At 39.2% G+C, this 72,089-nt stretch overlaps 1 protein-coding gene and 1 pseudogene across 1 annotated transcript; both read right to left on the bottom strand.

The window, feature by feature from the left end:
- Positions 1 to 20,402: 20,402 nt before the first annotated feature.
- On the bottom strand, positions 20,403 to 21,478 carry LOC136122638 (protein SEC13 homolog pseudogene; annotated as a pseudogene).
- A 4,163-nt stretch (positions 21,479 to 25,641) lies between these two features.
- Positions 25,642 to 53,672, bottom strand: ACP3 (acid phosphatase 3). The gene is given in 12 exon segments (XM_065876322.1): positions 25,642 to 25,831; positions 29,310 to 29,413; positions 31,363 to 31,378; positions 31,380 to 31,443; positions 36,146 to 36,278; positions 37,609 to 37,654; positions 37,656 to 37,693; positions 40,352 to 40,450; positions 44,736 to 44,888; positions 45,325 to 45,411; positions 45,730 to 45,825; positions 53,559 to 53,672. Coding segments are annotated over 12 exon segments (1,140 nt in total).
- Positions 53,673 to 72,089: the final 18,417 nt, after the last annotated feature.

Raw genomic sequence — 72,089 nt, 5'->3', positions numbered from 1 at the left:
AGGTTCCTTAAAAAACTACAAATAGAATTACCATATGACCCAGCAATCCCACTACTGGGCATATACCCTGAGAAAACCAAAATTCAAAAAGAGTCATGTACCAAAATGTTCATTGCAGCTCTATTTACAATAGCCCGGAGATGGAAACAACCTAAGCGCCCATCATCGGATGAATGGATAAAGAAGATGTGGCACATATACACAATGGAATATTACTCAGCCTTAAAAAGAAGTGAAATTGAGCTATTTGTAATGAGATGGATAGACCTAGAATCTGTCATACAGAGTGAAGTAAGTCAGAAAGAAAAAGACAAATACCGTATGCTAACACATATATATGGAATTTAAGGGAAAAAAATGTCATGAAGAACCTAGGGGTAAGATAGGAATAAAGACGCAGACCTACTGGAGAACGGACTTAAGGATATGGGGAGGGGGAAGGGTGAGTTTTGACAGGGCGAGAGAGAGTCATGGACATATACACACTAACAAACGTAGTAAGGTAGATAGCTAGGGGGAAGCAGCCGCAAGGCACAGGGATATTAGCTAGGTGCTTTGTGACAGCCTGGAAGGGTGGGATGGGGAGAGTGGGAGGGAGGGAGACGCAAGAGGGAAGACATATGGGAACATATGTATATGTATAGCTGATTCACTTTGTTGTAAAGCAGAAACTGACACACCATTGTAAAGCAATTATACCCCAATAAAGATGTTTAAAAAAATAAATAAATTAAAAAAAAAAAAAAAAACCTGCTTTACAATAAATACTAAAGGAACTTCTCTAGGCAAGAAACACAAGAGAAGGAAAAGACCTACAATAAAAAGCCAAAACAATTAAGAAAATCGTAACAGAAACATACACATCAATAATTACCTTAAATGTAAATGGATTAAATGCTCCAACCAAAAGACATAGACTGGCGGAATGGATACAAAAACAAGACCCATATATATGCTGTCTACAAGAGACCCACTTCAGACTTAGGGATACATACAAACTGAAAGTGAGGGGATGGAAAAAGATATTCCATGCAAAAGAAAATCAAAAGAAAGCTGGGGTAGCAATTCTCAAGACTATTACAAGAGACAAAGAAGGACACTACATAATGATCAAGGGATCAATCCAAGAAGAAGATATAACAATTGTAAATATTTATGAACCCAACATAAGAGCAACTCCATACATAAGGCAGATGCTAACAGCCATAAAAGGGGAAATTGATAGTAACTCAATAATAGTAGGGGACTTTAATACCCCACTTTCACCAAGGGACAGATCATCCAAAATGAAAAAAGGGGGAAACAGAAGCTTTAAATGATACAATAAACAAGATGGACTTCACTGATATTTATAGGACATTCCATCCAAAAACAACAGAATAGACTTTCTTCTCAAGTGCTCATGGAACATTCCCCAGGATAGATCATATCTTGAGTCACAAATCAAGCCATAGTAAATTTAAGAAAATTGAAATTTTATCAAATATTTTTTCTGACCACAATGCTGTGAAACTAGATACCAATTACAGGGAAACAACTGTAAAGAATACAGACACGTGGAGGCTAAACAATACACTACTTGATAACCAAGAGATCACTGAAGAAATCAAAGAGGAAATCCACAAATACCTAGAAACAAATGACAATGGAAACAGGACGACCCAAAACCTATGGGATGCAGCAAAAGCAGTTCTAAGAGGGAAGTTTATAGCAATAAAATCCTACTTCAAGAAACATGAAACATCTCAAATAAACAACCAAACCTTACACCGAAAGCAATTAGAGAAAGCAGAAAAAAGCCCCAAAGTTAGCAGAAAGAAAGAAATCATAAAGATCAGATCAGAAATAAATGAAAACGGAAAGAAGGACGCAATAGTAAACATCAATAAAACCAAAAGCTCGTTCTATGAGAAGATAAACAGTATTGATAAACCATTAGCCAGACTCATCAAGAAAAAAGGGAGAAGACTCAAATCTATAGAACTAGAAATTAAAAAGGAGAAATAACAACTGACACTGCAGAAATACAAAGGATCATGAGAGATTACTACAAGAAACTATATGCCAATAAAATGTACAACCTGGAGGAAATGGACAAATTCTTACAAAAGCACAACCTTCAAGACTGAACCAGGAAGAAATAGAAAATATGAAAAGACCAATCACAAGCACTGAAATTGAAACTGTGATTAAAAATCTTCCAACCAACAAAAGCCCAGGAACAGATGGCTTCACAGGCAAATTCTATCAAACATTTAGAGAAGAGCTAACACCTATCCTCCTCAAACTCTTCCAAAATATAGTAGAGGGAGGAACATTCACATACTCATTCTAAAAGGCTGTCATCACCCTGATACCAAAACCAGACAAAGATGTCACAAAAAAAGAAAACTACAGGCCGATATCACTGATGAACATAGATGCAAAAATCCTCAACAAAATAATAGCAAAGAGAATCCAACAACACATTTAAAAGGATCATACACTGTGATCAAGTGGGGTTTATCCCAGGAATGCAAGGATTCTTCAATATATACAAATCAATCAGTGTGATACAACATATTAACAAATTGAAGGATAAAAACCATATGATCATCTCAATAGATGCAGAGAAAGCTTTTGACAAAATTCAACACCCGTTTCTGATTAAAAAAACTCTCCAGAAAGTAGGCATAGAGGGAACTTACCTCAACATAATAAAGGCTATATATGACAAACCCACAGTCATCATTGTTCTCAATGGTGAAAAACTGAAAACATTTCCACTAAGATCAGGAACAAGACAAGGTTGCCCACTCTCACCACTCTTATTCAACATAGTTTTGGAAGTTTTAGCCAGAGCAATCAGAGAAGAAAAGGAAATAAAAGGAATCCAAATCAGGAAAGAAGTAAAACTGTCACGTTTGCAGATGACATAATACTATACATAGAGAATCCTAAAGATGCTACCAGAAAACTACTAGAGCTAATCAATAAATTGGTATAGTAGCAGGATACAAAATTAGTGCACAGAAATCTCTTGCATTCCTACACACTAATGATGAAAAATCTGAAATGGAAATTAAGGAAACACTCCCATTTACCATTGCAACAAAAAGAATAAAATACCTAGGAATAAACCTACCCAAGGAGACAGAAGACCTGTATGCAGAAAACTATAAGACACTGATGAGAGAAATTAAAGATGATACAAACAGATAGAGAGATATACCATGTTCTTGTTTTGGAAGAATCAACATTGTGAAAATGACCCTACTACCCAAAGCAATCTACAGATTCAATGCAATCCCTATCAAACTACCACTGACATTTTTCACAGAACTAGAACAAAAAATTTCACAATTTGTATGGAAAGGCAAAAGACCCCGAATAGCCAAAGCAATCTTGAGAAGGAAAACCGGGCTGGAGCAATCAAACTCCCTGACCTCAGACTATACTGCAAGGCTGCAGTAATCAAGACAGTATAATACTGACACAAAAACAGAAATATAGATTAATGGAACACGATAGGAAGTCAGAGATAAACCCACACACCTATGGTCACCTAATCTATCACAAAGGAGGCCAGAATGTACGATGGGCCAAAGACAGTCTCTTCAATAAATGGTGCAGGAAAACTGGACAGTTACATGTAAAAGAATGAAATTAGAACATTCTCTAACACCATACATAAAAGTAAACTCAAAATGGATTAAAGACCTAAGTGTAAGACTAGATACTATAAAACTTAGAGGAAAACATAGGCAGAACACTCTCTGACATCAATCAGAGCAAGATCTTTTTTGATCCACCTTCTAGAGTAATGAAAATGAAAACAAAAATAAACAAATGGGGCCTATTGAAACTTAAAAGCTTTTGCACAGCAAAAGAAACCATAAACTAGATGAAAAAAATCTACGAACAATAAATGCTGGAGAGGGTGTGGAGAAAAGGGAACCCTCTTGCACTGTTGGTGGGAATGTAAATTGATACAGCCACTATGGAAAACAGTATGGAGGTTCCTTAAAAAAATAGAAATAGAACTACCATATGACCCAGCAATCCCACTACTGGCCATATACCCTGAGAAAACCATAATTCAAAAAGAGTCATGTACCACAGTGTTCATTGCAGCACTATTTACAATAGCCAGGACATGGAAGCAACCTAAGTGTCCATCGACAGATGAATGGATAAAGAAGATGTGGCACATATATACAATGGTATATTACTCAGCCATAAAAAGAAATGAAATTGAGTTTTTTGTGGTGAGGTGGATGGACGTAGAGTCTGTCATACAGAGTGAAGTAAGTCAGAAAGAGTACCGTATGCTAACACAAATATATGGAATCTAAAAAAAAGAAAAAAAGTTCTGAAGAGCCTATGGGCAGGACAGGAATAAAGACGCAGATGTAGAGAATAGACTTGAGGACACAGGGAGGGGGAAGGGTAAGCTGGGACGAAGTGAGAGATTGATATTGACATATATACACTACCAAATGTAAAATAGATAGTGGGAAGCAGCCGCATAGCACAGGGAGATCAGCTCCAGGCTTTGTGTCCACCTAGAGTGGTGGGATAGGGAGGGTTGGAAGGAGATGCAAGAGGGAGGGGGTATGGGGATATATGTATACGTATAGCTATTTCACTTTGTTATACAGCAGAAGCTATCACAACATTGTCAAGCAATTGTACTCCAATAAAGATGTTTTAAAAAAAAGATAGCTCAAGTGATTTTTCTGGAGGTCTGGAATAATTTTGTGTCCTAATTATGGTGGTGGATACATGGATTTATACATGTGTTAAAACCTATATGACTGTATACCAAAAGGAAAAGGGCAATAACATTTTTCAAAAATAACATAAATAATATTATGTTATTATAATATATAATTATATATTATTCTCCATAATAATGTCCCTTCCCTTTGAAAAGTCCTTAAATAAAAGAAGGAAGTTGGCCCAATCAAAAAATGTGCAGAAGACCTAAATAGATGTCTCTCCAAAGAAGACATACGGGTGGCCACTAGGCACATGAAAAGATGCTAAACATTGCTAATTATTAGAGAAATGGAACTCGAAACTGCAATGAGGTCTTGCTTGAATTCAGCTCCAATGAGTACTTTCACATCAATTTAATTACCCATTTATTGGGTCATATTTTGTATTTGGGCATCTGATCCAGCTTAAAAATCAAAGTCTAAAATCTCAGTTACTGACTAGATTGATTCTTCTAGCTCTTTCCTGCCCAAACTCCATTTAGCCTCATAAAAACCACTGGTACCCTTGATCTCTCCATTTCCCTTTTGAGTTGACTCTGCACTCTTCTCCCACTTCTCTTCTTTGCTTGTCCAGCTTAAAGTTCATGATTAATCATTTGACGTTTTTAAACACCAGCCCCTCTTTTTTCTTCTTTCATATTTAAAAATGTTTCTTGGGTGGGCTTCTTCTTCCCTTGACCAGTGACCTTCAGTTCTGTCCACTCCCTCTCCCTTTTCCTTTTTACATTCTTCATTTTTACTTCCTTATGCCCCATTAATTCATCCCTCACTGATTCTTTTTATCCTGCCAAGTCAATATATTGCTTTCAGGAGGGTCGTTAAGGTTGGTTCAACTCCAAAATTTAATGCACACAAAATTTCTTAATTTCCTGAATAGTTCTGCTGCATTTCAAACTGTAGATCATTCAAAATGTTTCCATTCAAAAGAGATTTGTATTTTCTTTTTTGTGCATTGTGCTTTGCTAGTTTTTCTATTGGATTCTTGGCCACCTTCTTCTAATTTCTAAGAGCTACTTAACTGTAAATGGAAGGTAAAAAGCCCACTATCATAAATGTTGCCATTTTCACTTCAGATTTGTCATTTGTTAACTTCATTTATGCCATCTTTTTCTGTGCTCTAATTTTTAATAAATATGTAGTTTTATTTATTAATCTCATAAATTATCATTTCTAATTTTAAAAAGCTTGAAATTCAGCTTTTCCTATTCCAAAATTGTACATACATATGTACACATACATACATTTATCTGTATAATCTTACATGTTTTCTTGGTATACTCTATATGATTTCATTTAAAAATATAAAATATTATTTATCTGAAAATTATTTTCGGTTGAAGTTCTGGTATATTCTTTCTAAATAGCTAGACAGACAGGGAGGCATAACTCTCCCAGACTTCAGACAATACTACAAAACTACAGTAGTCAAAACAACCTGGTATTGGCACAAAAACAGACATAAGGGTCAATGGAACAGAGTATAGAGACCAGAAATAAACCCACACACCTACAGTCAATTAATCAACAAAGGATGCAAGACTATACAATGGAGAAAAAGTCTCTTCAGCAAGTGATATTGGGAAAGCTGGACAACTGCATATAAATCAATGAGGTTAGAATACTCCCTCATGCCATACACAAAAATAATTTCAAAATGGCTTAAAGAGCTAAATATAAGACAGGACACCATAAAACTCCTAGGCGAAACATTCTCTGACATAAATTGTAACAATGTTTTCTTAGGTCAGTCTCCCAAGGCAAAAGAAATAAAAGGAAAAATAAACTAATGGAACCTAATCAAATTTATAAGCTTTTGCACAGCAAAGGAAGCCATAAACAAAATGAAATGGCAACCTGCAAACTGGGAGAAAATATTTACAAACTATGGGATCGACAAGGGATTAATTTCTAAAATATAGAAACAGCTCATACAACTCAATAACAATAAAAACAAAAAACCTAATCAAAAAATGGGCAGAAAACCTAAATAGACATCTCTCCAAAGGAGACATGCAGATGGACAACAGGCATGTGAAAAGATGTTCCACATCACTAATTATTAGAGAAATGCAAATCAATACAATGAGGTATACCATCACACCAGTCAAAATGGCGATCATTAAAAAGTCCACAAACAATAAATGCTGGAGAGGGTGTGTAGAAGAGGGAAGGAACCCTTCTACACTGTTGGTGGGAATATAAGTTGGTGCAGAGACCATGGAGAACAGTATGGAGGTTCCTTAAAAAACAAAAAATAGAATTACCGTATGATCCAGCAACCACACTCCTGGACATACATCTGGAGAAGACTCTAATTCAAAATAATAATGCACCCCAATGTTCATAGCAGGACTGTTTATAATAGCCAAGGCACGGAAGCAACCTAAATGTCCATGGAAAGATGAATGGATAAAGACACACACACACACACACTGGAATACTACTAAGCCATAAAAAAGAATGAAATAATGTCATTTGCAGCAACATGGATGGACCTAGAGATTATCACACTAAATGAAGTAAGTCTGACAGAGAAAAGCAAATATCATAGGATAGCACTTACATGTGGAATCTAAAACAGGAAAAGAATATATATATATATATATATATATATATATATATATATATATAAACCTATCACTTTGGTATGCACTGGAAATTAACAAAACATTGTAAATCAACTCTACTTCAGTAAAAGGAAATGTTTGGGTTTCCCTGGTGGTGCATGTGTCTTTTTGAAATATGGTTTTCTCTGGGTATATGCCCAGTACTGGGATTGCTGGGTCATATGGTAATTCTATTTTTAGTTTTTTAAGGAACCTCCATACTGTTCTCCATAGTGGCTGTAGTAATTTACATTCTTCCTTTTCTTCAGACCCTCTTCAGCATTTATAGTTTATAGATTTTTTTATGATGACCATTCTGACTGGTGTGAGGTGATATCTCATTGTAATTTTGTTTTGCTAATAATTAGTGATGTTGATCATCTTTTCATGTGCTTTTTGGCCATCTGAATGTCTTCTTTGGAGAAATGTCTATTTTATATCTTCTTTCCATTTTATGATTGGGTTTTTTTTTTGATATTGAACTGTGTGAGCTGTTTGTATATTTTGTTTTGGGTTTTTTTAAATTAATTTTTATTGGAATATAGTTGCTTTACAATGTGGGGTTAGTTTCTGCCATACAACAAAGTGAATCAGCTATACGTATTTTGCCTGTTTTGTATTTCCTTCCCATTTAGGTCACCATAGAGCATTAGGTAGAGGTCCCTGTGCTGTACAGTAGGTTCCCATTAGTTATCTCAAACTCTTCCAAAAAATTGCAGAGGGAGGAACACTCCCAAGCTCATTCTACGAGGCCACCATCACCCTGATACCAAAACCAGACAGAGGTATCAGGAAAAAAAGAAAATTAAAGGCAATATCACTGATGAACATAGAGGCAAAAATGCTTAGAAAAATGTTTGTATATTTTGGAGATTAATCCCTTGTGGGTCACTTCATTTGCAAATATTTTCTCCTAATCTGTGGGTTGTCTTTTTGTTTTGTTTATGGTTTCCTTTGCTGTGCAAAAGCTTTTAAGTTTCATCAGGTCTCATTTGTTTTTTTGTTTGTTTTCATTTTCATTTCTCTAGGAGGTGGATCAAAAAAGATCTTGCTCTGATTGATGTCAGAGAGTGTTCTGCCTATGTTTTCCTCTAAGAGTTTTATAGTATGCAGTCTTACATTTAGGTCTCTAATCCATTTTAAGTTTACTTTTGTGTATGGTGTTAGAGAATGTTCTAATTTCATTCTTCTACATAAAGCTGTCCAGTTATCCCAGCACCACTTATTGAAGAAACTGTCTTTGCTCCATTGTATATTCTGACCTCCTTTGTGATAGATTAGGTGACCATAGGTGTGTGGGTTTATCTATGGACTTTCTATCCTGTTCCATTGATTTATATTTCTGGTTTTGTGCCAGTACCATACAGCTTTGATTAGTGTAGGCTTTGTAGTGTAGTCTGAGGTCAGGGAGCCTGATTCCTCCAACTCTGGTTTCCTTTCTCAAGATTGCTTTGGCTATTTGGGGTCTTTTGGGTTTCCATACAAATTGTAAAATTTTTGTTTTTATTCTGTGAAAAATGCTATTGGTAATTTGGTACGGATTACATTGAATGTGTAGATTACTTGTGTAGTATAGTCATTTTTACAATGTTGATTCTTCCAATCCAAGGACATGGTATATCTCTCCATCTGTTTGTGTCATCTTTGATTTCTTTCATCAGTATCTTACAGTTTTCTGAGTAGAGGTCTTTTGCCTCCTTAGGTAGGTTTATTCCTAGGTGTTTTATTCTTTTTGATGTGATGATAAGTGGGATTGTTTCCTTAACTCCTCTTTGTGATCTTTCATTGTTAGTGTATAGGAATGCAAGAGATTTCTGTGCATTAATTTTGTATCCTCAACTTTACCAAATTCATTGATGAGCTCTAATAATTTTCTGGTAGCATCTTTAGGATTTTCTATGTATACTATCATGTCATCTGCAAACAGTGACAGTTTTAGTCTTTTCCAATTTGGATTCCTTTTATTTCTTTTTCTTCTCTGATTGCCGTGGCTAGGACTTCCAACACTATTTTGAATAAAAGTGGCAAGAGTGGACATCCTTGTCTTGTTCCAGATCTTAGAGGAAATGCTTTCAGTTTTTCACCATTGACAATGATGTTTGCTGTGGGATTGTCATATATGCCCTTTATCAGGTTCAGGTATGTTACTTCTATGCCCACTTTCTGGAGAGGTTTTATCAAAAATGGGTGTTGAATTTTGTCACAAGCTTTTTCTGTATCTATTGTGATGATCATATGGTTTTTATTCTTCAATTTGTTGATGTGGTGTATCACACTGATTTGTTTGCAGATATTGAAAAATCCTCACATCCCTGCAAGAAATCCCACTTGATCATGGTGTACGATCCTTTTAATGTATTGTTGGATTCAAATTGCTAGTATTTTGTTGAGGATATTTGCATCTATTTTCATCAGTGATATTGGCCTGTAGTTTCCTTTTTCTGTGATATCTTTGGTTTTGGTATCAGGGTGATGGCGGCCTTATAGAATGAGCTTGTGAGTGTTCCTTCCTCTGCAACTTTTTGGAAGAGTTTCAGAAGGATAGGCATTAACTCTTCTCTAAATGTTTGATACAATTTGCCTGTGAAGCCATCTGATCCTGGACTTTTGTTTGTTGGAAGATTTTTAAATCACAGTTTCAGTTTCATTAATTGTGATTGTTCATATTTTCTATTTCTTCCTGGTTCAGTCTTGGAAGGTTGTAGCTTTCTAAGAATTTTTCCTTATCTTCTAGGTTGTCCATTTTATTGACATATAATTGCTTGTAGTAGTCTCTTGTGATCCTTTGTATTTCTGTGGTGTCTATTGTAACTTCTCCTTTTTTTTTTCATTTCTAAATTTATTGACTCGAGTCTGCTCCCTTTTTTTCTTGATGAGTCTGGCTAAAGGTTTATCAATTTTGTTTACCTTCTCAAACAACAAGTTTTTAGTTTCATTGATCTTTGCTATTGTTTTTTTCATCTCTATTTCATCTATTGCTGCTCTTTATGATTTCTTTCCTTCTACTAACTTTAGGTTCTGTTTGTTCTTCTTTCTCTAGTTGCTTTAGGTGTAAGGTCAGGTTTTATTAATTGAGAGTTTTCTTGTTTCTTGAGGTAACATTGTATAGCTATAAACTTCCCTCCTAGAACTACTTTTGCTGCATCCCATAGGTTTTGGATCATTGTGTTTTCTTTCTTTTTTTAAATTTAATTTAATTTATTTTTTTATACAGCAGGTTCTTGTTAGTCATCAAGTTTATACACATCAGTGTATACATGTCAATCCCAATTGCCCAATTCATCACACCACCACCCCCACCCCCTGCAGCTTTCCCCCCTTGGTGTCCATACGTATGTTCTCTACATCTGTGTCTCAATTTCTACCCTGAACACCAGTTCATCTGTACCATTTTTCTAGGTTCCACATGTATGTGTTAATATATGTTATTTGTTTTTCTCTTTCTGACTTACTTCACTCTGTATGACAGTCTCTAGATTCATGCACGTCTCAACAAATGACCCGATTTCATTACTTTTCATGGCTGAGTAATATTCCATGGCATATATGTACCAGATCTTCTTTATCCATTGGTCTGTTGATGAGCTTTAAGGTTGTTTCCATGACATGGCTATTGTAAATACTGGTGAAATGAACATTGGGGTGCATGTGTCATTTTGAATTATGGTTTTCTCTGGGTATATGCCCAGTAGTGGGATTGCTGGATCATATGGTAATTCTACTTTTAGTTTTTTAAGGAACCTCCATACTGTTCTCCATAGTGCCTGCATTAATTTACATTCCCACCAACAGGACCAGAGGGTTCCCTTTTCTCCACACCCTCTCCAGCATTTTTTGTTTGTAGATTTTCTGATGATGCCCATTATAACTGGTGTGAGGTGATACCTCATTGTAGTTTTGATTTGCATTTCTCTAATAATTATTGATGTTGAGCAGCTTTTCATGTGCTTCTTGACCATCTGTGTGTCTTCTTTGAAGAAATGTCTATTTAGGTCTTCTGCCCATTTTTGATAGGGTTGTTTGTTTTTTTAATATTGAGCTGCATGGGCTGTTTATATATTTTGGAGATTAATCCTTTGTCCATTGATTTGTTTGCAAATATTTTATCCCATTCTGAGGGTTGTCTTTTTATATTTTTTATGGTTTCCCTTGCTGTACAAAATCTTTGAAGTTTCATTAGTCCCATTTGTTTATTTTTATTTCCATTACTCTAGGAGATGGATCAAAAAAGATCTTGCTGTGATTTATGTCAAAGAGTCTTCTTCCTATGATTTCCTCTAAGAGTTTTATAGTGTCCAGTCTTACATTGAGGTCTCTAATCCATTTTTAGTTTATTTTTGTGTATGGTGTTAGGGAGTGTTCTAATTTCATTCTCTTACCTGTAGCTGTCCAGTTTTCCCAGCACCACTTATTTAAGAGACTGTTTTTCTCCATTGTATATCCTTGCCTCCTTGGTCATGTATTTGTTGACCATAGGTGCATGGGTTTATCTCTGGGCTTTCTATCTTGTTCCATTGATCTATGTTTCTGTTTTTGTGCCAGTACCATATTGTCTTGATTACTATAGCTTTGTAGTATAGTCTGAAGTCAGGGAGTCTGATTCCTCCAGCTCTGTTTTTTCTCCTGAAGTCTGCTTTGGCTATTCAGCGTCTTTTGTGTCTCCATACAAATTTTAAGATTTTTTTGTTCTAGTTCTGTAAAAAAAAATTGCCATTGGTAATTTGATAACGATTGCACTGAATCTGTAGATTGCTTTGGGTAGTATAGTCATTTTCATAATGTTGATTCTTCCAATCCAAGAACATGGTATATCTCTCCATCTGTTGGTATCATTTAATTTCTTTCATCAGTGTCTTATAGTTTTCTGCATACAGAAATCTTTGTCTCCCTAGGTAGGTTTATTCCTAGGTATTTTATTCTTTTTGTTACAGTGGTAAATGGGAGTGTTTCCTTAATTTCTCTTTCAAATTTTTCATCATTAGTGTGTAGGAATGCAAGAGATCTCTGTGCATTAATTTTGCATTCTGCAACGTTACCAAATTCATTGACTAGCTCTAGTAGTTTTCTGGTGGCATCTTCAGTATTCTCTATGTATAGTATCATGTCATCTGCAAACAGTGACAGTTTTACTTCTTCTTTTCCAATTTATATTCCTTTTGTTGCTTTTTCTTCCGTGATTGCTGTGGTAGGCCTTCCAAAACTATGTTGAATAATAGTTGTGAGAGTGGACATCCTTGCCTTGTTCCTGATCTTAGAGGAAATGCTTTCAGTTTTTCACCATTGAGAATGATGTTTGCTCTGGGTTTGTGGTATATGGCCTTTATTATGTTGAGGTAGGTTCCCTCTATGCCCACTTTCTGGAGAGTTTTTTTTATCGTAAATGGGTGTTGAATTTTGTCCAAAAGCTTTGTCTGCATCTATTGAGAAGATCATATGGTTTTTCTTCCTCAATTTGTTAATATGGTGCATCACATTGATTGATTTGCATATATTGAAGACTCCTTGCATCCCTGGGATAAATCCCACTTGATCATGGTGTATGATCCTTTTAATGTGTTGTTGGATTCTGTTTGCTAGTATTTTGTTGAGGATTTTTGCATCTCTATTAATCAGTGATATCAGTCTGTATTTTCTTGTTTTGTAGTATCTTTGTCTGTTTTTGATATTAGTGTGATGGTGGCCTCATAAAATGAGTTTGGGAGTGTTCCTTCCTCTGCAAATTTTTGGAAGAGTTTGAGAAGGATGGGTGTTAGCTCTTCTTTAAATGTTTGATAGAATTCACCTGTGAAGCCGTCTGGTCATGGACTTATTTTGTTGGAAGTTTTTTTTTTTTTAAACATCTTTATTGGGGTATAATTGCTTTACAATGGTGTGTCAGTTCCTGCTTTACAACAAAGTGAATCAGCTATACATATACATATGTTCCCATATGTCTTCCCTCTTGCATCTCCCTCCCTCCCACTCTCCCCATCCCACCCTTCCAGGCTGTCACAAAGCACCGAGCTAATATCCCTGTGCCCTGCGGCTGCTTCCCCCCAGCTATCTACCTTACTACGTTTGTTAGTGTGTATATGTCCATGACTCTCTCTCGCCCTGTCAAAACTCACCCTTCCCCCTCCCCATATCCTCAAGTCCGTTCTCCAGTAGGTCTGCGTCTTTATTCCTGTCTTACCCCTAGGTTCTTCATGACATTTTTTTCCCTTAAATTCCATATATATGTGTTAGCATACGGTATTTGTCTTTTTCTTTCTGACTTACTTCACTCTGTATGACAGACTCTAGGTCTATCCATCTCATTACAAATAGCTCAATTTCATTTCTTTTTAAGGCTGAGTAATATTCCATTGTGTATATGTGCCACATCTTCTTTATCCATTCATCCGATGATGGGCGCTTAGGTTGTTTCCATCTCCGGGCTATTGTAAATAGAGCTGCAATGAACATTTTGGTACATGACTCTTTTTGAATTTTGGTTTTCTCAGGGTATATGCCCAGTAGTGGGATTGCTGGATCATATGGTAATTCTATTTGTAGTTTTTTAAGGAACCTCCATACTGTTCTCCATAGTGGCTGAACCATTTCACATTCCCACCAGCAGTGCAAGAGTGTCCCCTTTTCTCCACACCCTCTCCAGCATTTATTGTTTCTAGATTTTTTGATGATGGCCATTCTGACTGGTGTGAGATGATATCTCATTGTAGTTTTGATTTGCATTTCTCTAATGATTAATGATGTTGAGCATTCTTTCATGTGTTTGTTGGCATTCTGTATATCTTCTTTGGAGAAATGTCTATTTAGGTCTTCTGACCATTTTTGGATGGGGTTGTTTGTTTTTTTGTTATTGAGCTTGTTGGAAGATTTTTAATCACAGTTTCAATTTCATTACTTGTGATTGGTCTGTTCATATTTTCTATTTCTTCCTGGTTCAGTCTTGGAAGGTTTTACCTTTTGAAAAATTTGTCCATTTCTTCCAAGTTGTCCATTTTATTGGCATAGAGTTGTTGTAGTATTCTCTTAGGATGCTTTGTCTGTTGTAACTTCCCCTTTTTCATTTCTAATTTTATTGATTTGAGTCCTCTCCCTCTTTTTCTTGATGAGTCTGGCTAATGGTTTATTAGTTTTGTTTATCTTCTCAAAGAACCAGCTTTTAGTTTTATTGATCTTTGCTATTTCTTTGTTTCTATTTCATTTATTTCTGCTCTGATCTTTATGATTTCTTTCCTTCTGCTAACTTTGGGTTTTGTTTGTTCTTCTTTCTCTAGTTCCTTTAGGTGTAAGTTTAGATTGTTTATTTGAGATTTTTCTTGTTTCTTGAGGCAAGTTTGTATAGCTATAAACTTCCCTCTTTGAACTGCTTTTGCTGCATCCCATAGGCTTTGGATCATCGTGTTTTCATTGTCATTTGTCTCTAGGTATTTTTTGATTTCCTCTTTGAATATCTTCAGTGATCTCTTGCATATTTAGTAACATATTGTTTAGTCTCCATGTGTTTGTGTTTTTTACATTTTTCCCCTGTAAATCATCTCTAATCTCATAGTATTGTGGTCAGAAAAGATGATTCATAGGATTTCAATCTTCTTAAATTACTGAGGCTTGATTTGTGACCCAAGATGTGATCTATCCTGGAGAATGTTCTGTGTGCACTTGAGAAGAAAGTGTAATCTGCTGTTTTAGGATGGAATGTCCTATAAACATCAATTAAATCTACCTGGTCTATTGTGTCATTTAAAGATTGTGTTACCTTATTAATTTTTGGTTTGGATGATCTGTCCATTGGTGTAAGTGAGGTGTTAGCATCCCTCACTATTATTGTGTTACTGTCAATTTCCTCTTTTATAGCTGTTAGCTGTTGCCTTATTTACTAAGGTGCTCCTGTGTTGGGTTCATATATATTTATTATTGTTATATCTTCTTTTTTTTTTTTTTTTTTTTGTGGTACGTGGGTCTCTCACTGTTGTGGCCTCTCCCGTTGTGGAGAACAGGCTCTGGACGTGCAGGCTCAGTGGCCATGGCTCACAGGGTCAGCCGCTCTGCGGCATGTGGGATCTTCCTGGACTGGGGCATGAACCCGTGTCCCCTGCATTGGCAGGTGGACTCTCATCCACTGCACCACCAGGGAAGCCCATATCTTCTTCTTGAATTGATCCCTTGATCATTATGTAGTATCCTTCCTTGTCACTTGTAACAGTATTTATTTTAACATCTATTTTGTCTGATATGAGTATTGTTACTCCAGTTTTCTTTTGATTTCCATTTGCATGGAATATCTTTTTCTATTCCCTCACTTTCAGTCTGTATGTGTCCCTACGTCTAAAGTGGGTCTCTTGTAGACAGCATGTATATGCGTCTTGTTTTTGTATCCATTCTGCCCGTCTGTGTGTTTTGGTTGGAGCATTTAATCCAACCATATTGAAGGTAATTATCGTTATGTATGTTCCTATTACCATTTTCTTAATTTCTTTGGGTTTGTTTTTGTAGGTCTTTCTTCTTCTCTTCCTCTTTTGTTCTCTTCTCTTGTGGTTTGATGAACATCTTTTTTTTTTCGATGAACATCTTTAGTTCTGCTTCTGGTTTGCTTTTTCTTTTGTATGTGCATATCTATTTTAGGTTTTTGGTTTGCTGTTCCCATGAGGTTTTGATATAGTAGTCTATATATGTACAAGGTTGTTTTAAGTTGCTGGTCTCTTTCCCACGTAGTGAAGTTCCTTTAGCGTTTGTTGTAAAGCTGATTTGGTGTTGCTGGATTCTTTTAGCTTTTGCTTGTCTAAAACGTTTGATTTCTCTGTCAAATCTGTACAAGAGCCTTACTGGGTAGAGTATTCTTGGTTGTAGATTTTTCCCTTTCATCACTGGAAATATATCAATCACTCCCTTTTGTCATGCAGACTTTCTGCTGAAAAATCATCTGATAACCTTATGGGGATTCTGTTGTATGTTATTTGTTGCTTTTCCCTTGTGGTTTTTAATATTTTTTCTTTGTCTTTAATTTTTGTCTGTTTGATTAATATGTGTTTTCATGTGTTTCTCCTTGGATTCAGCCTGTATGGGACTCTACATTTCCTGGACTTGAGTGAGTGTTTCCTTTCTCATGTTAGAGAAGTTTTTGGCTATAATATCTTCAAATATTTTCTCAGGCCCTTTCTTTATCTCTTCTCCTTCTGGGACCCCTATAGTACAAATGTTGGTGTGTTTAATGTTGTCCCAGAGTTCTCTGAGGCTGTCTTCATTTCTTTTCATTCTTTTTTGTTTATTCTGTTCTGAGGCAGTGATTTCCACTATTCTGTCTTCCAGGTCACGAATCCATTCTTCTGCCTCAGATATTCTGCTATTGATTCCTTCTAGTGTATTTTTCATTTCAGCTATTGTATTCTTCATCTCTGTTTGTTTTTCCTTAAATCATCTAGCTCCTTGTTAAACATTTCTTGTATGTTCTCAATCTGTGCTCCTATCTTTCTCTGAGATTTTGGATTTTTTTTTTTTTTTTTTTTTTTGTGGTACACGAGCCTCTCACTGTTGTGGCCTCTCCCGTTGCAGAGCACAGGCTCCAGACACGCAGGCTCAGCAGCCATGGCTCACGGGCACAGCTGCTCTGCAGCACGTGGGATCTTCCCAGACCAGGGCACAAACCCGTGTCCCCTGCATCAGCAGGTGGACTCTCAACCACTGCACCATGAGGGAAGCCCTTTGTATCATTTTTACTATCATTACTCTGAATTGTTTTTCAGGTACATTGCCTGTCTCCTCTTCATTTAGTGTTCTTATGGGTTTTTATCTTATTCTTCTGGGGTTTTATCTTGTTCCTTCATATTTCTCTGTTATCTCATGTGTCTAACTTTCTGTGTTTCTGATATTCTTTCCACAGGCTGCAGGATCATAGTTCCTCTTGCTTTGGATGTCTGCTCCTGGTAGTTGAGGTTGGTCCAGAAATTTATGCAGGCTTCCTGGTGGGAGGGACTTGTGCCTGCCCTCTGGTGTGTGGACCTGGGCCTTGTCCCTCTGATGGGCAGGGCCCTGTCAAATAGTGTGTTTTGAGGTGGCTGTGAGCTCAGTATGACTTTAGGCAGCCTGTCTCCTGATTGGTGTGGCTGTGTTCCTGTCTTGTTGTTTGGCCTGAGGCTTTCCACCACTGAGGCCTACAGGTTGTTGGGTGGAGTCAGGTTTTGGTGCTAAAATGGGGACCTCTGGAAGAGCTCATGCTAATCAATATTCCCTGGGGCTTCTGCTACCAGTGTCCTTGAGCCCACAGTGAACTATAGTCCACCTTCGCCTCCCCAGGAGATCCACCAAGACTTCTATGTAGGTGTCACCCAGGGTCCTATGGAGGTACATCTTTGTGCTGGGTTCCAGTTCATGTGAGGCCTTGTGTGCACCCTCGCAGAGTTGAGTCTCTGTTTCCCCTAGCCCTGTGGAGCTCCTGCACTCAAGCCCTGCTGGGTTTCAAGGCTTAATGCTCTGGGGGTTCTTCTTCTCAATGCCAGACACTTAGACTGTCTTGGCAGGCTATTTTTATGTGGGAACATCCCTGTATAGCCTGAGTAGGTTTAATATTTTTTGGTGCAAGGGCTATTTTTAGTACAGATGTCTGCCACCTCTTTCCTCAGTGTATGCTGGTCATTATCCCCTTGTTAGGAGGTGTAACTGATGTTATGGTGACCAGAGCCTGCACTGGATATTGAACAGGGCATCCCCTTTGCTCTGTGGTTGTCACTGCCCTGACAGAGGTGGGGTCTGTTCCTTAGTTGTCATAGTATAGGCCCCAAGATCTGTTCCTTAGCTGTGTTTCTGATCTGTGGTGCAAGGTAGGCAGGATTGGAGCACCCCCACTGGGAGGGAAGCCACTCAGTATTCCTCCTCTGGAGCTGTTCACCTGTAGGTGTGCTCTGTCATGTCACCTTTCACCCATTGTGTGAGCTCTCAGATTACACTACTGTTGGCCCCACTCTTGGCCTCACCTTAACCATAGGTATGCTGGCAATTGGCCCTCGTGTCTCTCAGACATCGTTTTCACCATGCCACCAGCATAGTTCCACTAAAGTCAGGTCCCAGGATTGCAGTAATCATGGATTTGGACCTGCTGTGGGCGCTATGTGAGCAGCTCAGACTGTGGCCTGACCTAACACCCATGTGTATGTGCCCACGAAGTCTACAGCTGCTAAAGCTAGACCTGCCTTGGCTGGGAGCATTCGTTGTCCATTCAGATGTTCTGTAGGTGCTGAGTTTACAAAGCCAGTCATGGGAGTGTCAATTTGCTATTTGTGCAGCTGTGAGGAGAGATGTCAGCTTTTCTTCCTTAGCTACATGGCCCCTGGGGCTCAGCTGTGGTTTCAGCCCCACCTCTGCATATGGGTCACCAACAGGGGTCTGCTCCAGAGGCTTCCCTGTAGCACATGAATCCACCCCAGTGAGGAGGGGGCATGGAGGTGGTGGCAGCCAGGGTTGCGAGAGTGCTCCCCATGGGGGGGACTGGGTACAGAGGAGGAGGTGGTGACCACTGGGGTCATGGGAGCCCTGGTGGAGATGGGTCCCATGGGAGAGCTTGTGACTTCAGGAGGGAGAAACTAGCCATTTTCTTAAACATATCTCTTATTCACTAAACCAACTTTACCATAAATTAATTTTCTATATGCATGTGTGCATGTTTCTGGAATTTATATTCTTTCCCCTCATTGATCTCTCTATTCATGAACTATACAAAACTGATTTAATTCCTGAAGAGCTATAAAAATCACCAAGTTAATATATATACCTATTTTTGTGCCTTTAGTAGATATATTATTATTTTTAGAAATAATATAGAAAAATCTTTTATTTTCTTAGTCATTCACAAAATAACTTTTGCATCTCTTTGACTTTCCATGAAGTAAGAAGCAATATATGATAGAAATTTAGATACTTCTCTGTGCCTTGCTTTCCTTATACTGGGAAATTAGATGAATTAATTCATGTTTATCTCTTAGAGTGGGCATATAGTAAGTACCCAGTGTTAGCTATTATTTTTAAAAATGAGTAAATTAGGACTCCTATACTTCTCTCTACCTCTTTTACCACTCTTCTATCTTCATGCCCTTCTGCCAACTTTTGTGAGGTTTTATCATCTCTTCTGTAACCATAATTAATCCTTTCATGGTGTGTCCATTGGTTGAGTCTAAAATTGAAAATATCAATACACATTGTTTCCATTATTGTGATTGTATTAATATTGATTTCAAAGTGTCTTTAATATAATTTTTAATCATGTGTCTTCAAGTCACTAATATTATCTATCTTCCTAAACATATTCTATTCATGGTAAGGGATGCAATGTAATTATTGTAGATACATTTCCCAGAACCCTCTGAATTTTTATTTCAATCTGGACCAGGTGCTCTCTGGGACGGATGCCAACCTGTCATCCTGACTTCTTGTCCTGGATTGGAGTCAGTTATCTTGGATCTCCAGTCTTTACCTTTCTTGAATTTTATTCTTGTTTTGGCTAAAGAATATCTTCAAAAGTAATTTTCTTAAAAGGATGCATGAGGAATAAGCTGCTGAATTTTTAAAAGTCTGAAAGTGACTTAATTTTCCCTCTCATTTGATTGACATGTTTACTGGATATATAATATTAAGTTCATAATTTTTTTTCTCAGAATTGAAGCTATAGCATCCAGGCATTTTTGTTTTTGTTGTTTATAAGTAATATGAATTTATTTAAATACTTTGGAAACACCCCCCTGCCCCCACAAATGATGCCTGCACCTAAAAGTTACATAAAAATGACCCAGAGTATTTTAAAATAATAGATTTGAAGGTCATTTGTAGTTTTTCCCTCTTAACAAGAGTGCATTCAGCTGAACAGTATATTACAAACCTTATCAAATCATGTTAAGGCAGATGATGAATCTGGTTGCATTTGTTATGACTCCCAGGAGCAAGTGATATTGTGGGAGTTGAGCATTTTTCCTCCCAGCTGTGTGGTCAGTTGGCCCAGGAAAGGGCAGTCCTGGAGGCAGCAGGTAGAGAGCCAGGCCCTGCCTGTCTTGTCACTCCTCATTCTCAGTCACTTCTCTGTGACTGAAGTGGACATGGAACCCTGGCCCTTGTTGGCATCACTGATGCACACCCACTGCCAGTTGACTGACTCCTTCCACAGGGTCATATTATTGTCTCTGCCTGAGATAGCCAGGACGTTGGCTGTGATGGACAAGCTCACATGCCATACAACATCATTGAACTTGTGCAACAGTTTGGGAGACCATGTATTGCCCGTGACATCATCACAGGTACAACTGAACACTCGACCATCCTGGGAGCAGCTGGCAATGGTGCTGGTAGGCAGGCCAATGGAGCTGGCCCAGGCAATGTCTCAAACCCAGTCACTGTGTGCTTTCAACTTCTGCTCTTCCTTCCACTGGCCATCCTCCTCCTCCTTCCACAGTTTGATGAGGTTGTCACAGCCGCCTGATGCATATTTCTTGACGTAGTTGGACTTCTGCCCAGATGGCTGGTCTATGGAGCTTCCAGGCATGACAGCAGGGGCTCAGCTCACTGCTTTGAAGCCAGTAGTGTGAGCGTTATTGATCTTCTTCACTTCCCATTGGCCCAACATGGAATAGGTCAGTAGGGATATAGCCCCATCGAAGCTCCCATAGGCCAGGATCAGGCCCCTGATACCCAACTGAATGTGCTGTAAAAATATCTGTGATTTTTATTGGTAACAAAATCACAGGTATTGCTATAACTCCTGTAGTTTGTGCCTACATTCAGAATGGATAGAAATGCTAAAGTTTAGAGATTAGAGAAAATAAAAATATGATTTATTTCCTTCCAAGTTCACAGACCTCCTAAATTTTATCCATGGACTTTTATTGATGAACCCGTGAGTTAGAGTAAAAGCTTTTTGAGGTGTGGAAGACTGTATGTTCCAAAGATGACAGCAATAATATTTCCCACCCCCTCATGCTCTTTCACTATATGACCTTGATACTCTCCCATCAGCAGGTAGAATATTTTTCCACCCCCTTGAATCTGGGTGAGCCCATGACACTTTTGAACAACAGCATATGTGAGAAGTGATGCTATACCAGTCTGAGCATAACTCTTAATTGAGCTGTCAACTTCTGCTTCCTTCCTCATAGAAGCAAGACACCATGTAAGATGTGCAGTTATCCTAGATCACCATGCTGCAAAAAGCCCAAGCTATATGAAGAGGCCCTGGAGGATAAAATACCATATGGAGGAAAAAGGTGACCAAGAAACACAAGTATCAGACCCCCAAGTGAAGAAGCCATCTTGGAAGTGGGTCCTTTAGTTCTTGCCACCCTACTTGCTGCCACATGGATCAGAGGTGAACTGTCCCTCTAGGCTCTTCCAGGATTCCTGACCCATAAAATTGTGGGCAAAATAAATTGCCTGTTTTAAGCCACTGAATTTTGGGGTAGTTAGTTTGGCAGTGATAGGTAATGGGCAATCATGTATCCTTCACATTGATTAGCAAACTGACAGGCATAAATGAGGGGCTCAGGAATGGTTGACAAATTGAGACTTGCGTGGCATTTTGGTGTCAGTAGGAACCACAGGGAGTAATATAATGTGATGAAAGTATATTGTCTAATAGATGGCCTATGGTTCGAAGGTACCTCAGCCCCTTTTCCAAGACCTCAGATTAGCCAAATCCTTCCCAAATGCTGACTCCTCGATTGGTCTCCAAAGGTTACAGTCTCTTCATGGAAGAGTATATATAGGATGATTAAAGAGCACATAATGAAAATGCACATTAGAATGGTGTAGTTGTACTGGAAGCAATCTCTGTGCATCTGAAAACTTGGTCTGGGTCTGGAAACAGACCTCAAGGGGCACTATTGTATCATGGCTATGAGCACAGGCTCTGAAGTCAGTGTGTCATGGCGGAAATCTGGGTCAGCCGTAGAGCCTGCTCTGTGACTAGGACATGCAAGTCTTTCTGTGTCTCAGTTTACACATCTGTAAAATGTATATAAAACAGTATCCTCCTCATGTATAGTGAGATTCAAATGAGTTAATACATTTGGTTGGCACATATAGCTCCCACTGAAAACCAAATGGACCTCTCTTGAATACTTTCAGTGACTCTTGAATTATTTAGGTGGTTCCTAAATGCCACATGTGGTTTTTAGATACTGCACATATCAAATTTTTATGATAATGGTAGTCTATATTTAGTTTAATCTATATTAGAAAATTTATAGCCAGCATTTCTGAGTTCATATATAGGATAGGATAACATTATAAAATATATTAAGCCATAAATAGTATAGCTAAGGCCCAAATGGTAAAGATGAAACTGAAATGCTTGAAATTGGCATGTGGGAGCTGCAAATCTGGGAGTCTGCAAAGGAGAGAGGAACAGAGAAATGAAGTCATTTATTCATGTGCAATGAACCAGCATGAAATGCCATCAGTTCTTTGCCTCAGTCTATTTTATTTCACATTTGACCACTCTATAATGGGCACACTATTTAAAACCTAGATCTGCCTTCCAAAAGAGCAATGTATCTTTAATGGGGAAAGCTGTAATATTTTCATTTCAGCATGTTTCCCTGGAAAAGATCATTAATTGTGGTCTACAGAACACTGATCTACAAAACTATTGTGTTAATTTGGTAAAAGGAAGTTTTCTTTCTTTTTTTTTTTTAAACATCTTTATTGGGGTATAATTGCTTTACAATGGTGTGTCAGTTCCTGCTTTACAACAAAGTGAATCAGTTATACATATACATATGTTCCCATATGTCTTCCCTCTTGCGTCTCCCTCCCTCCCACTCTCCCTATCCCACCCCTCCAGGCTGTCACAAAGCACCGAGCTAATATCCCTGTGCCCTGCGGCTGCTTCCCCCTAGCTATCTACCTTACTACGTTTGTTAGTGTGTATATGTCCATGACTCTCTCTCGCCCTGTCAAAGCTCACCCTTCCCCCTCCCCATATCCCCAAGTCCGCTTTCCAGTAGGTCTGCGTCTTTATTCCTGTCTTACCCCTAGGTTCTTCATGACATTTTTTTCCCTTAAATTCCATATATATGTGTTAGCATACGGTATTTGTCTTTTTCTTTCTGACTTACTTCACTCTGTATGACAGACTCTAGGTCTATCCATCTCATTACAAATAGCTCAATTTCATTTCTTTTTAAGGCTGAGTAATATTCCATTGTGTATATGTGCCACATCTTCTTTATCCATTCATCCGATGATGGGCGCTTAGGTTGTTTCCATCTCCGGGCTATTGTAAATAGAGCTGCAATGAACATTTTGGTACATGACTCTTTTTGAATTTTGGTTTTCTCAGGGTATATGCCCAGTAGTGGGATTGCTGGGTCATATGGTAATTCTATTTGTAGTTTTTTAAGGAACCTCCATACTGTTCTCCATAGTGGCTGAACCAATTCACATTCCCACCAGCAGTGCAAGAGTGTTCCCTTTTCTCCTCACCCTCTCCAGCATTTATTGTTTCTAGATTTTTTGATGATGGCCATTCTGACTGGTGTGAGATGATATCTCATTGTAGTTTTGATTTGCATTTCTCTAATGATTAATGATGTTGAGCATTCTTTCATGTGTTTGTTGGCAGTCTGTATATCTTCTTTGGAGAAATGTCTATTTAGGTCTTCTGTCTATTTTTGGATTGGGTTGTTTGTTTTTTTGTTATTGAGCTGCATGAGCTGCTTGTAAATTTTGGAGATTAATCTTTTGTCAGTTTCTTCATTTGCAAATATTTTCTCCCATTCTCAGGGTTGTACTTTGGTCTTATTTATGGTTTCCTTCACTGTGCAAAAGCTTTTAAGTTTCATTAGGTCCCATTTGTTTAGTTTTGTTTTTATTTCCATTTCTCTAGGAGGTGAGTCAAAAAGGATCTTGCTGTGATTTATGTCATAGAGTGTTCTGCCTATGTTTTACTCTAATAGTTTGATAGTTTTGGGGCTTACATTTAGGTCTTTAATCCATTTTGAGTTTACTTTTGTGTATGGTGTTAGGGAGTGTTCTAATTTCATACTTTTACATGTACCTGTACAGTTTTCCCAGCACCACTTACTGAAGAGGCTATCTTTTCTCCACTGTATATTCTTGCCTCCTTTATCAAAGATAAGGTTACCATCTGTGCGTGGCTTTATCTCTGGGCTTTCTATACTGTTCCATTGATCTGTATTTCTGTTTTTGTGCCAGTACCGTACTGTCTTGTTTACTGGAGCTTTGTAGTATAGTCTGAAGTCAGGGAGCCTGATTCTTCCAGCTCCATTTTTCGTTCTCAAGATTGCTTTGGCTATTCGGGGTCTTTTGTGTTTCCATAGAAATTGTGAAATCTTTTGTTTTAGTTCTGTGAAAAATGCCAGTGGTAGTTTGATAGGGATTGCATTGAATCTATAGATTGCTTTGGGTAGTAGAGTCATTTTCACCATGTTGATTCTTCCAATCCAAGAACATGGTATATCTCTCCATCTATTTGTATCATCTTTAATTTCTTTCATCAGTGCCTTATAATTTTCTGCATACAGGTCTTTTGTGTCCTTAGGTAGGTTTATTCCTAAATATTCAATAAGGTTTTCCTGGGAGATATTCAGAACATTCTTACGTTTCTTTTTTTTTAAATTTATTTATTTTATTAATTTATTTTTGTCTGCCTTGGGTTTTCATTGCTGTGCGCGGGCTTCCTCTAGTTGCGGAGAGTGGGGGCTACTCTTCATTATGGTGTGTGGGTTTCTCATTGCTGTGGCTTCTCCCGTTGTGGAGCATGGGCCCTAAGCAAGTGGGCTTCAGTAGTTGTGGCACGTGGGTTCAGTAGTTGTGGCACGTGGGCTCAGTAGTTGTGGCACGTGGGCTGTAGAGCACAGGTTCAGTAGCTGTGGTGCATGGGCTTAGTTGCTCAGTGGCACGTGGGATCTTCCTGGGCCAGGGCCTGAACCCATGTCCCTTGCACTGGCAGGTGGACTCCCAACCACTGCACCACCAGGGAAGCCCCCATTCTTACATTTCTAATTTTGTTCCAGTTTGATACGTGTTCCCCGAATTGCAATTCTTTGATCCCAAGTAAATGTTTTCTGCTTCATTACTGCCTCCTGGGTTTATGTAGGTTGACAAGGTTTATGGCAAGTAGGGGCAGGGCCAGGTAAAGAGGTAGGAGTTGTCTGAAGTTGAGGTCTCTGAAACATACAATTATCGCCCCAAACCTATTTCCCCCAAAGATGGAATTGAAGCCAGTTTATATTCTCAAAGCACCAACTGTCTGGAGAAAGGGTATTCTGCCCTCTCTGCAGAGCTCTGTGTGCACCCTAATCCATAGCGTCCTCACTACCTTCATGGTTGCTTATGGCACACTCTGTGGACCAGTCTTGGGGGATCACAGGGGCAACCAGCTCAGCAAACTTTGTCAGAGGGTAGCTGGGGGTGCAGCCAGGCAGCGTGAGGGGATGTGGTTCATGCTGCATCTCATTCCAATAGTACATCTCTATGAAGTACTCCCTGGTGGAGGAAGGTAGAGGAACAGGAGGAAAGACCTCTGTTAGTTCTGTGTTGTTGGACTGCCATTGAATTTCTTTCTACTTAGCCTGTACCATGTCAGCTGAAGGACTAGTGGAAAAGTTTATGGGAATGAGTAGATATTAGCCAATTTAGCTGTGGGAAGAGGGGGACTGGGGCAGGTGGGCCAGATTGGGAGGGTGGAAATGGGAGGGCTGGTTTGTTAGATGACCAGGGGCATGTGAGGCAGGGACTGGGATGCTTAGTCAGAGAAGGAGCTGAGGGGCAATGGTTGGGGGAGTTGGGGGTGATTTGGTGAACCTTCAAGTAAGAAGTGGGGCGCAGGTGGGTTGTTGGGTTTTTTCTCCTATTCTCTCTCTTTCATGCTTCACATTTGCTCTTTCCTTTTCTTTTTCCTCTCTCAATATATCTTTCAGTCTTCCCCCTGAATGAATGTATCTTCCTTCTCCTTAACCAGGCCAGAAACATGGAACTGAATAATATATAACATATGTGCTTGAATATACAGCAAAACTTATAAAAATGATACCTCAGAAGGAGCGGGTGGGTGTGTATTCGAGTCCTTACATTTGCTCGTGTTGAGGAGGGATCTCTCACCACTTTATTTTTTAAAAAAATACACTGTTTAGGGAAGGACCACTGGCCCAAACCAACCTTGTAAAGCTAGTACAAGCTGCCTATGGAAGTCATTTGCCAAAGAGACAGGAGAGAAATTCAAGTATAGTAACCTCACAACTGCAACTTTTGGATGTTGTTATAAACAAGCCTTTCAAATAAATCACTTTAAGAAACCATATAAACAGTAGTAACCACAAATATTCATTTATATGTTTCTAAAAACTTCCCTAATATTATATGAATGAGCACTTATATCTTGGAATAACTTTTTCAGTGACAGTATCCTTTATATCATGATAATACGGCAAAGATGACTAATAGTCCATCAAAATTCATGATTCTCTTTACATAGAATAAAGTTACAGCTGAGAAGTGAGTACACTTCCCAGACTCCCTTGCAGTCAGGAGGCACCAAGTGACTAATTTTAGCTAGTATCGTAGAATGTAAGTAGAAGTGACAAATATCCCTTCAGGGCTGAGGTGCTTGCTAAGCAGATTGTCTTCTCCACCCTCTCATTCTTTCCTACAAGCTCTCTGCAGGTGAGCACAGCACTCTTGAAAAATGTAGGTCCAAAAGATGGAATCCTGGGTCCCCAAATCACCATGTGTGAATCACACCATGGATGAGTCACTTCCTATTGGCCAGGAACATCTGCAGTGGACTGTTAGATGAAAGAGAAAGAAATCTCCATTGAGTTAAGCTTCTGAGATTTGAGGCTCATCTGTACAGCAGCCAAAATTACCCTTATTAATTAATATATTTGGAAAACATTTTTAGGGGACTCAAAATTGGCTCCGGTGGTAAAGACACAAGTAAAGGTGCATACAAAGAGTTTGAATAAAAGTGTTTCATAAAATATGAAAGTGAGAAGAAGCACTATTTAACTTAGTGAATTATTTTATATAGTATATGATTTTAAGTTTATGTACGTAACCAAAAATGGAATAGTTTTAGAATATATTTAGCTATCTTATCTACAAACTTAAAAGTTTGTATGTTTAAGGTGGATAAAAATCTAAAAATTCTCTTTTTCTCTATTTTCTCATAGGGATAAAGTGGGATCACCTTACATGGAGGATCCCCTAATTTGCTGGTATATACATATGCCTATATTTGTTAACTTGGGTTCTCCTTGTTCCTAATCTATAAGCAAGCAAGTTTAACTTTTGATACTCTTCTGGAGTGTTAAAAAAAATCTTAATATAACAACAAACTTGACTTCTGCCTGTGAGTGACAGTTGGTTACTTTTTTTTCTGTTGTTCAGTGTCTCTTAGTTGAAAAGTACCCCACACTTAATTCATAATATGGATTTATTCAAGGTGGTGAGAGAATGATTCAGTGGGACAAAATGCTGCAGTGACCTAAATAAAGGCAGGCTCAGGACTACCGGGTACAGAAATCAGAGAGGAGGGAGGCTTGAGGAAAGTGGGTAGTTCCTTTTGTCTTATCCCGAAGAGACAGAGCCTACTCCTAGAGCTGATCCTGGAATTTTCACTGGATTTATTAACTCTGTGCCTGAAGCCAGTATTGACAGAGCACTTGTCCACAGTCTTCTCATTCCCATTTTCAGCTCTGTTTGGATTTTCTCCATGTTATGGGATTTGTCTCCCCATTCTGACTCTAGATATTTGAGAGCAAAACTTGCTAAGACCACATTTCAGTTCTATTTCATTGTGCTTGGCACCCAATTAGAGGTTCAACAAAGGATGAACTTACCTTTCCCTAACTGTGCAGAACTCACTTTCTTTGTAAGCAGTGAAGATCTTGGTAGAGAATAGGCCTCTGTGTTGCTATTTTCCTACTCTACAAATTCAGGTGGCCAGAAACCTATAGCTAGGACTACAATTTGCAAAAAGAAATGCAGGGTGCCTTGTTTAAAAATTATTAAGAATTTCAGAATGGTGACACTGGGTCATTAAACCAAGCACGGGCTCTTCTGAGCTCAGAGCCCTGTGTAATTGCAGTCAAGATCGTCCTGACTGCGGCTATGGTGAATGCCATAAGGGGAGAGCAAAATGCACCTCCCCAGCTAACCCTGAAACAAAAATTGGGGGTCCCTGCCCTAACTTAGCCCCTGCCTTGTTCTTATTCCATCAATAATATTCAAGAGGTCTCTTCCTCCCAACGAGAATGCCGGTGTCACAGCAGGTAAAAATTTTTGGTATGACCTTGTGACCAACTCTTCCTGGTTTGCCCAGGGCTTTCCTGGTTTTAACAATGAAACTTACATGTTCTGGGAACCTCTCCAGTTCTGGGTAAACTAGGACACTTTGTCTCTCTAAACTTGGCCTTTCTAGTGGGCTTGAGCCAAGCCTTGGTCAGCTGGGGAGGGCCACACCAGATTGCAAAGTGGTGAACACTGAGCAGAGGTTGTACTTTAAGAATCCTACCTGATGGATATGTATTGCCAGAAGCTGCATGGATATGTTTGACATCTTTAATTGAAAGAACATTATTTATAACCATCAACAAACTTAATTTTTCTCTTGGCATCTTTTACCAGCCTGTGTTTTCCAGGAGAACAGTGTAATGTCCTCATCCTTCTTAGAATACCTTAATCTTTTTTAAAAAATGTAATTTCTGTCACTTAGGGTGGTTCTTTCAAATTTTTCGTCTACTGTGTCTGTACATTATTTCCCAATAAAAATTGTCATGAAAACAAAGAAAATGGAGGTCATGACTAAGCAAAGATAGTGTTACTCACCACCATTCTTCTCTCTGAATATAAAACCAAACCAACCAGACAGACAAAACAACTCTTAAGTCAGTAACAACAATAATGATAACAAAACCTAGGGTCCAGTGATATTAATTTTGAAAAACACCTCTTAGACACTTACCCCTTCCCAAAGTACAATTCCGTCAAGTGGCAGGACGCATGGGGAGGAAGGATTCTGTTGTAAACATCTAGCGCCATCTGTAGGGCACTCACAGTAGTGTCATGCTACAGAGATTTGAAACAAAAATTTTTGATCTTTATCTCTGGTTCAAATTTACAGTCAACAGACGTGTATCAAGCATTTGTAGAGCACCATGATGGTTTCTGATTCAATTAAATTGTCCATACCTCCAATGACTTAAGAAGTAGAGAGGTAAAGGACAAATTTTGATTGTGCATCTACTGGGTGCTAGGCAGTGAGATTTACATACATATAATTATTTCCTTTCAAAAGATGAAGAAACTGAAACCCAAAGGAATTAAGTTACTTGGGTGGAATTCCCTGGCTTTCCAGTGGTTAGGACTGTGCACTTTCACTGCTGAGGGCCCGGGTTCAATCCCTGGTAGGGGAACTAAGATCCCACAAACCTCATGGCATGTCCAAAAAAAAAAAAAGAAAAGAAAAAAAAAGAAATTTAGTAACTGGCTTTATGTCATATATCCCCAAAGTGACAGAAAGTAAAATCCGAGCCAAGCCTTCTGATTTTGTCCTATGCCTTCCCCAGTAGAACATCTCTCTCTTTTAGCCTGTTTCATTGATTTTCATTAAATTTTAAAATAATTTGGCATACATTAATGCTAGATTATATATTTTTTACAGATTAGCATCATCTGTGATTTTAAGGTTGGGGAAGGATGTATGAAGTTACAAATGTTTAGACAGAATAAAATGTAAGGAAGTAGAGTGTGTAGCTTAAAAAGAATTGTTAAAGGTTTATCTCGTAATAGCTGGAAGGCATAGGAGACTGGTTTTCAGCCCCAGTTTTGCCACCTATTAGTTATCTAATCTTAAGAAATCCTCAATTTTCATATCTACAAAATGGGCATAACATTTGGTTGCCTAAACTCTGTGGCAGCATATGCATACTCAAAGGGGTTAGAACTGATTTACTAGAGAAAAAGAAAAAAAAGGAGTGACAGATTTATGACTTGGCAAAAGTCACACAAGTTAGAACTGGAAGCCAGATTAGAAACTAGAAACCCTGAAAGAATCAATTAATTTCAGGCCTGCCTTTATCAAAGAAGCACTGCATTCTGTTCCCTCCATGAGCTCATTCTCTAGTCTATACCATTTAGAACCCCAGATGATAGACTCCTTGTATCTTTAATAATCTCTTCCATCTTCTTGCAGAATGAAACCATGGCTTTCTCCAGCCAGACCACATCTGAGAAATCCTCTGTCCTGCAGAAGTGGATGGGAGACCGACTTAGCCCTCCATGTCCTGTTTCCTTGCTCATCCCAGATTCAAGGGACACCCATTTCAGTGCATAGTACATCTCTAGACTTCTCCCCCAACAATGTCTCTTTCCCTGGCCCCTGCTCCGAGATGGATGCCTTCTCCAAGATCTCTCTCTCTTTCCTTTCTACACCCAACTGTAGCTCTGACTTCAAGTTGTAGCTTTCCTTCCCTTTCCTTCTTATATCCCGTTTACTATCTGAAGTTTCCTCTTGGATGCAGCTGGCATTTCAAACCCAACTGCCTAATGGTACATTCACCTGACCCATGACCACCTCTATTAATGGTTCCACACTCCTTCCAGTCATTGAGACTTGAAACATTTACCTTCATCTGTGGCTTACCTTCCAGATCATTGCCCTCCGCCCACATTCCAATTCATCACCAAGTCTGTACACTCAGCTTTCCTTGTAATTCTCCTATCACTTTCCCTCTCCTGTTTCTGTTCTGGTTTTAGTTTGGAACAGAAGTGATGTTTCCCTTCTCTGAGGCACCAAAGCACTGGCTTGTATGACACTGCGATTCTGCTTTGCATGGTATTTATGTGCTTACTTTTCTTCTTGTCAGTATTGAACTGTAAATTCCTTGAGAGCCAGAATTATGTATTTAATTTTAAAGAATTTGAACAGGGAAATGATGATGAAGAAGATGAAGGCCCCTCCTGAAAGAACTCACACACTTGAATAAACAAATGCTGAATGGGAACAAAATACTTACTGCAGAATATATAATGTTTTCTGTGGTTCAATGGCTGAGTTGCACTCTTCATGTGATAGAGGATTTCTTTGACCAGGACACCTTAAAGAAGATAGATCAACAATTGAGCTGAACCAAATATGGGCTTATATTTTAGTTCATAAGCTTTTTGCTCATTCATACAAAGATTCTCTCTGCCAGGATTCTTAAGACTTAAGAAGAGAGGGCAAGAACTCATTTTGGTGGAGCATCTGCTGTGTGCTAATAGTGTGATTTGTATACATTATTTCACTGAATCCTGACTTCTATCCCCATTCATAAGTGAGGAAGCTGAGGCTCAGAGCCATTAAGTGACTTACTCAGCTGGGGAAGGAGAGCTGGATTGGCATGTTAGGACTTTAGTATACCAGATTTTGTTAAAACTCAAGTTAGGAGGTTGATGAACTTGGAATTTCAGACATGTTTTTACAGATAGTTGTTAGCCATTGCTCTTGTCCAGGGCAGGTCTGAAATCACAGGGTGGCATGCACCTCTCTGTCTTCATCCCTCTGGCAGCCACACCTGTGAGAGGCCAGGGGAGAAAGCAGCTCTCTGGATGTCTGCAAGGGTGCAGACTGTCTTCTGTGGACCATTGCTCCAGGTTACTCTGGGTGTCACTATTAGGGGGGCAGCCAGCACTTTTAGTTTTCATCTGAGAGCTCCATCTGTCATCAATAGAGGAAAGCTTTTGCCCTTTGCATTTGTTGCTCCTGAGGTGGTAAAAGGCACACAGAAACAGCACAGAGTCTCCATCCCACGAGCAGACACTGAGGCTGAGGATACCTCGTGGTGCAGGTGCTGTCCTGAGGACGTGCTGCCCCAGGGGCTTCCACACCATCCACCGAGGACTCCTTGTGTCTCTCTTGGTCATCTCTCTACAGTGCATGTGGTGTCCTCACTTAAGGATGACGAGTTTTCTTTTGTAATGAGCAGGGCATTGATGTTAACAGAAGATTATGATCCCAGACTCTGTGGTCCACTCAGCAAATCACGCACTGAGCAGCTATGATGGGTGAATCAGACATGGCCCCTGTCCTCAAAAAGCTCATAAAACAGTGAGAAGAGACTGTCTATTGGTCTGTGTACCAATAAGCACAATAACAGAGGGAGGTGATCTGCTCTTTCCGTGGATGCTAGGGCTTCCTTGACTAGGAATAGAGGGAACTATAGGCTGCACTTCCCACAGGTCTGCACCTTTCTGCTTCAGGGAAGGTTGCCTTCTGGGAGCCCTTCAGAGCTTAGGCTTGATCTTCGGGCCATGATGGAACTAAACTCTGTGGCCGAGTTTCTGGGAATCATGACAGTCACCTTTAATCAGCAACTTGTTCCTTGTCAGCAGGTGCCTTTGCAGCAGCTTTCAGTGTTGATGATGGAATAGATCAGCTCTTAGTTCTGGGGTGCTTGTGCAACTTGTCCCAGGAGAAAATAGGGGTAACTATCATAATAATCCACAGGCTCTGGCATGCCAATAGTCATGGTGTTTTTTTGGTTTTTTGGTTTTTTTGCTGTATGTGGGCCACTGTTGTGGCCTCTCCAGTTGCGGAACCACAGGCTCCAGACACGCAGGCTCAGCGGCCATGGCTCACGGGCCCAGCTCCTCCGTGGCATGTGGGATCTTCCTGGACCAGGGCACGAACCCGTGTCCCCTGCATCGGCAGGTGGACTCTCAATCACTGTGCCACCAGGGAAGCCCACTAGTCATGTTTTATAGGAGGGGAAACTGAGGCTCAGAGAGGTTCAGCAACTTGTCCAAGATCATACAACTTGTAAGTAGAGGGGCTGAGTTTCACTGAACTCAGTATGTCCAGCTTCAAAACCTTGGTCTTAATTATTAGGCCTCACTGTAGCTAGCTTCTAAGTTCCCTGGTGCATCATTTATTAAATCTGCATACATTAGACAGAATACTATTGATTTGAAGACATAAACTTCACTTCTCTCACTATTGGGCTATATCAGGAGTTGGCAAACTTGTTCTATAAAGGGCCAGTAGTACATGCTTTACGCTCCGTGGGCCAGGTGTTCTGTCACAACCATTCATTCTCAAGTGGAAGCACAAAAGCAGCCAAAGATACTACCTAAATGCATGAGTGTGGCTGAGCTTCAACAGCATTTTATTTACAAAAAATAGGCAGCAGCCTGGATTTGGCCTGCAGGCTGTTGCCTGCCGACATCTGATCTATAGCAAGAAGCAATTTGCATTAACACAAACAGGACCAGCCATATATCCCTAAATTAGCCTTAGGAATTAGCCTAGAGATTTTCTTGTGTGTATGGGGGTGTGTTGTAGGGGAAGGCAATGGGAGCAGGATATTACTGAACAGTGTCACCCTTGAAACCAAGTGATGGAACAGAAGTTTTGGCAAAGGTAAGAAGATGCCAGTCAAAGTCCTGATGTTCCCTTGTGACTCTGTCTCCCAGACTGTACATGCTTTCTCTGCAGGGTTGGGTTCAGGTGCTTCATAACAAGCGTGTAGTTGACAAATCTCTCTTGCCTTGCCAGATCTGAACAATATGCTGAGCTTGTGTCTTGGCAGGAATCACTAAGGAAACAATTTCCTGGCTTATCAATAGCACTGGGCTTCCCCTAGAAAATAGGACAGGTGTATGCATATGAGTGCCAGTCCTTATAGAGTCCAAGACCCAGAGACCACCTTAGGGAAGGACTCTGATAGACAAATCTAGTTTAGTGAACTCATCAGATGGGGAAACTGAGACCCAGAGAGGGGAAGTGACTTCCTCAAAATGCAATCTCTAGTAGCCAAGGGAAAAAAGTAAAGGAAATATGAAGCAAGCTGCTGGGAAAACTCCCATCTTATATTCGGATACAGGCCCCTGCATTTATTAACAGATTCTAGTCAACCCCTACCTGGCTTTCCCTGCCCTTTTCTTCACCATCTCCTACATCTAGAGAAGTGCTTCTGAAACTTTATTGTACATGTGAGGTATCTAGGGATTTCATTAAAATGCAGATTCAGATTCAGCTAGTCTGAGGTGGGGCCTAGGATTCTGCATTTCTTTCTAGGGGCTTGGTGATGCTGACGTTGCTGGTCCATGGACTGCATCTTTAGTAGTGAGGGGATGAATTCCTGAGCCCATCATGACTAGGTTGGGGAAATGAAGAATCTTGTCTCTACCATCTGATGCATTTGGCCACCATACTGCTGGTTCCTGCTGGTTCAGGAATGAGATCTGGTGCTTATGTGGCCAATGAGGCCCAACTTTCACCCTCTGCATCCTTTGTTGTTTGGTACGTAAGATTGAGTTGGGTCTTGGGCTCTGTTCCTACACACAGTCTGTGTCCTGCCTGCTAATTTTTTCTAAGACACCAGATTCCATCTATGACTCATCTCTGGATGCTCTCTCATCCCCAGGGTCTGGGTCTTGTGGTTCATGCCCTCAGCACTGAGTGAGGACTTGTACATTCTTATCAAGTCTGTCTCTGTACTGTGCAACCAGGGCTCTGTAACAGCAGGTCTGCAACACTATCACATCATTCATGACCACTGTCCTAAATTATTTGTCCCAAGGTACTTTGTTCACCTCATATGAAATTACTCCCAACCATACTGACTTCATACCTCATTAGCTGTTCTAGTACAGCTTACTTCACTCTTTATATGAGCTTTTGTAGCTATAATTGACTCCTCTCCTGGCTGGTGACTTGAATTCTTTCTCTAGCTCTGCAGCCCTGAGTGAACATCCTCTCAGTCTGGTCCAACCCCCAGGATGCTTTGTCTCTGTATTCTCCTAAGGGTCTGCTGAACTTGTCCAACCTCATGGTGAATAGTGTCTGGCAATTGTTTGGAGTCCTAATGTGATTGTACTGTTTTCTTCAAAGTCTCTAGAGTATATGACTCAGAACATCTCCTGTGACTTAAATTTTCTTCATTGTTATGACAGCCTGACATAATAGACGTCTTTCTCTCCATCTTTAGTTTTAATGTCTACATTAACAACACAGGTTCAGAACTGTCATATCCTCAGGGGTCTTGGCCTGCCACTCAGCTGCCCTCAGAGCCTCAGCATTTATCCCCATCCTGCCTGATCTTGGCTTCTTTCTTCAACCCATCTATCCTGATTACAAGGGCTGGGCTCCTTCATTATGATTAGAGGCCCTGTTCTACAGAGGGCCAAATCCAGCTGAGAAGAGGCATCACTGAGAAGCAAACATCTTTCAACACCAATGGAAAAATTTAAGCTGTGTCACTAGCCTGTCAATTGCAATAGGTATTAATCTACAGGGCATAATTAGCCTGCAAAGTAAACTGTATTAACTTTAACAGTGGCTACCACCAAGGGTTTTAGGAAAACAGGCCACTTTTGCTATACCTCCCACTTGAAAAATTCACCCTATAGGCCACCAGACACAATTGATTTTTATGTGTCTCAGATATAAAATCCATGATTCTTTGATCTGGAAAGGATGAAAAGTATCATTTAGCTTTAGCCCAAAGCTTCTGTTTTCCAGATGGGAAAACTAAGGCTCAGAATGGGTAATATTAATGATCATAAAAACACATAATGTTTGATAGTGTATTATGTATCAGGTACTATTTGTGGTAAGCCTTTGGAATACATACATTCATTTTAACCCTTACTACTAAAGAAGTGGGTATTATTATTATCCCCAATTTTCAGAATGGAAACTGGTACAGGGGTGATTATGTGTCTAATTCAAGGTCACATAACTTATTAAACGGTGGGACCAGGACTCAGACCCAGATCACTTAACCACAATGCTTCTCTCATTTTTAAAATACTTACCCCCCTGCAGTCTAGATTTCTCTTTCTGCCTGTGAATTCCATAGAGGGGCAGGAGGGACAATTCTGATATTTCTTTCAACTTAGTCATGGTGTCCTCTGTGGCCCAGGAGGGTAAAGTGAAATTGTGAACATGCTGTAGCAAAGACAAAGGAAGAAAATGTATATTTTTATTTCTGACTGTCCTCTTTACTGACTTTTTAATCCCCCTTCCCCCAAAAAAGTACTGGGTCCAGCCTTTCTTGGGAGAGAGGGAGATTTCATGAAAGAAGAGACCAAAGTGAAGTAACCTACAGAAGAATTAAGTGAGAGAGAAGTAAAAAAAAAAAAGAAAAAAAAAAGTAATGTGGCCACAACTTGGAATAGCTCAGATCAAACTGTAGTAAGGGAAAAAAAAAACCCAAGACTTGAACCAGAAAGTGGGTTATTGTTTTTATTGAAGACTCTTTTATAAGACTAACAAATCTTCCTTGAAACAGATGCTGATGATAAAGTGAAAATATTGGGAATGTCGCGTGTGCTTGGGTCAATGAACTCTAACATAGAGGGGTGCAAACTGTGTCATTTGCTATCAAGATGGAACTATGAAAGTAATTGTCATCCCCAGACATTCACAATGACCTCAAAATCAGAGGTGTATAGGAGTCTTGTGGCTGGTCAGAATTTTGCCCCAAGATTCAGTGAACTGGCTGGGAAAACAGGATTATAGAGTTTTCCTTTTGGCCAGCAGGTGTAGAATGGTGATTGAGAAAAACATCATGAAGCCCTGAAAAAATAGTAATTTATCTAGCTAAAAAGGTTATTTCACATGCATTGTATAGCAAAAGAGAAATTCTTTCCTGATAAAGCAATTTTAATAGCCTGGCTTAAAGTTGGCTTGCTTATTTCTACATACAGAAATCAGGTAATTTTTTTTCTTCTTCTTTCTGTACAACAGTATTGCTTTTTTCATTAAAATCTATTTAATGAAATGGAGCCCAGCGTTCCTGAGTGACTGAAAAATAAGTTAAGTGGTAAGGCACAGAAAAAGCAATTTTGCCTAAATTTTCTTCTTTTTTTAAGATTTTTTTTTTTGATGTGAACCAGTTTTAAAGTCTTTGTTGAATTTCTTACAATATTGCTTCTGTTTTATGTTTTGGTTTTTTGGCCATGAGTCATGTGGGATCTTACTTCTCCAACCAGGGATAAAACCCACACTTCCTGCATTGGAAGGCAAAGTCTTAACCACTGGACCACCAGGGAAGTCACTGCTAATAATTTTCTAAAGGGTGTATACATAAATCAGAGAGAGAAGAAGTCAGAATTTTCAAGTTAATATAAAGAAGTCTTGACTTATGTTTCAATGTCAAAGGAAGTCTAAATAATACATCTGTATAAAAGCAAAAGAAAATGTATTCATCTGTTTCAAAATAGACATAAATCATAAAATCAGATGGTAAGTTAATCTTTGATATTTTTTCTTTTACCTCACAAAATAAAGGGTCATAGACTTTACTCCAAATTCCAAAAGTCATTATATCCTGTAAATTTTGGCAAGATTTCTATAAAATCCTGAAACACACACAGAGAGAAAAAATTTTTACACCGGGGTTTCTCGACATCGGCATTATTGATATTTGGGCTGGATAATTCTTTGCTGTGGGGCTGCCCTGTGCACTGTAGGATGCTCAGCAGCATCCTTGGCCTCTACCAACTAGATGTCACATCATCCCTAGTCCCTCAGTTGCAACAACCCAAAATGTCTCCAGACATTGACAAAGGGTCCCTGTGAGGCAAACTTGCCCCCATTGAGAACTGCTGTTCTTCACATGAAAGTGCACCAGTAATACTGGCTAAGTGCACCAAAGATTTTTACAAATGCTAATTGATCATTTCTTATTATTACATTAAAAATGTGGGCACCTGCTGGCTTACTGCCACATGTTCCTGGTTTGTCCTGGAATCAGACTGAAGTGCACTGCATCAAATTCATCTTGGAAGTAGGTGAAGTATAACTCACATGTAAATGAGTGGAAGGTGAGAAGGGAAAGCATGTCTCAGACCAAATCACCCCAGGAAGACACAACAGAAACTGGGTCTGGTATCTGGCTATAAATGTGAGATTTGGATGGGATGCAAACATTTCTCTAGGTTCTGTATTATTTTTGTATTGTCATGGTAATGAGACCCATTGGTCAGCTGTCTGCATGATGAATTGGTAGCAATTTCTGGGAAGCCTTTGGAAGATACTGTTTGATGAATAAATTTTCTAGGAAAATATAATTTGCTAATATTAACCCAAATGGATTTCCATAAAATAAACAGAAATAATTATTAAAGAGCCCACAACATCCCCCAACAAAACAGAACAAAACAAAACAAAAGCTCCATGGCCAGGTAATTTTATTGGGAAGTTCTACCAAGCTTTGTGCTATTTTAACTGACCTGGAGCATAATAAAAGAAAGAAAACTTCCAAAAAATTTGTATAAACATTGATACTGACAAAGACTGACCAGAAAAGAAAACTATTGTCCAAAGTTACTTTGACTATCAGTGTAAAAAGTCTAGGTAAAATATTAACAGATAATTCAATATCATACTAAAAAAGGGGGGGCTTGAATCTAGACATGTAAAGATAGTTCAATAATAGTAAATCTATAAGTATAATTAATCTTAGTAATTGATCCAAGAGAAAAATAACTTGATTTTACTAAAAATGTTGAAAAGACCTTTAAAAAAATTGAACACCAATATTGACAAAAACACTCAAGAAAATAGGAAAGATAGCTAATTCCTTAACTTGATAAAAGTATGTCTATTTGGTCCAAAAGACAGAATGCTTAATAGGGAAATACTTCTAAAATCAGAAGTAAGACAAGGATACCCACTACCAATACTATTATGTAATAATGGACTGTAAGTACTGGCCAGTACAAATAGGCAAAATAAATCAGAGGTATAAATATTGGAAAAGTAGACATAAGCCATGATTTTTTTGCAGATCTTATAAGCCTGGAACAAACAACAAAAAATATAAAGACCTATATGAAGAAAACCTTAAAACAATCTTGACGATAAGAACAAATAGGAAAATGTATCATGTTCTTGGAAAGGAAGACTCAACAAATTTGCAACAAAGTTGCAAATTCTCCCTAAGTTAATTTAGATATTTAATATATAACACTGAAAAGTTAAATGAGAAACACTGAAACACTGAAAAGTTAAATGAAAACATACCCATGAAAACTCAGAAAAAGTAGAGAATGAGGGAGAGAATATGTAATATGCTTTAAATATTAAAACATATAAAATTTGTAATAATTATAACAGTGTGGTTTTGGCTAATAAAATGAAAGAATAATTAAAAAGAATAAAAATTCTAGAAATAGACCTTATACATATGGGAATTTTAATATGTAACAGCTCAAATTAGTGGGGAAAAGATGAACTACTCAATAAACAGTGATAGAGCAATTAGGTAATATTCTGGAAAAAACTTCAGCAGGATACATACCTCACACCTAACACCAGTATAAACTGTAAATGGGTCCAATATGTAAATGTAAAAATGAAGCTATAGTAGAATTATAAGAAAGCATTGCAGACTTCCTTTATAACCAAGGAGTGGCTAAGGCTTTTCTAAATATGACTACAAATATACAAACCATAGATGGCTATATCAGCACACTTACAACCATGTGGCAAAAATGCTGTAAACAACAGGCAAACAATAAAAAGAGGGCCAAAAAAAAAAAAAAAAAAAGAGGGCCATTTGTATCCCAGAAAAAAAAAAAGTTAAGAGAGAGAAAGCTCCTAAAACTTTATAAAAAGAAGAAAACCAATAACCCAAAAGAAAAATGGTGAAGGGATATGAACAGAATAGGAAATACAAATGGCTTTTAACTAGACGAAGATACCCAAAGCTCACTCATTGTAAGAGAAAAGTACTACAGCACAGTGTTCTATAATAGTGATGATACTGGTCTTTCTTGTCTCATTCCTGATTTTGGAGGGAATGCTTCTAGTGATACCGTCTTTCACTTACAGATTGGCAAATATCCTCATAGTTGTCTACACACTGTTCGGAAGGCTGTGGAGAAACAGGCACTCATGTATTTCTGATGGGAGTAGAAATTGGTATAACCTGATTGAAGGGTAATTTGATAATATTCAAATTGTCCCAGAATTTCCACTATTTCTGCATACCACTAAATAACACATTTTTTAACCTTATAAGGATGCAGCCTCTTTTGGAATTCCTCTGATTTCAAAGTCTTCCTCTCAAGTTCTTGAAAACGTGAGCAGTTCCTGAAAGGCAGGTATAGCAACTGAGGAAAAAAAGAAATCGTAAATTTTGTATTAGTCAAAAGAACTAAAGAAGCTGCAGCCATTAGGTATAAAGTGACCTGAGTAAAAGATTCAAATGTGTTTTGAGCTGAATGGAATTCTAAAATTGAGGAAAAAGAGATCAATGATCGGCTGGTCTTAAATAGTAGGATATATACCCAGAACTCAAAATCTATCTTTTTCATTTCATGAACTTGCCTAAATAGAACTGTGCTATTGGTAAATATTCACACTTCCCGGTTTTTCCTGGGAAATGATAACAATTATCTTGCTTCCTTCCAGACCTCTTTCATTTCTAGCACTAGATGTACATCTATGTGCATGCGTGCACACACATACACACACACAAACACAAACACAAGTACAGAGAAGTGAATTAGAGGTTCCAGAAAGAATCTTAAGAGATTGATTCACTGAAATACGTTCTTGCAAATTTGCAGACTGTTAAAATAAGGGAACATAATAAACACATAGAAAAATATATTTAAAAACCTATTATGAGGACAAAATAATCATCCAAAAATGAGTTTAAATTTGACAATCTTTTGTAGTTTTAATTACAATCTATAGGCTGGTGACTCCCAAGTTCATTTTGTTGCTCTTACTTTCCATCTGCGCTAGTCCTGTATTTTCAGCCTTTGGTGGATATCACCAGTTGGATGTTCTCTTCATCCTCAAATTTGACATGTACAAACCTGAACTCCACTTCTTCATTTTTAACAATTTCCTTTTTGTAATCTCTCTACTTTTGCCAGTGACGAAATTTATCATCCTGCTTCATAGACTAATCACTTTTGCCTGTCTACTTTCAAAACACAGTTGGCCTTGAACAATGCAGAGGTTACGGTGGTTAACCCACACACAGTTGAAAATCTGAGTGTAGCTTCACAGTCTGTATCCACTGTTCTGCATCTGGGGGAGTCGACCAACTGGGGATCATGTAGTACTTTAGTACGAATTTATTGAAAAAAATTCACATATAAGTGGACCCGTGTAGTTGAAACCCTCGTTGATCAAGAGACAACTGTATATCCAAAATAGACCCCTTTTCTTTACTTTCATTGTCCCCTCCCAGTCCAGACCACCATAATCTGTGTTTCAACTACTGTAAGAGCTTCCTATGTGATCAGTTTGCATCACAATTCATCCTCCACATGGCAACTACACTAATCCTTTTTATTTTATTTTTGTAAATGCTAATATCAATATTTTAAAACCATCAATCAGATCATGCCATTCTGTAGTTTATAACTTTCACTGGCTTTCCATTTTACTAGGAATAAAATCCAAACTCATGCCCTAGTGACCTTTTTGTCCTGCTTTCCTACTGCTGCCCCCTCACTAACTCCTCTCCAGCAACACTGGGGGCCTTCTTGCTGTCCCCTGAACACACAGGCTTGGGGTCTCTGTGTTCCCTGCCTGAGACACTCCCCCCACTCCAGCTCTTCTAGACATCCTGCCCAGCCACTATCACATTACCTTGTTTTATTGACTTCAAGGAACTCACTGCCATTTGAAATTACTGTATTTATTTTCTTCTTTATCATCCTATCATTCCTATAAAATATAAACTCGAGGATATCCAGAGTCTTGTCTATCTTGTTCACTGCTGTGCTGTCAAAGCCTAGAACAGGGTCTGGCATATTAGTACCTACTCAAAAACCATTTTATTTTTGTAAGTTGCTTCCTTGTCACCTTTTTCTGTGTCGCCTTGTCTTACCTCGCCTTCCTTCCCCTGATGTCTTTACCATCTAATTTCAGGCCTTCACATCCTCACTCCTGCATGACTTCAACAGTTGTTTTCAGAGAGCTCAGTATCTTCCCTCCAAGCCACTGTCAGACAAATGCCCCAAAGCACTGCTCATTGTGTGTGTGCACAGTACTGAGGGAGGTACACAGTTTTTCTACGTCCACTGCTTTACATCTAAATTTCCCTCCCTGGCTTTCACAATTTTCCAAAGGAGAAATGACACTGTTGAGGGAAAAAGCACAGGACTATTAATTTAAAGGTCTAGGTTTTAATGAATTACTTAACCTTTCTAGACTTTTGTTTTCTCATCTCACATATTGAAAGAATCAGGCTGAAAATGGAATAATCACCTAAATGTCTGTCCAGAATTTTGCAGGTTACAAAGTCATTTCCTTTTCTTAACTGAGGTGGTTTTCACAGATCCCTGTGAAGAATTTAGGTGGGTACTGTTGTTCCCATTTTACAGAAAACTGAGGTGCAGGGAAGTTACTCAAGGTCAAGTATCTGAAGTGGTAGGTGGCTCTCAGACTCAGGTTTTCCCAGCTCTAAATTCAGCCCTCCATCTACAACACACTGCCTTTGTCTCAAGATTCCTTCTGGCTATTAAATTTGGATTCTCTAACCTGTGCCTGACACACTTACTCAGTCTTATTTTCATTCTTTCTAAATATGAACTCTGAACACAGAAGGACAAGCACTCTACCTTGACTCAAAGCTAAGCTTTTGGGCTGCGCTGCTCTCCTTTCCTACCCTCCTCCAAGATCTGGTTCAAGTTCTCACTCTGTCCATGAAGACTTGAATGACTGCCCTTTGGTAGCTCCAAGTATGTCTTATTCTCTGAATTCCTCCAGCATGTGCAGCTTGTTCTTGAAATCATTGCCCTCCACTTGCATTGTATTCTACACACTTCACAAGTGTGAATTTTTTTCATCAAATGGATTATAAATTAGGGAAGAAAACTGGCCTCATATTTCTCTTCTATTTCTGTATAGCAGTTAGCAAAGTTCTAGGAATAACTTTGGTTGATTGATTGATTTTGTTAAATTTTCTAGTTGATGTTAGAGAGAATTGTTTTCATCTTAGTAGGTAGCAGGAAGCAACAGGTAGAGAACCTTGCTTGTTTCTTTCTCCCTCTTCCTCACTCTCCCTGTTCTTCTTCCTCTTCTAATAGTACCTGCATTCTCTTTACTATGTAATTTAATCATTATCTTTCAAGATTAAAGGTTAAACAGCTACCCTGGTCTATATTAGCTAAATTTGGTGCTTCCTTCCAGTCTTTGTAGAAAAGGCTGTGGTAAAAGTGAAATTTTTTTTTTTGGAAGAAAATATTCACAAGCTCCTAAAGAACACTGATAATCATAATGATTCCCTTCTGATTCTTTGATGGAAAGAGGCATAAATAAATCATCCTAGCTTTTCAGAAAACAGCAGAAAATTTGACTGGAGTAGCTTTACCTAGAGTGAGGTTGACTGGGTTAAGCACTTTCTACAAAGCAAGTGGGGAAAATTCTTAAGTCACCAGTTTTGGCAATTAAGTCAAATTTCTTGGTAACCCACCCCAGAGCTCTCTGAGCAACATTCTAGGTCTGGTAGTCACGCTAAGCCTCAGTCATAAAGAGAGGAGATGGTCATGTTATAATGTGACTGCAGGGGAATTAGGAAGGGTTCCTTGTCCCAACTATTTCCTTCACACAGTACTAAATTCCACATCTGGAAGATTAGTTAGACTTATTTATTACTATTTTAAAAAATAGCAATACCTCTGAAAAGATAAAAGAGTTCTTGGTCAGTCCCACCTAGTGTAAATAAATTTGAGAGTTTCTCTCAAACAACCTCATTTAAGCAACTTGGTTTATGGTACTTGTTCTCAGACTTGGCTGTCCACTAGAATCATCTAGGGAGATTTTTTTAAAGTATTGATGCCTGGGTCTCACCTTCAGAGATTCTGATTTATTATGGCATGTGCCCAGGGCATCAGGATTTTAAAAAATTTCTAGGTGATTCTAACAGGCAGCTAACTTTGAGAACCACTAGTTTACACTAAAGGAAACTGCTCTGGAATGAGATCAGCCTGGTTCTAGTCTCAGTAGTGATGTTTATCAGCTGTGTGACTTTGGATCTATTTTGTTTGACTTCTCGAGCACTTTTTTCCCTGGCTGGAAAAGAAGGACAATAATATTGTCCATTCAAGATTGTTATGAAAGGTAAATATGATGACACATATAACGTGTTGGGCACTAATTATGTAATCAGATCTTTCTTTTTTACCCTGCCTAGGAATGGGGATTGCCAAAAGTTGAAAGACTAGCAAAACAAAGTGGATAATAAAGCTCTAAAGAGAAATTCTGTTCCTGCTCCCTTCTGTTAGGACTTTCTATGTCCTTTGCACCTTTATTTAGGAAAGAATTAAGACTGCACAGCCCATGAAGTGTCCAGACTCCCAACTCCACAAGTCCTGAGCAGCCTGCCTTCCTTCTTCCAGAACCAATGAAATCCCCGTTTTCCATAATACTGACCCGATCTTCAGAAACCGGGACTGTGTGCACTGGGATGGGCTGCCAGGGTAGGCTGGGATTCCAGACGCTGATACCTTCTGGGGGAAATAGAGCTGCAAGGTTTGTCATAGCACTCATCAAAGCCCGGTCAATATCCCTGCTTCGAACAAAAACCTAGAGTGGGAAAATCAAAGCAGAATCCAATAGAGAGGAACTGCGGGGTTTTTTTTTTTCCTATGGAGCTAATAGTGTACTTCAGAAAGGGCAGAACACCTACACCAAAATATTAGCAGACATTGTGGTAGCATCATGATCATAATACCTATTATGGAAGAGACAATATTATGAGCATGCCATGGCATAAAGCAACCTGGTATGCCAACAGCTGAATTGACAAAAGAGACCAATCAAGTGGTGGCTACTTGCCAAGCCTAAGTATTTACCGTAGGTGTCCATGTTGAACTTATATTCATACATTTTTTTAAGGAATACATTTGTAAACAAGACATCTGACTTTTATAAGTTCCTTGAGAATCAGGGAACTTTTACAAATACATTATGCTAAACTATTTCAAGGGGCAAGGTTCCCACTATTAGCTTCCCAACTTACCTGTTCATGTTTATAGGACTTGTTCAAGAATTTTTCATATCGTTTCCTTATATATTGTCCAAGTTCATAATGCTGCTCCATGCCCAGCTATGGGAACAAATAAAAGCAAAAATTAGTGAAAGTAAGTTCTGTGAAGCTACGTGTCAATCAAAACAGGCAATTCTATACAATTTTCCTACAGTTACTAGTCACTAGGGGTGACTTGATCATGATCAGAAATTGTTGAGGCTAAGCATTAGTGCTTCTCTTTCCACAATCAAAACACATTTTACACTTTTTAGATCCCAGGTAACTGTGCAAAACACTTTCCCAGATATGAGTAAAGTAGTTATATGGTTTCAATATGTAACAATCCCACAGAGTTTCCCATGAGACTCATCAGTAACTTGGTGAAATCCAACCAACCTGAGTGAGTTGGCCAAATCCTTGTGGCCATGAGGATTCCTTAATGGGGTCGTTAGGAAAGGTTTAGATGGGACTTCGGTCTCCATGCCTAAGAACCTGAAAATAGATTGAGGTAGTAATGTTACAAACTTAACTTAGGTGTTTTGCCTCTGCTCATAATGATAGATTTTTCTTCTAAACCTCTGGTTCTCCACCTTGGCTATTCATTGGAATCACCTGGAGAGTTAAAAAAAATTCTGAGGACTGGATCCCACCCCTTGTGATTCTAGTTTAATTAGTTTGGGATGCATCAGGGCATTAGGATTTTAAAGACCTCCCCAAGTAAATCTCAGGTTAAGAACTGCTGTTCTAAGTTCAGTAACACATTCTAAAGACTCATCATCTTGTTATTCACATTACATGAAACACAGGAAAACTGTTAGTGAACTGTTATTGTTTCAGGTAATGTGAATAACAAGATGATGAGCCATTAGGAGTCAGGCGACCCACACATGGAGACCGGTTTACACATCAGACAGGACAAGAAGGAACACAAAGCTTAGCAAGATCACTTTATTGTCAAAAAACTCTGATGAGGAGTATTTCTTCCTGAATTATGATTAGAGTAATAATAGTGTTAGCATTTTGACATATCATAATAGTGCCTTTAAAATGCTACATACAATTTGTGACCATTTTGAACCAATGATTTATTAGTTTTTAGGAGGTTAGAGATAAAGGACTTGCCAGTGGAAGATTAAAAAATCTAATTTTCAACAATTTAAGAACACCCTACAGAATTTGTATGCATGTCATCATGCTTTTTTTTTTAACACCTTTATTAGAGTATAATTGTTTTAAAATGCTGTGTTAGTTTCTGCTTTATAACAAAGTGAATCAACTATACATATACATATATCCCCATATCTCCTCCCTCTTGCATCTCCCTCCCACCCTCCCTATCCCACCCCTCTCGGTGGTCACAAAGAACCTAGCTGATCTCCCTGAGCTATGCGGCTGCTTCCCACTAGCTTTCGGTTTTACATTTGGTAGTGTATATATGTCCATGCCACTCTCGCACTTGGTCCCAGCTTACCCTTCCCCCTCCCCATGTCCTCAAGTCCATTCTTTACATCTGCGTCTTTAGTCCTGTCCTGCCCATAGGTTCTTCAGAACCTTTTTTTCTTTCGATTCTATATATACGTGTTAGCATACGGTATTTGTTTTTCTCTTTCTGACTTACTTCACTCTGTATGACACCTCACTCAGTTTCGTTTCTTTTTATGGCTGAGTAATATTCCATTGTATATATGTGCCACATCTTCTTTATCCATTCATCTGTCGATGCATACTTAGGTAGCTTCCATGTCCTGGCTATTGTAAATAGAGCTGCAATGAACATTGTAGTACATGACTCTTTTTGAATTATGGTTTTCTCAGGGTATATGCCCAGTAGTTGGATTGCCGGGTCACATGGTAGTTCTATTTTTAGTTTTTTAAGGAGCCTCCATACTGTTCTCCATAGTGGCTGTATCAATTTACATTCCTACCAACAGTGAAAGAGGGTTCCCTTTTCTCCACACCCTCTCCAGCATTTATTGTTGGTAGATTTTTTTTTTTTTTTTTTGCGGTATGCGGGCCTGTCGCTGTTGTGGCCTCTCCCGTTGCAGAGCACAGGCTCTGGACGCGCAGGCTCAGCGGCCACGGTTCACGGGCCCAGCCGCTCCGCGGCACGTGGGATCCTCCCGGACCAGGGCACGAACCCGTGTCTCCTGCATCGGCAGTCAGACTCTCAACCACTGTGCCACCAGGGAAGCCCCTGTTACTATAATTTTGGTTGTTGTTATTATAAATATTATTCAGGCCTTAACTTAGATACTTGCTATATTCCTTTCCTGCTGCCAAAAATGGGCAACATATTAGGGCAAATAAGAACTACCTGTTGAGCAAAGGGAAATATTTCTCCTTCAGGAAATATTTCTATTAATTTCTAATCATCTCTCCCCCAGTTTTATTCCCCTGACTGAAAAGAAAAACTAATTCTTCCTTTGGATTTAGGGCGCTTTGAAAGCTTTCAAGAGCCCATGGTGGCAAGCTGGCTGACTGAAATGACATGAGCCCAATATAATGTCCCTGATCAGTTCACCACATTGAAAATTTGCAAAATGCATTGGCATAAAAGCGGGAGAAGCCTGTGAATGTAAATTGAAGTGACCTTCTACTTGTCCCAGTAGCAACCCTCAGTGCACAGTGGTCTGTCCAGCAAATGTCTCTGAAAGACCTGTAGGTCCCTATGGATGGCTTCACTGCTCTTTGGCCCTGGCGATTAGGGAGCCACAATGCAGGGGAGAGAGATGGAAGGGCTGTTTGTGAGCTGAGGCAAGAACCCTGGTTTTTGTTTTCCAGGGAAGAGTTTTATCTGGTACGGCTTCTATAAGCCAGTCCACAAGTTGGAGATGTACCACTAGAGAGTTACAGCACCCAGTATACCACAGCTCCTTTCCATTACTGTTACGTAATAACAAGACAATGTCACATGCTCTACTGGGTCATTAGGAGGATTCAAAATACAAAGAGCCTGGCATCTAGTGGATGCTTACAGTATGGTAGCTGTAACTGTAATTCTTATTTTAATAGAAGTGAAAAAGAGGTTTATAGGACTTGAGAAGTTTCTGTCTGTGTTCAAAGGTACTGTTCAAACAACAATGAAGATGAAGACAAATAAAAGGGCAATCAATAATCTATTCTAACCAAAAGTTAAGAAGGACCAGTAAATCAACCAATTAGTAAGTCAAACAATGGTTGAAATGAATAAAATCTGTTTAACTTCTTGTCACATTTTAAATATATATATTTTTCCAGTTTTTATTGTGTCAGGGGCCAAAAGCTGGGAAGAAAACTCATCAATTTTAAATGAAAAAAGACATGAAAATACTTCATCCTTTGAGAATAAAAAGAATAAATAGAAAAAATTGACATTTTACTTAACTGGTTATGTGAACATTATAAACAATACACGAGATAATTGTGTGACTGTATAAGGTCAACACAACACAATGGTTACAATGTTTTAGGCACTTAACATATAGGCTTCTAAGTACTTTTGTGTATTAAATCAGTTAAGCCCCACAATAACTCCATGAAGCACTATTATCCCCATTTTACTGATGAGGAAACTGAGACACAGGTAGGTTAAGTTACTCATCCAAAGTCACACAGCCTGGAAAAGGTTGAGCTGGCATTCAAACCCTGGTGGTCTGATTCATGAACCTGTACTTTTAACCACTGTGCTGTATGGTGTTGTGTAATACATAATATTACAAATTTCTTTGGTAGCTATATCCCTTATTTCGTTTCTTCTTCTTTTTTTTTTTTTTTTTTGGCGGTGCCACGTGCCTTGCAGGATCTTAGTTCTTCAACCAGGGAATGAACTCTAGGGCCCCAGCGGAGAAAGTACTGAGTACCAACCACTGGACCCCCAGGGAATTCCCTCTCATATTTCTTTTTAAGAAGTTCAAATGTTTAATGTCTTTCATGTACCCTATCTCATGGTTTCATAATTTTTCCAACAGAAAACAGGGTTATTTTGACTTCTTTCTCTTCCTTAATATCCACAGTCAACCCACAGGGATTCTTCTGCCCTCACAATTTTTAAAAGAAACTCTTTTTTTCTTTTCCAATTCTACTGCTTTCTGGTCCAACTCAGGTCTTCACTGTGCTTTTCCTGACCTGTGGTAGTATCCCCTCTCTATTCTCCCCTCCAGCTTCTCCCCTCCTCAAGCCGTACTTACATACAGATGTGTGTCTCCCCCAAGACAAAATACATTAGAATTCACAAGTGGGGGAGACTTGAGTACAAACAAGGTAAGCTGTTAGCCTGTGGTTCTAGAGGACATGATAACCATCTAATACCTTAAGTTTTCTTTGCTGAAAAATAATGAAGGATCAACTAGAACCTTAAGGACATTAAGTAAAATAAGCCAGTCACAAAAAGACAAGTACTGTATGATTCCACTTACACAAGGTATGTGAAGTAGTCAAATTCATAGAGTCAGGAAGTAGAACGGTGATTGTGGGGCCTGAGGAGGAGGAGGCTGGGGAATTGCTGTTTAATAGATATGAAGTTTCAGTTTTGCAAGATGAAGGGAATTCTGGAGATGGATAGTTTTAATGGTAGCACAACAATGTGAATACACCTAATGCAATTGAACTGTACAGTTAAAATAGTTAAAATGGAAAATTTTATGTCCTGCGTATTTTACCACCATTTAAAAAATGTATAATTGTCTCACCTAGATTTTATCCAAAAAGTTGGAAAGTTTCTGTTTTAGACAGGTGACTAACAGCAGCACTTTACATTTGTATCATGGTTCATACTTACATATGTATATCATGCCATTTGAACCTAAAGACAACTTTGTGAAATAGAAATTATAGTTATGATCATTATCGCCAACTTTAAGTTTAGGAAATTTGAGGCTCAGATGGATTAAGTGACCTGTTCTCAATCCTATACCTGATAAATGATAATAGAACTTGAATTAATGAAAGTTCAATATTTTCCTAGGTATTGCTTTGAACTTTTATTTTAACACATAGCATTAGAAAATTGGTAACAGTATTAGACTGCCAGCCTGAGCAGTAAATTGTCATTCTGTTGCTTTCCTTGGAGGATTGAGGAAAAACCCAGAAGGTCTGCCATCCCTGAAAGTGTGTGGTGGCCAGAACCACTTGAGTTTACCTAACCACAGTATGGAAGTTACCCATCCCAGTATAGAGATGATGTGCTGAAGATTTGGAGGCTATTTGCATCAAGGATATTCTATTACTTGAGCAGAAATTTTGCATGGTTAACCACGAAGAATGAAACTTTGTGACTTATCACCCCTTCCTTTGTAAAACCCAGGTAGAATGAGAAGGAATTATTCTCTTTGAGATCACCTGAACTTGTGGTTTTTCCTGGCTTAGGGGAGAGAGAATGCTTTAAAATGGCATTTCCCCATTTATGGGTGGAATAATGATGTATGGGATTACTTTTTAAAAGTCCATTAAGAGTGCATCAGCATATAGATGAAACAAGGTTGGCCATGAGTGATAATTACTGAAGCTGGTTGATGGGTACCTTGAGACTCACCATACTTATTATTCTCTCTATAAATTATAAAACAGCAATTCTCTAAGGGTTTTCTATGAGACATTATGGAAAAAAAAGAGGAGGTGTATTCTGTAGTCAAAATTTAGGAAATATAATTTACTAAATCCTTTCCTTGAAAGCCACAGTAAATATTAGACTATTAAAGACTCTGAAAAGTTCTGCCTTTAAGAGACCTTTAAAAACATTTTAACCCACGTTTTCTTCTCCAATCTGATTTGACAATTGAAACACCTGTTAACAACTTGTCAAACTAGCATTCCAATGGATGCACACTGGTGAACCTCTTTCAAAAGAGCATGTGGTGACTCTGTTCATGAGAGAGAATAAGAACTGGAGAGTTTCCTGCTCTTTCTGCCAAGAACAGTTTTTCAGAACCGGGGAAGCTTTGTTTTCTTTTTTGTATCACGGTAGAAAAGCAAGGAAACCACTTGCTGACTATAAGTGAAGCCAATACACAGGATGGAGAAGCCTCAGCTTCATGTGCTGGGTTAGGCACACGCAGCAGGAACAGAATGTGTCTAGTGATTAAGGGCAGGCTTCTGGGATCACACAGCCTGGGTTCAAATCCTAGCTGTGTGACCATGAGCACGTTGCTTAATCTCTTTGTGCCTCAATTCCTTCATCTATAAAACAGGGTTAATAGGGTTAATAAGGTTTTTACAAAAATGTTATAGAATGGTTTCCAGATTTAGCAAACAAAAATGCAGCATGCTCAAATGTTGCATGGAAACATACACATACTAAAAATTTATTTGCTGTTTATCTGAAGTTCAAATTTAACTGGGCATCCTGTGTTTTCTGGTAACCTTATTTTATAGGGCTGTTGGGAGGATAATGTAACATAATCTATTGAAATTTCAGAACAGTGCCTGGCACATAGTAAAAAATTAACTATTGGTTATTGTCATTAATATTATCACTTTAATCAGAGGTACTTTCTTTTATTCTTGTCCTCCTAATAATTTTCTAGGGAATTTCCTCGGTATATAATTGAACCATTTAGTCAGATATTCTCTTTAATCAGTAAAAAGAAGACAGTGGTATCTTCCAGCCAAGAAAGATGTATTAAGTTGCCCTTAATCTACCACTAATGGAAGAAATTTGAGGTAGGAAAAATTGTTAACATTAGTCATGTGTGGTAATTGTTAAATTTTTTTAGCTCCTAGAGAGTTACCTTTGTAAGGTTTTTCTTAGGTATTAACAACTTTGTATTAACTTGTAGTCCCTGAGCACATGCTAACTGAGAGTGTAGAGGGAGAAAGGAAACCCACAACAGTTTGGTAGCTAAGGGAAGTCAGCCTGATGTTGTAAAACATGGAGGAAAGAATGGACCAGATGCTGTTAGCTGAGAGAGTTCACTGTAATATCCCAAAAAGGATTTCCCCTCAACCAGCTTGTCATGGTGTTGACAGTACAATTCCTGCAGAGTCCCTACACTTGCTTAATGCACATGTTTGCAAGGAACACACTGGTATAAGTAAAAGTCTAACTCACATGGATTTCCCTATATAAAGTACACAGTGTTCTACAGCTTTTTTTTTTTCCAACACAGAAGCCTGACAGCTGGTGAATCATTCATAAATAAATTGATGATATATTTCTCTGGTCTCTCTCTCTCTCTCTCATTGCTGGTCTCTCTCTCTCATTGTTGACTCATAGTAAAGATTTATTGGACTAAAAATCATGATTTGCATAAACATATGGTTATGAAATTTTTCTTTAGAAGGTAAAGAAAGGAGTCCTGAGTACAGCAAGCTGAGAAAAATAAGAACTTCGTGTTTAATTTTAAAGTAAAAGTTGACTTTCCTTGAAATTATAGAAATAAATTTTGGATATTCTTTCAGAAAGAAAATGTACTTATCAGCATACTTTCACTCTACCAAATGAAAAAATGTGATGAAGAAAAAGAGATCAAGAAAGCCTGCAAATTTCAAGGAGAGAGTCAGAGGCAGAGACAGTGAGTAAAACAGAAAAAAGAGAAATAGAGAGACAGAGAGAATCAAAGACCACGCAGAAAGTGAGAGATATAAAGGAATTAATTCCAAGACAGTAAAGTAGTAAATCCCCTTTACTTTGCAATCTCTCTCCCTATCTATTTTTTAAGGCAATGCCAACAGTATATTTTCTTTCCTTGACAACATACAGTAGCTGCCCCATCCCCCCTTTCCTAACTTGTCACACATACCATGGGTTGGGAAAAACATGATTTTAATGGTCAACCAAACCTATGCTTCAGGAAGTCATCCTACAACTCGAGTTTAGTTTTACTTTTATGCTTCAAAGACTGCTTATAAATATATCAGGAAAAAGGGAAGGGGCTACTTAATTTAGAAAATGACTGTTTTTTGGCTTGCCAACACATAATCATTAAATTGAATGAAGCCAGTTTAGCTTCTGGTGCTAAACAGACCTAGAGGAGGTGTCTCCTGGCCTCGAGTAGCTATCAAAAGGAATCTACATTCAAGGCATTGTAAAGTAAGTGAATAGATAAATAACATTCGTAAAGTAAAAATTAACCAAACCAAACGGGCTTTTGTCAGGACATGTTCACTCTTCATTATGAGGAAGTTGCAAAACTTGCATATTCAGCTTTCTGAGTTTGGTCTTTACTAGGGTAAAATGAAACCTTACACTTGACTTTCAGACCCTGCTGGTAACAATTTTATAGGAAGAGCAATGAGGAAAGTCTACTCACCAATGTCACAAACCTCAGCTCCTTGGCTCCTACACCTCGGTCCAGCCAGAAGGAAAGCAGGAGCCTAAGGCGAAGGCTTGCTGCCCTGGCCACAAGGAGGGTGGCAGCTCTCATTCTGGGGTGAGCTGCTTCTGGCTGGAGTTGGAACGTGCTGCTTCCAGGGCAAAAGCCATTAGAGGGAAGCTATTTAACCAAGGGATTAAAAGGGAAGTGGGAGGAGCCAAGACTCGTGAATAGTAAAATCTCCAGGTGGCTTGGGGTGGGGTTTGGCCTGTGTCTGGTCAGATCATTTTTGGACTGGGTGTTAGAGCTTATGGTCTTCTGGATTTAAGTTAGAACACTAAGGCCCAGAAAGGGGAGAGCTGTTGCTCAAGGTCACAGAGTACATTACTAGATATTTCTTTTTTAGTTTATCTTTATCCTTTATTTAGATGGAGTCTGATACAATGTTTGTCTTGTGGCTGTCACTTGGGAAAGGGATAGATCCTAACTTTGGAAACCTCAGGCCAGTGATTCCTAATTTTTTTGGCAATCCAGAATTATAGGGAGAGAAGTATGAAAGGAACTGCAGATACTAACATATATTGGGTGTATTCTCCAGGCCAAACATGGCGTCCTTTTCTAAACTCTCATGTAGCCTATTTTTAAGTAGAAGAAAAGTAAGAGCAACTTTATTTTGAGAATTTTTAGTCACACTTTAAGATATTTGGGGCTCATCTGAGGTATCTCAAAATTAGGATTACAATTACCTTACCTAACCTGACACAGTAAACAAACAACAACAACCACACACTAACCTACAGCCCTGTACTATTAGTCACCAACTCTGGCCGGGAGTCTTACAGTCTGGGCAAGTTACACCCTTGCTTCTCCAGCCGTGATCTAATCAAGGATGTTACAAAAGAGGATAATCCAGACTGAGAGAATTTAGATTTCCATTTTCCCCCCGACCTGTCAGCCCCATATAGGCTAAAACAGGATTTTTTGTGCAATGCTGCCTGTCGGGATGCTCCCACCTCATCAGAAGAGGGAACAACCCATTCTCTGGTACACTGCACTTGGGAGACCTCTGTTGTTATGTGATCACAGGGTGTCCTAGAATGTGGTACGTAGGAGAGCTGTTGCTTTTTCCAGTGTAGGGAAATATGTGTGGAGAAGGAATGCATGTATGGTTGGGGCTTGATATTTAAGGGGACTTGTGACCCTCTACTTACCATCACATTCTTCACCTGCCAGTCCCCATTGTCATTTTTAATGGGGGAGATATTGAGGAGATGAGTGTAGGGAAAAGGGGGATGAAAACAAAGAGGTTGTCCAGGGCAGAGATGAAGTCACCACTTGGATTCCTATTACATGTACCAGGCAACCTGAGAACGGAAGCTCCAACACCTGCTTACCATCCACACGGGCTTAGTTCTGAACCATGTGCTTTAAATTGTGTCAGATACTTGATTCTGTGCAATGTCTTATTTTCTCAAGAATCAGCTGGCTCCTTGTTCTCTTATCTTCTTCCTTGTCTCACCCTTTGATTGATACCTGGCAGTATTCTGGCTATAGCTTTAGTGCTTCCTGATAATGGTTCTAACCTATCTGTGCCATCTTGTGCTAGGTTGGATAAACCTTACTTCTGACCCAGACCCTACTTCTTCTGTGTCACATCTTCTGAACTTCTTTTAGCCTTCCAGGTATGAACAACAATAACAGCAACAGCTTTTTATAGAGAGTGCCAGAAAAATGTTACTTGAATTGAACACATAAGTGAATGGCTTTTACTTCTACTCTATTTCAGTCATCATCCTAACTTCTACTTTGATCATCAAATTATAAAGGGAGACAGAGATCATTAATGTAGTTCTGAATACCATGAAGTTGAGGCTGAAAAGTCCTCTAAATTCAGATAGATCTCATTTTAGGATCTTCTTTGGTCTCTTGAACCTTGAATTCATAAGGCCTTTGTAAAGACCTAAAATGTCATCGGGAATGAATATATGAATATGATATTATCGAAAGTGAGACCTGAAAAAATAGTGGGGTGTACTTATTGACATCCCAATGAACATGGCAATAATTTTAGTGTCAATAAGTAGCAGAACTTACTAGTGAAATCACTTTTGTCCCTTGTGGTACTCCTTTTGTCATATGTAAAGTGTTCAACCTCTAATTGGCTCAGTGTTAGGAAGTTCCATAAGCGGAGCAGGTTGGGCTCATCAGAAAGCAAACTTCCAGGTGGAGATTTGCATGGGGGAAATTTATCAGGGAGTGCTCTCAGGATCAAAAACAGTAGGTGGAGGAGAAATAAACAGGACTGGGAAGAGAGAGAGGGCCTCGGGTGACGCTGCTACTAATTCTGAAGCTGTGATGGCCTTTTGGAGTTGTCCTGAAGTGGGGAAAGTAGCCAGGCCTTTAATTCCTGCATTAACCAGTCATGGGAGGCAGGCTGTTCCTGGCAGGGAGTGTGACAGTGGGTTAAAATGACTCTCTTCAGGAGGAGATTCTAGATGGCAGAAGAGTAAGATGTGATCAACTTCCTCCCCACAAATATATCAGAAATACATCTACATGTGGAACAACCCCTACAGAACACCTACTGAATGCTGGCATAAGACCTCAGACCTCCCAAAAGGCAAGAAACTCCCCACATACCTGGGTAGGGCAAAAGAAAAAAACAGAGACAAAAAGTAGGGATGGGACCTGCACCAGTGGAGGGAGCTATGAACGAGGAAAGTTTTCCACACACTAGGAAGCCCCTTCACTGGCGGAGACGGGGGGTGGCGGAGGGGGAAAGCTTCGGAGCCACGGAGGAGAGCACAGCAACAGGGGTGTGGAGGGCAAAGCGGAGAGATTCCAGCACAGAAGAATCGGTGCCAACCAGCATTCACCAGCCCGCGAGGCTTGTCTGCTCACCCACCAGGGCAGGCGGGGGCTGGGAGCTGAGGCTCAAGCTTTGGTCGGATCCCAGGCAGAGGACTGGGGTTGGCTGCATGAACACAGCCTGAAGGGAGCCAGTGCACCACAGCTAGCCAGGAGGGAGTCCAAGGAAAAGTCTGGAATTGCCTAAGAGGCAAGAGACGTTTTCTTACCTCTTTATTTCATGGTGCGTGAGGAGAGGGAATTAAGGGCACCGCCTAAACGAGCTCCAGAAACAGGCGCAAGCCGGGGCTACCAGCGAGGTCCCCAGAGACGGGCATGAGACACTAAGGCTGCTGCTGCAGCCACCAAGAAGCCTGTGTGCAAGCACAAGTCACTATCCACACCTCCCCTCCCAGCAGCCTGTGCAGCCTGCCACTGCCAGGGTCCAGTGATCGAGGGACAACTTCCCTGGGAGAACACACAGCCCATCTCAGGCTGTTGAAAGGTCATGCTGGCTTCTGCCGCCGCAGGCTCGCCCTGCATTCAGTGCCGCTCCCTCCCCCGCCCCACCAGTCAGAGTGAGCCAGAGACACCTAATCAGCTGCTTCTTTAACCCTGTCCTGTCTGGACCGGAGCAGACACCCTCAGGCGACCTACACTCAGAGGCGGGGCCAAATCCAAAGCTGAACCCCAGGAACGGAGTGAACAAAGAAGAGAAAGGGAAATCTCTCCAAGCAGCCTCAGCAGCAGCGGATTAAATCTCCACAATCAACTTGATGTACCCTGCATCTGTAAAATATCTGAATAGACAACAAATCATCCCCAATTGAGGCAGTGGACTTTGAGAACAATGATATTTTTTTCCTTTTTCTCTGTGACTGTTTATGTGTATGCTTCTGTGTTTGATTTTGTCTGTATAGCTTTGATTTTACCATTTGTCCTAGGGTTCTGTCTGTCCGTTTTTTGTTTTAGTATAGTTTTTAGCACTTGTTATCATTGGAGAATTTGGTCTTTGGTTTGGTTGCTCTCTTCTTTCTTTTTTTAATTACTTAAAATTTTATTTATTTTTAGTAATTATTTTTTATTTTAATAAATTTATTTTATTTTATTGTTTTCTTTCTTTCTTCTTTTCTCTTTTTTATTCTGAGCAGTGTGGATGACAGGCTCTTGGTGCTCTGGCTGGGCATCAGGCCTGTGCCTCTGAGGTGGGAGAGCGAGCCAAGTTCAGAACTGTGGTCCACCAGAGACCTCCCAGCTCCACGTAATATCAAATCGCAAAAATCTCCCAAACATCTCCATCTAAACTCCAAAACCCAGCTTCACTCAACGACCTGCAAGCTACAGTGCTGGACACCCAATGCCAAACATGAACATGCCAGACAGGCCACCCATTAGCAGAGAGGCTACCTAAGGTCAGAGACACCACAAAACACACCACCGGACATGGTACTGCATACCAGAAAGACAAGATACAGCCTCATCCACCAGAACACGAGCACTAGTCCCCTCAACCAGGAAACCTACACAACCCACTGAACCAACCTTAGCCTCTGGGGACAGACACCAAAAACAATGGGAACTACGAACCTGCAGCCTGCGAAAAGGAGACATAAGACACAGTAAGTTAAGCAAACTGAGAAGACATAGAAACACAGAGCAGATGAAGGAGCAAGGTAAACACTCACCAGACCAAACAAATGAAGAAGAAATAGTCTACCTGAAGAAGAATTCAGAGTAATGATAGTAAAGATGATCCAAAATCTTGGAAACATAATGCAGAAAATACAAGAAAAGTTTAACAATAACCTAAAAGAACTAAAGAGAAAACAAATGATGAATAACACAACAAATGAAACTAAAAATACTCTAGAAGAAATCAATAACAGAAAAACCAGGGCAGAAGAATGGATAAGTGACCTGGAAGATAAAAATGTGGAAATAACGGGCTTCCCTGGTGGCACAGTGGTTGGGGGTCCGCCTGCCAATGCAGGGACGCGGGTTTGTGCCCTGGTCTGGGGGAATCCCACATGCCATGGAGCGGCTGGGCCCGTGAACCATGGCCGCTGGGCTTGCACGTCCAGAGCCTGTGCTCTGCAGCAGGAGAGGCCACAAAAGTGAGAGGCCCGTGTACTGCAAAAAACAAACAAACAAAAAGAGTGGAAATAAATACTGCAGAGCAGAATGAATAAAAATGAAAAGAATTGAGGATACTTTCAGAGCCATCTGGGACAACATAAAATGCATCAACATTCAAATTATAGGGGGTCACAGAAGAAGAAGAGAAAAAGAAAGGGATGATGATTACCTTAAATATAAGTGGATTAAATGCTCCAACCAAAAGACATAGACTGGCTGAATGGGAAAAAAAAGAAGACCCATATATGTGCTGTCTACAAGAGACCCACTTCAGACCTAGGGACACATACAGACTGAAAGTGAGAGAATGAAAAAAGATATTCCATGCAAATGGAAATTTAAAAAAAGATGGAGTAGCAATTCTCATATCAGACAAAATTGACTTTAAAACAAAGACTATTACAAGAGACAAAGAAAGACATACATAATGACCAAGCAATCAATCCAAGAAGAAGATATAACAATTGTAAATATTTATGCACCCAGCATAGGAGCACCTCAATAGATAAGGCAAATACTAACAGCCATAAAAGGGGAAATTGACAGTAACATCATCAGAGTAGGGGACTTTAACACCCCACTTTCACCAATGGACAGATCAACCAAAATGGAAATAAATAAGGAAACACAAGTTTTAAATGATACATTAAACAAGATGAACTTAATAGATATTTATAGGACATTCCATCCAAAAATAAAAGAATACACATTCTTCTCAAGTGCTCATAGAACATTCTCCAGGATAGATCATATCATGGGATATCAATTACAGGAAAAAGTGTGTAAGATATACAAACACATGGAGGCTAAAGAGGCTAAACAGCACACTACTTAATAATGAAGAGATCACTGAAGAAACCAAAGAGGAACTCAAAAAATACCTAGAATCAAATGACAATGAAAACACAATGACCCCAAAACCTATGCAATGCAGCAAAAGCAGTTTTAGGAGGGAACTTTATAGCGATACAATCCTACCTCAAGAAAAAAGAATTCTCTCAAATAAACAACCTAACATTACACCTAAAGCAATTAGAGAAAGAAGAACAAAAAAAACCCCAAAGTTAGCAGAAGGAAAGAAATCATAAATATCAGATCAGAAATAAATGAAAAAGAAAAGAAGGAAACAATAGCAAAGATCAATAAAACTAAAAGCTGGTTCTTTGAGAATATAAACAAAATTGATAAACCATTAGCCAGACTTAGGATAAAATGAGAGAAGACTCAGATCAATAGAATTAGAAATGAAAAAGGAGAAGTAAAAACTGACACTGCAGAAACACAAAGGATAATGAGAGATTACTACAAGCAACTCTATGGCAATAAAATGGACAACCTGGAAGAAACAGACAAATTCTTAGAAGTGCACAACGTTCCCAGACTGAACCAGGATGAAGTAGAAAATATGAGCAGACCAATCACAAGCACTGAAAATGAAACTGTGATTAAAAACCTTCCAACCAACAAAAGCCCAGGACCAGATGGCTTCACAGGCGAATTCTATCAAACATTTACAGAAGAGCTAACATCTATCTTGCTCAAACTCTTCCAATATATAGCAGAGGGAGGAACACTCCCAAACTCATTCTGTGAAGCCACCATGACTCTCATACCAAAACCAGAAAAAGATGTCAGAAAGAAAGGCCTACTATACAGGCCAATATCACTGATGAACATAGATGCAAAAATCCTCAACAAAATAGTAGCAAACAGAATCCAAAAATACATTGAAAGGATCATACATTATGATGAAGTGGGGATTATCCCAGGAATGCAAGGATTCTTCAATATATGCAAATCAATCAATGTGATACACCATATTAACAAACTGAAGGAGAAAAACCATATGAAAATCTCAATAAATGCAGAGAAAGCTTTCAACAAAATTCAACACCCTTTTAGGATAAAAACCCTCCAGAAAGTAGGCACAGAGGGAACTTTCCTCAACATAATAAAGGCCATATATGACAAACCCACAGCCAACATCGTCCTCAATGGTGAAACACTGAAACGATTTACACTAAGATCAGGAACAAGACAAGGTTGTCCACTCTCACCACTATTTTTCTGCATTGTTTTGGAAGTTTTAGCCACAACAATCAAGAGAAGAGAAAGAAATAAATAAAAGAAATCCAAATCGGAAAATAAGAAGTAAACTGTCACTGTTCGGAGATGACATGATACTATATATAGAAAATCCTAAAGATGTTACCAGAAAATTACTAGAGATAATCAATGAACTTGCTAAAGTAGCAGGATACAAAATTAATGCACAGAAATCTCTTGCATTCCTGAATACTAACGATGAAAAATCTGAAAGTGAAATTAAGGGAACACTCTCATGTTTCATTGCAACAAAAAGAATAAATACCTAGGAATAAACTTACCTAAGGAGACAAAAGACCTGTATGCAGAAAACTGTAAGAAACTGATGAAAGAAATTAAAGGTGATACAAATAGATGGAGAGATAACCATATTCTTGGATTGGAAGAATCAACATTGTAAAAATGACTATACTATCCAAAGCAATCTATTGATTCAGTTCAATCCCTCTGAAACTACCCCTGACCTTTTTCACAGAACTGGAACAAAAAATTGCACAATTTGTATGGAAACACAAAAGACCCCAAATAGCCAAAGCAATCTTGAGAAAGAAAAACGGAGCTGGAGGAATCAGACTCCATGACTTCAGACTATACTAGAGAGCGACAGTAATCAAGACAGTATGGTACTGGCACAAAAACAGACATATAGATCAATGGAACAGGATAGACAGCCCAGAGGTAAACCCACGCACATATGGTCCGTTATTTTTGATAAATGAGACAATGATATACAATGGCGAAAAGACAGCCTCTTCATTAAGTGGCTCTGGGAAATTGGACGGCTACATGTAAAAGAATGAAATTAGAACACTCCCTAACACCATACACAAAAATAAACTCAAAATGGATTAAAGACTTTGGGCTTCCCTTGTGGCGCAGTGGTTGAGAGTCCACCTGCCGAAGCAGGGGACACGGGTTCGTGCCCCGGTCCGGGAAGATCCCACATGCCGCTGAGCAGCTGGGCCTGTGAGCCATGGCCACTGGGCCTGCGCGTCTGGAGCCTGTGCTTCGCAATGGGAGAGGCTGCAACAGTGAGAGGCCGCAACAGTGAGATGCCCGCGTACCGCAAAAAAAAAAAAAAAAGGATTAAAGACTTAAATTTCAAGCCAGAGGCTATAAGACTTTTTGAGGAAAAAATAGGCAGAACACTCTATGACATAAATCACAGCAAGATCCTTTATAACCCACCTGTTAAAAAAATTGAAATATAAACAAATTGGACCTAATGAAACAATAGATTTTGTGCAGCAAAGGAAACCATAAAGAAGACGAAAGCCAACCCTCAGAATGGGAGAAAATATTTACAAATAAAGCAACTGACAAAGGATTAATCTCCAAAATTCACAAGGAGCTCATGCAGCTCAATATCATAAAAAAAAAAAAAAAAGCCAAACTAAAAATGGGCAGAAGACCTAAATAGATATTTCTCCGAAGAAGATATAGAGATTGTCAACAAACACATGAAAGAATGCTCAACATCATTAATCATTAGAGAAATGCAAATCAAAACTACAATGAGATATAATCTCACACCAGTCAGAATGGCCATCATCACAAAATATACAAACAATAAATGCTGAAGAGGCTGTGGAGAAAAGGGAACCCTCTTGCACTGTTGGTGAGAAGGTAAATTGATACAGCCACTATGGAGAACAGTATGGAGGGTCCTTAGAAAACTGATAAAAACTACCATGTGACCCAGCAATCACAGTGCTTGGCATACACCGTGCAAAAACCATAATCCAAAAAGAGTCATGTACCACAGTGTTCATTGCAGCTCTATTTACAATAGCCAGGGCATGGAAGCAACATGAGTGTCCATCAACAGATGAATGGATAAAGAAGATGTGGCACATATATACAATGGAATATTAGCCATAAAAAGAAACGAAATTGAGTTATTTGTACTGAGGTGGATGGACTTACAGTGTGTCATACAGAGTGAAATACGTCAGAAAGACAAAAACAAATACTGTATGGTAACACATATATATGGAATCTAAAAAAGAAAAAAAAGTCATGAAGAACCTAGGGGCAGGACGGGAATAAAGAAGAAGACTTACTAGAGAATGCACTTGACGATACAGGGAGGGGGAAGGGTAAGCTGGGACAAAGTGAGAGAGTAGCATGGACATATATACACTACCAAATGTAAAACTGATAGCCAGTGGGAAGCAGCCGCATTGCACAGGGAGATCAGCTCAGTGCTTTGTGACCACCCAGAGGGGTAGGACAGGGAGGGTGGGAGGGAGGTGCAAGAGCGAAGAGATATGGGGATATATGTATATGTATAGCTGATTCACTTTGTTATAAAGTACAGACTAACACACCTTTGTAAAGCAATTATACTCCAATAAAGATGTTAAAGAAAATAAAAGGTATCAATGTGCACATTTCAGAGACTTAAAAAAAACAAAACAAACAAAAAAAAAACACCTCTCTTCTCCAGTGGCAGTTCTCAAAGGAATTGACAGCTGAGTGATGTCAGACAACAAATTCCCGAGAGCTGGGGCAAATAAACTCTGTAGGTCATGAAGGGATATCTGGATGGTGTCGCATACAATCCATTACAATGAACAAATATTTGTAGGAAAAAAAAATCATGATCCTTGGTAGACAAAGAGCTATAAAAGCACCAAGTGAGCCTCTGATAGCAAGAGTCGGGGTTGGAGTGGAGATTCATCAATAGGTATATTACTTGTTCCCAGGTAGGACTGCTGTGTTAAAACTCTCTGACTTGCTACCTCCTTATGATTCTATTATTTGGCTCTCAGTGCCTTATGGAATGTTGGGCATGCAATAATATTGACTGATGATATTGATATAAAGGGAAATATTTGTAATCGAGCCTTGTTAAAATGTTAGCTTATTTGAGGCAAAATTTTATATAAGATTTGTTTAGAGTAAAAGTTCACCCCTCAACTGATCATTTTGTGGTCTTGTGTGTGTCTGTTGGCCCTTGTCATAAAATAACTATTTTTTTACATCTTTATTGGAGTATAATTGCTTTACAATGGTGTGTTAGTTTCTGCTTTATAACAAAGTGAATCAGTTATACATATACATATGTTCCCATATCTCTTCCCTCTTGCGTCTGTCTCCCTCCCACCCTCCGTATCCCACCCATCCAGGTGGTCACAAAGCACTGAGCTGATCTCCCTGTGCTATGCGGCTGCTTCCCACTAGCTATCTATTTTACATTTGGTAGTGTATATATGTCCATGCCACTCTCTCACTTTGTCACAGCATACCCTTCCCCCTCACCATATGCTCAAGTCCATTCTCTAGTAGGTCTGTGTCTTTATTCCCGTCTTACCCCTAGGTTCTTCATGACATTTTTTTCTTATATTCCATATATATGTGTTAGCATACGGTATTTGTCTTTCTCTTTCTGACTTACTTCACTTTGTATGACAGACTCTAGGTCCATCCACCTCACTATAAATAACTCAATTTCATTTCTTTTTAGGGTTAATATTCCATTGTATATATGTGTCACATCTTCTTTATCCATTCATCCAATGATGGACACTTCTCTGGGCTATTGTAAATAGAGCTGCAATGAACATTTTGGTACATGACTCTTTTTGAATTATGGTTTCCTCAGAGTATATGCCCAATAGTGGGATTGCTGGGTCATATGGTAGTTCTCTTTGTAGTTTTTTAAGGAACCTCCAAGCTGTTCTCCATAGTGGTGGTACCAATTCACTTTCCCACCAGCAGTGCAAGAGTGTTCCCTTTTCTCCACACCCTCTCCAGCATTTATTGTTGGTATATTTTTTGATGATGGCCATTCTGACTGGTGTGAGATGATATCTCTTTGTAGTTTTGACTTGCATTTCTCTAATGATTTAATGGTGTTGAGCATTCTTTCATGTGTTTGTTGACAATCTCTATATCTTCTTTGGAGAAATGTCAATTTAGACGTTCTGTCCACTTTTGGATTGGGTTGTTTGTTTTTTTGTTATTGAGCTGCATGAGCTGCTTATAAATTTTGGCGATTAATCCTTTGTCAGTTGCTTCATTTGCAAATATTTTCTCCCATTCTGAGGGTTGTTTTTTGGTCTTGTTTAAGGTTTCCTTTGCTGTGCAAAAGCTTTGAAGTTTCATTAGGTCCCATTTGTTTATTTTTTTTTTAATTTCCATTTCTCTAGGAGGTGGGTCAAAAAGGATCTTGCTGTGATTTATGTCATAGAGTGTTCTGCCTATGTTTTCCTCTAAGAGTTCTATAGTCTTTAATCCATTATGACCTCATTTTTGTGTATGGTGCTAAGGAGTGTTCTAATCTCATACTTTTCCATGTACCTGTCCAGTTTTCCTTGCACCACTTTCTCCACTGTACATTCCTGCCTGCTTTATCAAAGATAAGGTGACCATATGTGTGCGTGGGTTTATCTTTGGGCTTTCTATCCTCTTCCCTGGATCTATCTTTCTGTTTTTTGTGCCAGTACCATACTGTCTTGATTACTGTAGCTTTGTAGTATAGCCTGAAGTCAGGGAGCCTGATTCTTCCAGCTCCGTTTTTTGTTCTCAAGATTGCTTTGGCTATTTGGGGTCTTCTGTGTTTCAATACAAATTGTGAACTTCTTTTGTTCTAGTTCTGTGAAAAATGCCAGTGGTAGTTGGATAGGTATTACATTGTATCTGTAGATTGCTTTGGGTAGTACAGTCATTTTCACAATGTTGATTCTTCCAATCCAAGAACATGGTATATCTCTCCATCTATTTGTATCATCTTTAACTTCGTTCATCGGTGTCTTATAATTTTCTGCATAGAAATCTTTTGTTTCCTTAGGTAGGTTTATTCCTAGATATTTTATTCTTTTTGTTGCAATGGTAAATGGGAGTGTTTTCTTGATTTCATTTTCAGATTGTTCATCATTAGTGTATAGGAATGCCAGAGACTTCTGTGCATTAATTTTGTATCCTTCTACTTCACCCAATTCATTGATTAGCTCTAGTAGTTTTCTGGTAGCATCTTTAGGATTCTCTATGTATAGTATCATGTCATCTGCAAACAGTGACAGCTTTACTTCTTTTTGGATTTGCATTCCTTTTATTTCCTTTTCTTCTCTGATTGCTGTGGCTAAAACTTCCAAAACTATGTTGAATAAGAGTGGTGAGAGTGGGCAACCTTGTCTTGTTCCTGATCTTAGTGGAAATTGTTTCAGTTTTTCACCATTGAGGACAATGTTGGCTGTGGGTTTGTCATATATGGCCTTTATTATGTTCAAGAAAGTTTCCTCTATGCCTACTTTCTGGAGGGTGTTTTATCATAAATGGGTGTTGAGTTTTGTCGAAAGCTTTCTCTGCATCTATTGAGATGATCATATGGATTTTTTTCTTTCAGTTTGTTGTATGGTGTATCACATTGATTGATTTGAGTATATTGAAGAAGCCTTGCATTCCTGGATTAAACCCCACTTGATCATGGTGTATCATCCTTTTAATGTGCTGTTGGATTCTGTTTGCTAGTATTTTGTTGAGGATTTTTGCCTCTATATTTATCAGTGATGTTTGCCTGTAGTTTTCTTTCTTGGTGACATCCTTGTCTGGTTTTGGTGTCAGGGTGATGGTGGCCTCGTAGAATGAGTTTGGGAGTGTTCCTCCCTCTGCTATATTTTGGAAGAGTTTGAGAAGGATAGGTGTTAGCTCTTCTCTAAATGTTTGATAGAATTCGCCTGTGAAGCCATCTGGTCCTTGGCTTTTGTTTGTTGGAAGATTTTTAATCACAATTTCAACTGCAGTGCTTGTGATTGGTCTGTTCATATTTTCTATTTCTTCGTGAGGCAATTTTCGCAGGTTGTGCATTTCTAAGAATTTGTCCATTTCTTCCAGGTTGTCCATCTTATTGGCATAGAGTTGCTTGTAGTTATCTCTCATGATCTCTTGTATTTCTGCAGTGTCAGTTTTTACTTCTCCTTTTTAATTTCTAATTCTATATATTTGAGTCTTCTCCCTTTTTTTCTTGATGAGTCTGGCTAATGGTTTATCAATTTTGTTTATGTTATCAAAGAACCAGCTTTTAGAGTTATTGATCTTTGCTATCTTTTCCTTCATTTCTCTTTCATTTATTTCTGATCTGATCTTTGATTTCTTTCCTTCTGCTACTTTTGGGGTTATTTTGTTCTTCTTTCTCTAGTTGTTTTAGTTGTTAAGTTAGGTTGTTTATTTGAGATGATTCTTTTTTCTTGAGGTAGGATTGTATTGCTATAAACTTCCTTTTTGAATGGCTCTTGCTGCATCCCATAGGTTTGGGTCATCGTGTTTTCATTGTCATTTATTTCTAGGTAGTTTTTGATTTCCTCTTTGATTTCTTCCATGATCTCTTGGTTATTATGTTGTGTATGTTTTAGCCACTCTTTGTTTGTATTTGTTACAAATTTTTTCCTGTAATTGATATCTAGTGTCATAGCATTGTGGTTGGAAAAGATACTTGATACGATTTCAATTTCCTTAAATTTACCAAGGCTTGATTTGTGACCCACAATGTGATCTATCCTGGAGCATGTTCCATGGGCACTTGAGAGAAGGTGTACTCTGCTGCTTTTGGGTGGAATGTCCTATAAAAGTCCATGATGTTTAATGTATCATCTAAAGCTTGTGTTTTCTTATTTTAATTTTGGATGATCTGTCCATTGGTGAAAGTGGGGTGTTAAAGTCCCTTACAATGATTGTGTTTTTGTCGATTTTCCCTTTTGTGCCTGTTAGCATTTGCCTTATGTATTGAGGTGCTCCTATGTTTGGTGCATAAATATTTACAATTGTTGTACCTTCTTCTTGGATTGATACCTTGATCGCTATGTAGTGTCCTTCCTTGTCTCCTATAATAGTCTTTGTTTAAAGTTTATTTTGTTTGATATGAGAATTGCTACCCCAGCTTTCTTTTGATTTCCATTTGCATGGCATATCTTTTTCCATCCCCTCACTTTCAGTCTGTATGTGTCCCTAGGTCTGAAGTGGGTCTCTTGTACACAGCATATATACGGGTCTTGTTTTTTTTATCCATTCAGCCAGTCTGTGTCTTTTGGTGGGAGCATTTAATCCATTTACCTTTAAGGTAATTATCAATATGTATGTTCCTATTACAATTTTCTTAATTGTTTTGTGTGTATTATTGTAAGTCTTTTCCTTCTCTTGTGTTTCCTGCCACAAGAAGTTCCTTGAGCATTTGTTGTAAAGCTGGTTTGGTGGTGCTGAATTCTCTCAGCTTTTGCTTGTCTGTAAAGATTTTAATTTCTCTGTAGAATGTGAATGAGATCCTTGCTGAGTCGAATAATCTTGGTTGTAGGTTTTTCCCTTTCATCACTTTAAATATGTCCTGCCACGCCCACTGGCTTGCAGAGTTTCTGCTGAAAGATCAGTTGTTAACCTTATGGGGATTCTCTTGTATATTATTTGTTGTTTTTCCCTTGCTGCTTTTAATATTTTGATAGTTTGATTAATATGGGTCGTGGCATGTTTCTCCTTGGATTTATCCTGTATGGGACTCTCTGCTCTTCCTGGAGTTGATTAATTCCTTCCTTTCCTATATTAGGGAAGTTTTCAACTATAATCTCTTCAAATATTTTCTCAGTCCCTTCTTTTTCTCTTCTTCTTCTGGGACCCCTATATTTCGAATGTTGGTGCTTTTAATATTGTCCCAGAGGTCTCTGAGACTGTCCTCAATTATTTTCATCTTTTTTCTTTATTCTGCTCTGTGGTAGTTATTTCCACTATTTTATCTTCCAAGTCACGTATCCATTCTTTGGCTTCAGTTATTCTACTATTGATTCCTTCTAGAGAATTTTTTTTCTATTTTTATTCTTGCTTTTTTTTTCTTTCCAGAGAATTTTAAATTTCATTTGCTGTGTTGTTCATCATTGTTTGCTTGCTTTTTTGTTCGTTTAGGTCCTTGTTTAACGTTTCTTGTATTTTCTCCATTCTATTTCTATGATTTTGGATCATCTTTACTATCATTATTCTGAATTCTTTTTCAGGTAGATTGCCTATTTCTTCTTCATTTGTTTGGTCTGGTGGGTGTTTACCTTGCTCCTTCATGTGCTGTGTGTTTCTCTGTCTTCTCATTTTGCTTATCTTACTGTGTTTGGGGTCTCCTTTTCACAGGATGCCAGTTCATAGTTTCCATTGTTTTTGGTGTCTGCCTGCAATGGCTAAGGTTGGCTCAGTGGGTTGTGTAGGCTTCCTGGTTGAGGGGAGTACTGCCTGTGTTCTGATGGATGAGGCTGGATCTTGCTTTTCTTGTGGTTAGGTCTGCGTCTGGTGGTGTGTTATAGGATTTCTGTAACCTTATCATGATTGTAGGCAGCATCTCTGCTAATGGGTGAGATTGTGTTCCTGTCTTGGTAGTTGTTTGGCATAGGGTGTCCAGCACTGTAGCTTGCTGGTCGTTGAATGGAGCTGGGTCTTGGCGTTCAGATGGAGATCTCTGGGATGTTTACATCGTTTGATAATTACGTGGAGCTGGGAGGTCTCTTGTGGACCGATGTCCTGAACCTGGCTATCCCACCTCAGAGGCACAGGCCTGACACCTGGTCAAAGCACTAAGGCCTGTCTGCCATATGGCTCAGAATAAAAGGGGAAAAATATATATATATATAAAATAAAGTTATTAAAATAAAAATAATTATTAAAAATAAAAAAAATTTTTAAGTAATTTTAAAAAGGAAAGAAAGAAGGGAGCAACCAAACCAAAAAACAAATCCACCAATGATAAGAAGTGTAACTATACTAAAAAAAAAAAAAAGGACAGATGGCACCCTAGGACAAATGGTAAAAGCAAAGCTATACAGACAAAATCACCCAAAGAAGCATATACATACACACTCACAGAAAGAGATAAAGGAATAATATACATATGTTGTTGCTCCCAAAGGCCATTGCCTCAATTTTCGGATGATTCATTGTCTATTCAGGTATTCCACTGACGCAGGGTAAATCAAGTTGATTTTGGAAATTTAATCTGCTGCTCCTGAGACTGCTGGGAGAGCTTTCCCTTTCTCTCCTTTGTTCGCAGAGCTCAGTTTTTGATTTGGCCTCGCCTCTGTGTGTAGGTCGCCTAAGGGTCTCTGTTCTTCGATCAGACAGGATGGGGTTAAAGTGGCAGCTGATTAGGGGGCTCTGGCTCACTCAGGCCAGGGGGAGGGATTGTTACGGACTGCAGGGTGAGCCTGTGGCAGCAGAGGCCAGCGTGACATTGCAACAGCCTGAGGCACACAGTGTGTTCTCCTGGAGAAATTGTCACTGTCCCACAGTGTTGCGCTGCACAGGCTCCCAGGAGGGGAGGTGCGGATAGTGACCTATGCTTGCACACAGGCTTCTTGGTGGCTGCAGCAGCAGACTTAGCATTTCATACCTGTCACTGGTGTCCGCGCTGATAGCCACGGCTCATGCCTATCTCTGGAGGTCATTTAGGTGGTGCTCTGAATCCCCTTTCCTCACGCATCCCGAAACAGTGATCTCTTCCTTCTTAGGCAGGTCAGATGTTTTCCCGGTCTCCCTCCTATTTAGCTGTGGCTACTAGTCTACTTCAGGCTGTGTTCATGCAGCCAACCCTAGTCCTCTCCCTGGGATCTGACCTCTGAAGCTTGAGCCTCAATTCTCACCCCCCCCCCCCACCCGCCCCGGCAGGTGAGCAGACAAGCCTCTTGGGCCAGTGAGTCCTAGTCAGCACTGATCCTCTGTGAGGCAATCTCTCTGCTTTGTCCTCTGCACCCCTGTTGCTACGCTCTCCTCTGTGGCTCCAAAGCTTCCCCCTTGCCACCACCACCCCCTTCTCCACCAAGGAAGAGGCTTCCTAGTGTGTGGAAACTTTTCCTCCTTCACAGGTCCCTCTCCCTGGTGCAGGTCCCATCCCTATTCTTTTGTCTCTGTTTTTTCTTTTTTCTTTTGGCCTACCCAGGTCCGTGGGCTGTTTCTTGCCTTTTGGGAAGTCTGAGGTCTTCTGCCAGCGTTCAGTAGGTGTTCTTTAGGAGTTGTTCCATATATAGATGTATTTCAGATGTATTTGTGGGGAGGAAGTTGATCTCCACGTCTTATGCTTCAGCCATCTTGAAGGTCTCCCCTAACAATGATTTTGAAGCAAAAAAAAAAAAAAAAAGCTCCAACTAGCAACTGCCCATGAACACACTTGAAACAGATGAAAAATGGAAAGTCTCAGCAAAGAAATCAGAAGTCTCAGCAGAAGACACCGCAGTGGCCAGGACGGGTCACAGAGCCTTCCCTAACAGGAAGGGGGGAAACCAGTCTTGTCTCTTTTTGAGGACTTCTCTTTCTTCCTAGGGTCTCCATTCCAAGGAATCAGGAAGCTTACATTGAGTCCAATCATCTTGGTGGACACGTGTGACTTTCTTTTCCAAGCTGGTGGGACCTTGTGTAGGCCTTGTCCCCCTGCTTCTCTGTGGTTTCTTTATGTTTGATCTTGGACATCCCTTATAACTCCATTTAACTTAGTTATTAAGTTCTTAAATTAAACGTGGATGGACACGGGGGACCTGGGTTGACAGGAAGTCTTGGAGAGAGTTCTAAGAGGACGAAATTCCTAAAGAGAAAGAGAGAATAGGCTTGCATCCCAGAAGCCTACAGGGAAGGAAGTGGATAGGCTCAGGAGAGGTTAGAAGAAGGATATGCTTTTTGTAAGTGCTGAAAATCTCACTGAGTCTCATTGTTAGTGGCCTTATGTAGAGTTCTATCTTCCACATTTGTCTGGGACTGATGGGCTCTCTCCTTCTAGACAAAAATGTAACAAGGGAATGGAAGATGTCACTACCAAGTGGGTCCTCTAACCACCATACTCAGGAAAAGAGCATGGAAGGCTTCCTATACCAAAAGCAAATTTTTGGGTGCCAATCATCTTGAATATTGGCTAAGGAAGATAACTTTCTGACCCAGGGTAGGACTGGCTGGAGGCTGAGGCAGCGGGATAGACTAGGGAAATTTAGGGCTGATTAGAAGGAAGCACAATGAACAACATAGGGCAGAAAGAGCAGACGTGACCAGGAGTGGTAAGCATCTGGTTTGGACTGCAAAGGATCACCTTTTAGACACTTCCTCCTCCAACCTCCAGAGCTTCAATTAAACCATCTGACTCATGATGTGAAAACCCACATAATTCAGCTGCACCATCAGCAGCAGCAACAGAGACCACTGGCTCTGCAGGACCACTGCTGATGCAGTATATATTCTTTTGGTCGCTAACAAATGAAAAAACAAAAAGTCTCAACAGGTATTATTTAAATTCCTGTGGAGACTCTCTCATTGTTTAAGGCAATGGTTCTTAAAGTGTGGTCCCTGGACCAGCAGTGTTAGCATCACCCGAGAAATAGTTAGAAATGCAAATTCTCGAGACCCAGCACCAATCTACTGTATCAGACACTCTGGATCTTAACTCTGAGTCTTATAAGTACTCAACACCTAGCAATTGAAAACACATCACCTCAA

Source organism: Phocoena phocoena, chromosome 4, assembly GCF_963924675.1.
Source record: "Phocoena phocoena chromosome 4, mPhoPho1.1, whole genome shotgun sequence".
In the NCBI taxonomy this organism is placed as follows: Eukaryota; Metazoa; Chordata; class Mammalia; order Artiodactyla; family Phocoenidae; genus Phocoena; species Phocoena phocoena.
The sequence above is the reverse complement of the archived record's forward strand: the minus strand, read 5'-3'. Positions and strand labels throughout refer to the sequence as shown.